The sequence below is a fragment of the Erigeron canadensis genome, chromosome 4, assembly GCF_010389155.1.
Source record: "Erigeron canadensis isolate Cc75 chromosome 4, C_canadensis_v1, whole genome shotgun sequence".
NCBI classification, from domain to species: Eukaryota; Viridiplantae; Streptophyta; class Magnoliopsida; order Asterales; family Asteraceae; genus Erigeron; species Erigeron canadensis.
In genome coordinates, this window is record NC_057764.1 from 26,519,916 (window position 1) to 26,580,863 (window position 60,948).

Consider the following 60,948-nt stretch of genomic DNA (forward strand, 5'->3'; position numbering starts at 1 on the left):
AACTAATAGAGCCACATGTGACCAAGCCGAATCTATGTAAACATGTTACCCAACTTGCCCATGTTGCCACATCTAGGAATCAAGATAACTGTAGTTCTTAAAAGATGGGTTGATCAACAGGGCATTAAACCGGCTTCGCTTGACAAAGTGAATGATCCTGAAATTAAGGAGTTCATAGAGAAGTGTTTGGTTCCAGCAAACCAAACTGCTAAGGAACTTCTAAAAGACCAATTTCTTCAGCTCAATAATCTGAAACAGATATCTCGGGTTCAGTTAGCAACATGTAATCCTGGTGTTGAACTTTGTAAGGTGCATCAAGTAAGGAGCCAAAAACAATAATAACTCGGTCTCTTTAGCCATGCGAATCACTGGCCCGAGTGGTAAATAATTACTACTAACATCCATTTTTCGTGTTCTTTGTACACCTCACTTCCCTTCCCTGATAACTTATTATGTGTTGCAGGTGGTGCAGATAATTTACATTTCCTATATTATCTAAAAACCGACACTGCACTATCAGTAACGCGTGAGATGGTTGAACAACTTGAGTTAGCCGAGCATTATGTATCTTTTATTGCCGAGTTTATCAATGACTTCATCAGAATAATTTCACATAGCTGCAGGCAACCTTCAAATGAGGTTATTCTCTTTAAACAAGACGCCCCAACCAACATACCTGTAAATAACCGTTCAAATTATTAAAATAAAAAATGTTAAAGTACAAGACTGTATAGACTATGTATACTTATATGCAATTTAGGTTGATTAGTACATAATTTTTCTTAGCATTATTACTCACACATTTTGTACGTTGAAACAGGAATCAAAACACACGAGATTTTTTTGTTCTGTTTGTGAACTAGGATCAGGTATTGCAGATTTGGTCGATCTGAACGCGCTTTTGAGAGTGAAGGGAATAAAAGAAATGGTTCCTTTCTTTCATTATGTGAAAGTGATCAGGCAAAGGTAAGGATAGAATTAGAAGCAATAGAGTCAGGGTATAAAGAATGGTACAATATTGTTGGATTGGGTTGTGAATGAGAATGACCTAAGAAGAAGAGAAAAAAAATGTCGAATTAAAGCAGGAAAGATTATATATCAAGGTGCAATTTTTTTAATTTGTTTTCTCGCATTACATATTGTGCTACAATAAGGACAATATTGACATATTGTGCTACATCGAAAACAAAGGAGGCCTAAAACTAATGAAACATGAAAAACAAATGCTAACAAATAAACACAAATGATTGATCACAAGTTGATGAACAGAACGTAAATTCTGGCAGAAAAACCAGGCAAATGAGCAGCGCCATGTAACTCATACTTTAACAACATCTTAAAAGTAGGGCTTAATTCTGTCACTATCATTTATAATCCTAGTATCTAATGCTCTACAAAAAAGTATATATTTTTTTTTATTTATTTATTTTATGTGCTAGTATAGATAACCCAGGTTTTACAAGTTTTAAGCATATGTACACTCTTTGTTGCAAATAAACCATCCAAAGTGAAGCTTCAATAAAAAATGGTTTTTGTTAAATATAAAACCCTAAATTTTGTAGTTAAGGTGCATAAATAATTACACTATCATAAAATACGGCTTTTGATTTAGAAGTACAATTTCTTTTATTCACGTTAACTTTTTCCATTATATATATAGGTTTTAGGTAAAATAAAACAAGTATTAGAGTAAAATAAATAAAACAATAAGTTTTTCTTCAGTGATAATCACCATGCATCATGAAAATCATATTACATCAATTGTTTCATGAATTTTCGTGCATCAATATAACCATGATCTCAAGGCCAAAATCTTGTCTTATTTGTTTTACTTTAATATTTGTTTTAGTACAAACATTAAAAATGTAAAACAAGTATATGTGTAAGTTAACTTACTTCCTTTTTTTCTTCCTTTTTATCCGGCGAGACTGTCGCCGCCAACCACCACCATGATTATCTCCAACCACTACCATAATCCTCCGGCGACGGTGACCATCTCCGACGAGACTAATTACACATGTGTAAGTAACTTACACATCTGTAAGTCTCGTCGGAGGATCATAGTGGTGGTCGGAGATTATCAGGGTGGTGGTCAGAGATGGAAGGAAAAACTAAGAAGAAGACAGTAAGTTAACTTATACATGTACTTTTTATACTTTTTTTAATGCTTGTACTATAATTATCTTTATATATATATATATATATATATATATAAGGGATGAGAATATAAGGTTGTTAGGTACCTAAGGTTAGGTGTGGAACACTCATATATTGTTTTTTTAATCCATAAAATTCATGGGGCCCAAACATTTATTCATTAATCAAAAAATTACACTATCAATCCTTTATCTTTTAAAATATCTTCATTAATCATAAATCAATTATTTTTATTTCAATTATCTACAAAAGTCGACGTCACTCCCACAATTACATTGTTGCCGTCAAGACCACTGTGCTAATACAACCTTATAAGATAACAACCAATTTCTCTTTTTGAAAATAGCTAAAAAAAAATGAGACATTAGAAATACTAAATTGCACTTATTGAATTCCCCTTTTAGGAAAGACTTCAAAAAAATTACTCAATTTGACCTTTAAAATCTAATTTACATTGTAAACCCTTATCTTATTAAGTTATTACTTCATAAAATCTTATCTTCTAAATATATCAAGTACCACATTTACATCACTAACGGATTTTGAGGGAAACTATGGAAAGACCGAAAGCTATGGGAACCAAAAAATAATAATAAGAAAAATATTTTTTCAAAAGAGATACGAATAACACTGATAATCCCCGCTATCATCACCAACGGTTATCGCCGTCATCACTGTTGCAGCGCGATCGTGCAAATTTAAAGTAAGCACTACTCCATAAGTAAGATTTAAGCCGCAGGCATATAAGATTTTGTGACTTTCCAATAAAAGGGTGTGATTTAACGAAAGTCATTTTATTTCTCCAAAAGGTGATGGATTGGTTTTACTAAAGGTTTTGTAAACTTAAATATACCCAAGTCCGTTTAACTTCCGCATTGATACGTTTTTTTAAAGCATTGCACCAATTATGGAAAATAGATTCACTTCCTTATATATCGTTCTCTTGGATATATTTCAAGAAACCTACTCCGTAATTTCATAAATTAGTTAAACAAAAAATGATATAATCCAAGATAAATTAGATATAGTTTGTTACATGTATCTTTACGTATCTTGCATACATTTACAATTTAAAAATCAATTCTTTTTTAATCATTTTCATTAATTTGATCATATCAAAAACTAGAACTCAATTCTCTCCCATGGCAGAAGAGATACGTCCAAGGTTTTATGGCTGCTACAATTGCCACAACCACATTGCGCTTCACGATGATATTGTTCGAAAAGATTTTGTGGTAAACGTTCATCGTGTACTTTTTTTTTTTAATTATAAATAGCTTAAGTATTCTAGTATAACTTAGGCTTAAATAGGTGATCCGTGCATCATTTTTTATTTTAAAAAAAATTACTAACAATAAAGATGTTTCATAATACTGTACAGTACAACTTAACGTCAGTCTAGTTAATGTGTGAACTTTCTCTATGAGGGGCAATGTGGAGGAAAGGAGATTTGTTTTACATACAAATTAACATGTATATATATGTTGGTTTTGGTATAAGATCTTTACTTTGTACAATGATAACTATTTTTAGTAGTTTTGTACGTAGGCCGGGAATCGAAGAAGAGCATTCTTGTTTTCGCACGTGATGAATGTAAAGCTAGGCACGTCAATGGACCGTCGACTCATCACTGGTGTGCACCTAGTGGCAGATGTTCATTGCTCTGATTGTGGGACGATTTTGGGATGGAGATACGAGAAGGCTTATGATGAAGCACAAAAGTACAAGGAATCCAAAACTGTGCTTGAGAAATATAAGATTGTCAAAGATAATTGGTAGTATTTTTTTTTTTTTCTAACCTAATATTTTTTTTTTCTTTTTTACTTAATAAATTTAATATCATTCAGTTAAATTTTAATTTTTTTTACTTATTAAACAAAAATAACCATCAATTAATTATATTTTACTTACGAGTTTTGTTAATTACAACTTGTAGGGCTGTTAGTATTAATTAATTTGATACATTAAAATTTGTACTTACTCTTACGAAAATTCAGGGGCGGTTATTGATATATAAGGTACTACTTTTTATGCATGGAATAAGCTTAGGGCTGTCATTATCATTTTTCTTTACTTAATACATACAAATATTTTTAATATATTAGCCACTTAATATATTCAGCATTAAGAAGTGAACCCTTAATCATAAAGGTGAACAATATTATAGCAATTGCTTCTTGGTAATTTGAGTTGCAAAATTAAGATCCTCTCTGTAAATGTGATCTTGTTTGCAAGTATTTATACACATCTAAACATATTTTATTTTCTTTTAAACGCAACCTGAAAATTTATAGATAAAACTGAACTTAGTCACTTTGGAACCCAAAATCCCCAAGGAAAGGTTGCACGTACGGTAGTAGTAGGGGCGTTAACACCGAAGCTAGCTAGTGCTAGCGGGAATGCAAGTGATAAAAACCTAGTATCTATTGATAAAAAAAAAACCCTTTTCACACATGTTGATCTGTGTGCCTGAAATTTTATTTCTCGAAGATTCAATAAATAGTAATTTTGTTTCAAACATAATATATATGGAATACCTATAACGAATAGGCCGGTTAACTTGAGTACACTCCATCCAAAAAATCCACTATTTCTCCTTTCTCATATCACTTCCACTTTTAATATGATTTATACATTTTTCATTTTCATTTTCATTTTTTGATATTTTTTCTATATCTTTTCTATTTCTTTAAATAAATACTCATTCAAATATATATATATATATATATATTTCCGATTTGATACAATATGGGCTTCGTCGAGTATTAATAATGGGTAGCTAGCGGGCTAATATATCATCGGGGGTGATAAGATGATCTATTTAATAGTTCCGTACTTAGCCTTATGTGGTAAGCCCTTTAAAATTTGAAAGAAATATGAAAAGATGGGGAAAAAAAATTAGAGGGAAGGAAAATGAATTGCTGAGATTTATCCCCTTGTCTTTTTTGAAAAGAGCGTTCTCAAATTATTTTTTCCATATGTATAATATAATATCTAATAAATTTTTATTTATGATAATTATGAGTATTATTTATATGTACGGATGGGCATGTATACATTTACATGAAAAGTCTGCCTATTTGTATATACTTATATACGATAACTGATTCAAATAAAATAAATATTAAAATAAAACAATTAAAACAAACCTTTACTCTTAACTAAAAATTGTTATGCATTCTTTCATAAATATTATATATGTTTGTCTTATATAGTATTTATGTATAAGTTTTATCATGATTCAACGGTCAAAATTTTATTATATCTGTTTTGTTTTAATATTTGTTACATTATGTGTGTTTTGGACGTGTATGAGTACATTTCTTGTTTGAAGAAAAAAGGAGGAAGTTTCATGGAAGGTAGAAAGAAGAAAAAAACAATAAATGGAAGGAGATATATGTAGTGAACGTTTCCAAAAGAGATAGGAACCTACCTTCCTATGAAGCTTCCTACTAACATATACGAGTATTTTGTATTGATTCCTTCCTGTAAACAAATAGAAATGGAGACACTCTAATCACGATTAGCATTGGATTTTTTCCTACTCATGTAATGTATTTAATAATGGGGAAATAGTTGAAGACTTTAGGCTAACATTGATCGAATCATATTGTTACAGAAAAGCTTAATATACATATACATAGTTATATACGAGTATGGTACTCGCGCAATGCGGCAGCGGTGACGGGGAAGACGGTCTAGTGGTGTTGGTTACAGTATTTTTGGTGTTGGTGACGTTGTTAAGTTGTATAGGTTGATGTAAGGGTGATAGTGAAATATTTAAAAGATAAGAGCTTAAAGTGTTAATTATTAAAAAAAATAATAAAATGTAAATTAAATCATTAAGGGTATTTTTGGTAAAATATAACAACTCTTTCCATAGTGGTATTTATTAAGGGCAATTTAGTAATTTTGTATGTAACTATTATGTAACACTTTTTAAAATAGGGGGTATGGTAATTTTTATAAAGAAAATAGATATAAAGTTATCATTGATCAATATTTATTACTCAAAATAAGAATTTGATTTTGGTTCGATACCAATCCTAGTTGCAAAAGATTGAAAATCCGGATCAAACAATGTGTTATTAGTACATACTATTAATACTTTATTAAGAGTACGTACAAATACAGTTTTGTTGCTTGAGTGAATTTCACCTGTCAATTAGTGGAATCTCGACCATAGTAATTAATGATTGATCGAAAGTCGACCAAGGGGTTAATGCTTGATGTTGTGCAAACATCAGGTGTTTACTGCAAACGTAAAGTACATATCAAGTCATCTTGAATAACTTGTGTTGTAGACGCTTAGAGTGCTTTTTTGCAATTCATATTGGCGCCCAAATTTTGTGAGAGCTTAAAAAGGGTTAACGAGTGATTTGTTACTAGAGACTTAATTAGTTGTCGTGTTCTGATTCCGTGTCATGAAAGCTAATTCCACCTCAACGGAGATGTCTTCAAGTAATTCTTCTAACTTCTTGAATCTTTCTCATTTAGTGAATCAGGGTTTAAAAAAAGTGCCCGTTGAACCACATATAGCGAGTTCGGTCATTTATATAATTACATGATATGATTTTAATCACAAAAGCATGTCTGGTTAAGACAATGCAGTTTACATTGAGCAGTTTTACCCTTGTATGATGAGTTAGAAATTGATTCGAAACATATCGTACAATATATATATATATATATAATCAACATTAAATATCTTTAATTCTTTATACATTATAAAGAAATATTTTAATAAATGAGTGTAGTTAATAAATGCCAAGAGACATATGTTAACAAAACCCTAATCAAGTTGGTCATTTTTACAATAATAAACATCCTTACTTCTTAATTTGCGAATGCTCATCAAACAATGGAAGCATATGCACTTATGGTAAAATAAAAATGTTACCACAATGTTAGGATATAAATTATATATATTTATGTTCTCAGAGCAAAGAGAAAATAATAATATTGCTTTTTAATCTCAACCTTTTAAAATAAATTAAAATCTAATCTTCACCCTAGAAAATAAAATGTTAATCTTGACAAGTTAGAATTAATTGCTACAACCAAATTATGTCATTTTCATCTATCACAAATATGATTATTAATTAACATTTATATAATTGATTTAAGTTTTAAAATTTGTTTAAACTTATTTATAATTGAAGAATTTTTATATGAAGTGACCAATATATATAATTTTCAATCAAATAATTAATTATTAGCTACCATTTTTGTTAAAACTATTTTGAAGTCACTTTTTATTTATATATTCTTAAATGATGTATTTTACATTTGTTTGGAAAAAATTTAAGCTACAAACATAACATATATTTATACTTTTTTTTGTATCATTACACAAAGAAAAAAAAAACTACTACTTTTATATATGACTGTCAATGGACTTGGGTTAATGGTTTTAATTTGGCAAGTAAGAACTTTTTTGAACGCAACCCAACTATACTTATTTTTATCATAACGTCAAGAAATCATTCTAATAAATAAGTGATGTATATTAAAATGGACAGAGCATATAAGTAATCTAATTATTACTCTTGATTACAAAGTTGACTTGGAAATCTCAATCAAGGTCTGTCAACCCATCAACCCGAACTCAAACACCAACCCAAAAAAATCGGGTTGACGAGTTAGATAGGTTGGTGGGTTGGCAGGTTCACACATTAAATGAGTTTGTTGGTTGATCTCAGATCATATGAGTTGGTTGGTTGACGGGTTGGTTTTACGTCAAATGGGTTTGTGTGTTGTCGGATCAAATGAGTTGATGAGTCGACATATTGAAAATTATATAAATATAAATATATTTGGGTTAGGGGGTTGACTTCTAACCAAATATGTCAACCCGGCCCAAACTCAAAAAGGTCAAGTTGGCGGATTACCGGGTCGAGATTTCACAACTCTAACCCAATTTTTCGGGTCAGTTTAAAGTTAAATTCCGTGTAAGGTCGAGTATTGACTATTTTAATACATATCAAACCGACTCTATTTATATTACATCTAAAAGTGTACATGATTTAAGACTTAATATGAATATTAGGTTCGATTTCATATTAATTTTTACTTTTGGATTAAAGGCTTTTAAGTTTACTTTATAACCCGTCAACGACCGGGTATTAATCTAGTTAGGTTCTGGTTCAAGATATAAATTAGATTCTAGTTCAAACAAAACAAATATTATAATACTCCGTATATGTTTTATTAAACAAGAGTTTTTAACTAAACTAGTGTAATGGAAAATTTTATTTACCAAATTAGTATAGTTTCAAAAATATTTACTAAACTAGTATAATTTTCAAATCTATTTTGTGTTTTTCCAAACTAATATAGTGAGTAAAATTATTTATCAAATTAGTATAATTTTGAAAATTTTATGGTTATATCTAATTTAATATTATTATACTTATTAAGTTGAAAAATTAAAAGAAAGTATTCCAAATCATGAATTTCTTTCCATACAAATTTGTAACTATAAATGGCGCAAGGTCTAATAAACTAATCGAGATGTTGTTTGTTAATTGAATATATTCGTAATAATAAATACACTACAAACCAACTGTTAATTTGATGTAAGTGTTTCATCTATATATAAAATATACTTACTAGTGATTATTAACCTCAAAATGTGATAAATAATAGTTAGTATATATAATGAGATATTAATTTTTTTTTTTAAAACTATATATATAAGATTGAAACAAACAATTTGTTCAGTTTGATTGTTATTTGATGAACAAAAGTTAAACCATAAAAAATTAAAAAAAAAAAAAAAAAATACTCTAGCTTTCTGTATATTAAGTTAAGCGAAATCATATATTGTTCCTACAAAAATAAGATACATGTGCATAAAATAAAAAAAATAGGATTACATGAAAGTAAAGCGGTAATCTTTTAATCAGTGATTAAGGATCTTTTACTTATTTTTAGATATAATAGATATAATATAAAATTAAATTCAACCCATAATGGTAAATATTTTTAAATCCATACTATTTTGGTAAATAATTTTACCCATTATACTAATTTTGAAAAAAACTCTATTAAACAAAGTCATAAGTGTTTTTGGGAACTGGTTTAAATATTTGTAAACATACCATATATAAAATTTTGGGATGCATACGATTCTTTTTATGCATATTAAATGAAGACCTTACGTATTTCACTTAACATTTTCGAAATAAAATAAATAAAACAATATATGTATATACTATTATTTAAGTTAACAAATTTGTTCCATTCCAAAGTGCCAACCCGAATAACAAGTTGTTGCCATCCATACCTTCATAAACCTTTCATTACTATAAATAAGACCATCAATTATTCCAAACTTCAACCCCCACTCAAAAAAAAAAAAAAAACAAATGGAAGAAAAAGGCTACCAAGACTTGCTTCCTGTGATGGCAGAGAAGCTAGAGTTAAGTAGTTTCATGGAGGAGCTATGTGGCGGTTTTCGTCTACTAGCAGATGAAAAGGTCGGGTTGATCACACCCGAAAGTTTACGAAACAATTCAACAGTCCTTGGAATGGAAGGAATGAGCATGGAAGATGCACAAGGTATGGTTATGGAAGGAGACCTTGATGGAGACGGATACTTAAACGAAACCGAGTTTTGTATACTTATGATAAGACTTAGTCCAGAAATGATGCAAGATGCGGAGATGTGGTTGGAGAAAGCCATTGAAGATGAGATCACCAATTAAGAAAGCTTGTACTTCATCACCTAGCTAATTGTTGAATAAATATATATATATATATATATGATGGATATGTACGCGTTCATATATATCATCATTTTCTTTGTTTGTTAATTACCGTACTACTTATATAAATAACTATATATGTATGTGTAATTATCATGTTGTTCAAAATGGCCCGGCCTATGATTATGGTCAAGCTTTAATTCTTTGGAGTACGTTCTATAGAACTATAAAAGTGCCATCTTATTGAAATTCAAATATGCATATATAACATAACTACATAATTTTAATTTTTATTGCTCTCTAATTATATAGTTGGAATTTGGTGGAAATTGAAAAAAGATCGATTCGTGCAAGAAATAGATTTTGGAATAAACAAGTTGTTGCATTTCATGGCTACACATTTTCATTTTTGAAGTTTGCGATTAATGGGTAGTTATGAAACGTTGTTGTTGCTTGGGGTTATCAAGATTTTTTAAACATATATGCTTACCCACCCACCTTACCCTATTTAATTTGATGGCGTCGGTATACCCGAAGTATACAATCCAACTCTCACTAGCTCCCTCCATTTTTGTAATTAACTTTTTTTTAATCTTTCAAGCATCCTCGAAGCACATATATATGTTGACCTTTAATATGGAACCCAAATGTTCTGGTGGAAAGTTGTATCCGATTCATGAGTATCAACGAGTTTATGGTCAATGAGTGTGTATGGACTGTGGACACTTCATTCTCAGTTATTTTATAACATTTAATATAATCTGTTTTATTCGATTCTTAAATCTTTCGAGTAATAATATGTGACAATTCATGCCATAAAAGAATATCTAACCTTCTGCGGGTTTTGAGTCCCAATACCTCATTCCATGCAAAGGTTGGAGAATATTTTCTACCATTTAGGTAGAAAATGAAATCAGACTTTCTAATTAGGTAAAGGTAAGGTCTGTCTACATCTTAACCTTCCCCATACACCGTCAAGGTACTGGGCTCAAAATCCGCAAATGACAGCACTGAGCAGTTTCTTTCTTTCATTCTTTCTTTTAAATACTCACAATCTACAAGGTTTACTTTGCACATTTCGTGGCCAAATGTAACTTGTGTGAGAGTCTCTAAAATATGTCAGTTATAATGTCCATTCTGGTAAGAACTTGTACAAACAAAAATCCTTTCAGCAAATATGTATTTTCTTGACTTTATATACATAAAGTTTCAAATTTGTACATATAAGTTACTTTTCGACCAAATTCTAAAGAAATTTCTGACACCCTTTGTTTTTCCAGTGACAATCTATTTATTTTTATTTTTTTGAAAAAAAAAACCTTTTCTTCCCACCTTTTTGCCATCTTTTTAAGTCCACTTATGTGATAACCATGTAATTCTTCTTCAAATTTCTTTTTAACCATTATTCTAGAATATTCATTAACCTTGAAGTTAAAAAATGGTGGGGAAAATGTATGTAGATGGAGTAATTGCTTTAAAAATTTTAGAAAGAAGTTTGGTGGAAAAAATGGGAGGATAGGAATATTCTCTGGAATTTGATCAAAAGTATTATATATGTATAAATTTTGGAAGTTTCATGTGTATAAAAGTGAGTAAAAAAGATACATCATACAATTGTATACAAACTGAAAATTACGTTTGACATTTCAAACATTAAACTCTAACTTTAACTTGAGATCCCAGGTAATACTCAACACTTAGGGCAAGCTGAAAACTTCCAAAAACTTTGAGCATAGAAATATGGAATCATTATACTTTAATTTCAATTGAGGCATCTATAAATGTCACATAGTCATATACAATTATACACTATAATACAGAAGCTGTTTACAAAATCAATGACAAAAGAATTTCACTGAGCTAATGAAGAAGACCCAAGTTTTGCGAAAATCATATACCACCAGTCAAGAGGTAATCTACCTGCTTAGCATAATACTCGCCATACAAATAATCACCAACCGAACATGGATTTACATCTCTAAATCCTTTCCGTTCTCCCTGCATTGATAAAATCCAACTAGAAATAAGATGATTGATCATGAAGCACATTTAGCTGAGCAAGAATCCCAGCTGCCAATGACTTTGTTCTGTTGTTTCCTCTCTGAGTCAACTCAACTAAAGGCATCTGAGCCGAACTTCCATATTTTTGCTTGAACTCTACCAACCGAAAAATTCTCACCAATGCGTTCAGTACTTTTTCCTGCAAACTCGAAGAAGTACTGTTAAGTAACTTTATAATTGGCTGTATTGCATTAGCTTCAGCAAGCACTTTGCATCCATATTGTAGTCTCTCATCTTCAATCAAAGTCAACAATGCATCTAAAGAAGCTTCACAGACATCAGTATCAGAATCTCCCAAAAGTTTCACCAATGGTGACACTGCATCGCCTTCCACTAAGCAAAACGATGTTTCTACGTTACAGAATCCTTGATGAACTGGGCATATAGATTCTAACTGAGGAGTGAAGCACCTGAAAAAACCTCCCCTGGGGACACGGCGAGTTAACTGAAAAGAGGTTTTAGAAAGTTGGCCAAGAGAAATAGATGCCTTTCTTTTGGTCAAACTTGTTCCTTGCTCTAGCAACTGGACAAATAAGGGAATGACACCTTCCTCGGCTACTTTCTTTTGTGAATTCAGGTTTGTGGGGATGGTGAAATGACAAAGTGAACCAACGGCGTTTTCTATTAGCTGTTTCTTCTGGGTTGCATTTTTCATTCCTTCACGAAGACAGTTGGACATAACTGGGAGTCCACCTGCACTCAATAGTGACTCGGTGAGTTCAGATGACTGTGTGAGGTTTGCAATGATACCCATAGCAGAAGCAATCTCTTCCATATCACTGTCAGACTTTATTATGTTTATCAAAGTCTCGATTAATTGTTGCCCCATACGATCTATGATCTCTTTCTCTTCACCATCTTCTGTTAAACAACACAACAACTTAACCGCATTTGCTCTTACTTTTAGGTTTTCATTGCCACACAATTGCATCAATGCTTGTTCATTATTTGGATTCTGAAACATAGTAAACAGAAATAAGAAATGCCATACTAAATCAAGGGCTGAATGCATAAGAAGGTATCAAGTATATCAAATCTTCATTTCAGGTAACCAACTCCTTTTAGGTCAGGTTCAAATTCTGATTTAAGGTGATATGGCTCCATATCGAATTAATGATCTGGCGGCTGATGTGTCAAGACAACTATTGATGAAATTAACATTTTTCGATATGCATTTACAACCGATTTTCTTAAATCATTTTTTCCAAAACTTTGATGGTTTCTTATGGCCTAAAATAAGTTGGCTACCTAAAACAATAATCAAAACAAAATTGGTTAACTTATCATGCAATTAGCTTATCAATTAAAACGGAAACTGGGGAATGGAGATTTTACCTGTCTCAACTTTGCTTTCACAGTAGAAGCAAAGGGAGAATGACACATGGCATAAAAAGAACAAAGTAAACTTTCTTGCACTACAGGTCTCGTACAGCCAATGAAAGAAAAAAGGCTATCAATATCTTCATCAGATTCAAATAATGAAATCGGGGTTTTGGCCGAAACTTGTGACATTGTTGACATGGCAAGATGCATGATTATGGTTGCCACTTCATCCTGTAAACAGGGGGATGACGTGTGACTATAGAGAAGATTAACCAACAGGTTAACTGAACCATGTTTTATCATTTGTATGCTATTTTTTGGTAAGCTCGAGAGGTTCGACAGTGCTTTAGCAGCTGTTTCCTTCATCCCAGGATTTCCATGTGAGACCAAGTCAAGGAGTGGATCCAGTGAACCTCCTTCAAATAAAGATGACTTGTTGAGATCTGTCAAGTCCATTTCTGCCAATGTTTTCGCCATTTTCATCTTTACCTCTTCTGATCCTGCCATATAAACGTCTTTTATACTAAGGTAGCATTTGGATGGTATGAAATGATAAGAGAAATGGAATGGAATGAAAAAAGATATTTTTTTGTTTGTCCGATGATATGGAATGGACCATCCCTATAATTTGATTGATTTTCATTACAGGTCAGGAAGGTGATCTTTTTACACTCCATTATAGAATGAACACAAATTACAAAAGTAACTCCAGTTATAAATATTTAATATGCAATAGCATATACCTTTAAATGATTACACTATAATTAAGTTTATTTTGTTATTTTTAAAAAATAATTGCAATTATATATTTTTCAAAGTATAATAATTTTCTATCATATTTAATTTGTATCATTGGTCCAAGGAAACTTTAGTAACTTCTAAAGCTAGATATAAAACATAGAAGAACACATTCAAGTAACTACCAATCAATGAATTATGATAATGGAATGTAATAATCCAGTCAATTATCTTGCTTTTTCCATTATCCTTCTATCCATTCTATTCTTTTACCATTCCATTCCAGGAAACCAAACAAACATGGTTCTAATGAGATCAATATGGTAATTGTTACGATCCTACATCGGCTAAGTATGAGATTAGTTGGTGGTATACAAGCCTAGGTGTCCCTTGCTCCTTTGAGCTATAGCTTTGGGGAGTGAGTTCTACACCTAACTTATGGCTTGATGCAAGCCTATAATGGGATGGGTTTGTGTCAATTGGTATCAAAGCCAACCCTACCCTTCGAGGTTCCAACACTCGGAGTGGTGGCCTATGGAGTGGTGGCTTGGACCCAAAAGAAGAAGGGTGCCAAGCGTGACCAACGAGGACGTTGGCTCTTCAAAGGGTGAGGCATTTTTACGACCCCACATGGGCAAGTATGAGATTAGCTGGTGGTATATAAGCCTAGGTGTCCCTGCTCCTTTGGGCTAGCTTTTGGGAGAGAGTTCTACACCTACCTTATAGCTTGATGCAAGCCTATTATGGGATGGGTTTGTATCAGTTATCTAACTACCTTAGTAGCTTAATAGCTAAACATGCATAACAATTACACTTCACTAAGAAATTTAATACTAAATCAGTTTTAGAAAAGACACCTGAAGATAGTCGTTGCAGCAGATGTTTAAAGTAATTAGCTTTTGCCATCTGGATGACATTTTGATCAGAAAATGAAAGATTGTCCAACAGCTTGTGTGCACAGCTTGCAGCTTGATCGTCATCACTGTTGGACATGGTCACTAAAAGTAGTATGCATCCTTGAACCGTTCCAATGCAATTTCTTAGTGTCTCATTGCTTGATAATTCCAATAGCAATTCAACTGCCAACTTCCCTTCAGCAACCCGACGACCAAGTGACCGAACTATAGATTGAATTACGCCATTGACCTTCGTAATCCTATCCTACAATAAGATTTGACTATGAAAATGAACACAGATACAAAGCAACAACATGTCAACATGATCATACAACCACTACCAATTGAATAGAGATATAATCAGAAGAAATTTCAGGTTGCCCAAAATCGCAACTTTAACTGTCAAACCTGTGTAGTGTCTTCTTTCCATTATTCGCCTTAATATTTAAGGGCTTATTGCAATAAAAGATATCCAACTTTGCTTTTGTTAACAAACTTTTTTTCTCAACAAAACCACTAAAGTTACAAAATGTTTGATTAGAGGTAACCTACTTTCAAAGAATCCAATCTAAGGTGATCCGATACAGTAACCAATCAAAATTCAAAATGACGAAAGCTATTGTAAAGTTAAGAATCAAAAATGTCGATTTCTTCTTATGTGGCGCTGACGTGATGTTTGACACTAGTAATCTTAGGTAATCTCCTCAAAACATTAAAGTTCCAAAATATGGTATCCTACTTCAAAATACTAGATTTAAGGTAATTTGACAGGTAACTGGTCAAATAATGATGTGGCAGTAATCATAGTGTGGCACTGCACCTCATATCAAAGAAACCTGAAACTTTGATAGCTTTTCAGGCATTAAAGAGGTTTACCAAGTACAGAAATCAGCCTGATTTCAGTTACATTGTATGCAATTGTCCCATTAGGAAATTACTGTCAAACTGGTATAAAACTTGTATGTAGTATTTCAGGAAACACAAAAGAATTAGAACTACCTTCGCATCATCATTGTTCTTTGCCAAAATGGAAAGCATGACAAGGGCATGAGTCCTTATCTCTCGATTTTTACTACCAAGAAGTTCCACGAGGATAGGAATGTAATTTTCCATCAGTATCCATTCCCGATGTACCTCTCTTTGTTCGCATAAGTTTCGCAGTTCCTCCAAACAACAACACACTTCTTCCTCGTTTTCGGGTGATGGATTTGAAAGTATTGATTTCTTTGAAGCAATTGTGATCATTGTGTTCCTGTCTTTCCATTCATCAATCGACTGCCTTAGGGTTTTATTAGGCCGTAATGTTAAATTTTCTAAAGGGGTCATAGTCAAGGGACACAAGTTGCTCCCATCAGCCAGCCATTTTTTAATAGCAGTTCTCTCAAATGTGTGACCAGAAGATGTTTCCACAGGGTCCACCATAACTTCTCGAGTGATTGGGCAGTAAAACGATTGAAGAGGCTCCAACGCTTGACTACCCAATGAAGTCCGTTTGGTTAAATATTGTCTTTCTTTTTCCTCAGGAGAACAAGTAGCGTCTGCACGTTCAAGTAAAGCTATTATTTGATCCATTTGAATGGCTTCAGCTTGATCTTTCCTCAGTTGTGCATTTTCTATTTCACTTTTAAAATCTTCAAATTCCTTCTTTAATGAAGATCTTTCTGTTGAAATTCCCAGAGCATGTGCGATAGAAACCAGTAAATTGTTAGCCTTCGAACGATCTACATTTCTTTCGTATATCGCCGACTCTATTTTCTCCAAAATTGTTTCATCTGCTATGGCTGTCTTGAACTCTACAGTCTGCATACTTTCACAAAGCTGATCAACTTCTTGCATCAGGCTTGCTGAAATTCCCAACTGGGATAATGGGATTAAACTTAATGCCCGACTAATTTCTTTTGTAATTTCCCCTATGCGTTTTGTAATCGAGCGACATCTTATTAAGAGGTACACTCTGTTCTTTTGACTACATTCCGTTGTCAGTTGTTTAGCAGCTTTGACCTGTTGATTCAGGATCTCAACAAAACTTTTTTCGGCATCACTAATATCCCTTTTATTTAACTCTTTTAAGAGAGGAACAATTCTATTCATATACGAAGCAAGTGATGAAAAACTCTCCTTGTCAACAAAAACGTTCTTAGTTTCAGCAGCTACTTCAGTGAATAACTCTATAGTCTGAGAGATGAACTCTGCAGCTGCCATTGAAGAGGTGTTTGTAATCGCGTCCATTACAATTCTATTTCCTTATATATTATATGTTACCAACTCGGTAGAACCGGTATCATTTGATTCTCCAGTATAGCTAGTTGATGCAGCCTAATACCCTCATACTCTCAGGAGGTCATCCCTTCAAAATAAGAACCAGAACCTGAGAAGAAAGTTATGAGTCAATTCAACATATTTCGCTAATTCCTCTGAACATATTTAGTTTTTGGTCCAAGTGTTTGCATATCATTTCATCATTATTTCTGTAAAAATAAAAAGAATAAATGAATCCGAATTATAGAACATATGGGTCTCATAATGGACAATACGTGTGGAAGTAAAAGAAGATCAAGGCTGATTCAGTTAATTGCCCAGAATTATCGAAGGACGTATTAACCATGTATTTATTGACAACTAAAAAGAAATAACTTTGAAACATTGTCAAACGCTTGGTTCTTGCTGCCATGGTCTACGATTACCAATAGCAGGAAGTAATCTTCAATTGTTGCAACAATATGTTAAAGAGTACCATATTGTTGCAAAAACAAAACTTCGTCAATCTGTCCTATTGAGTTCTGGTTTGAAGTATCCATACAGCATGCACATTCACACCTGTACGTGCTCTAAATAGAATTCTAGTTTCCAAATCCTTTGAAATAATAACAGGGACCCCAATGCAAATTTTTGGTCAATATAGTATGTCATTACTCGCTCTCTTGAGTTTGTATCATCACAATTTGGTCCAAGTCTTCTTTCTAGCTTTCCCTGGTTTCTTTTATATCATAAGAGTGTAACGCATCACCTAATACGTATCACCAAAATGTATTGCATAAGTATTTTTATAGAATGTCTCACCTAAAATGACCCATTTTTACTTACAGCTCAATTTTGGTCAGTTTTTTGGCCTAAATGTTTCCTTCTTAGGTGTACAATGACATACACTCAAATATATCAGTCATCATATATTCATCATTCATCTTTACAAATTTAGATATATAATGGCCTCTAATTATGAAACATAGCCTATTAAAGTACACATGCTTCCAAAAGGGGGATAAAGAACTGACCCAACAACAAAGGGTTTAGTACGCCGAAATGTAGCTAACTATGTCTGAAAAGTTATAGTGTACACGAACTCAAGTAAACCTTTATTGTATGCACAAACTTAGTAAAAATGTTCAAATAATGGTATACGTGGTAGCCCATATGAGCTGCCACGTGCAAGGTATTTTTTTTAACATGCCACGTGTAAGGTTTTGATTGGTCAGTCACAAAAAGTTACATGATTTGAATATTTTTACGAAGTTTGTGTGCATACAATAAAGGTTTACTTGAGTTTGTGCACACTATAATTTTTCAGGCATAGTTACTTACATTCCGGTGCACTTAACCCCAACAACAAAACATGATCGAATATGTTCTATTTAGTTTTGGCTATATAAGGATATATATCATCTCTTCCAAAAAGGCCGGCCACGATTTAAGCACATGCCGTAAACCTATATACGCAATCACATAGTGCCACTATTATCTATGAGCCTCAATTTACTAGATGGCCTTCACCAATATTACTAAACTGCTAACAACATATTTTCTTAATACAATGAAGTTTTATTTATACCAAACACCTTTCTTTGATTTATTTACGTTTTGCAAACTCAATAATCAAATATAATCGTAGTCTCAAACACCCTCTTAAACCTTCATGTTAATTTTCCTTTTTAACATTGGAATCCATATTTCATCTTCTTAAGCTAATAAGGTAAATGGAGCTGGAATATATAAAGATAATATATACATATATCATATCAACATACAAACAAAACTAATGGAAACTGTTAGATATCCATTTATTTATAAAAGAAAGATTAAAGGAAATGGGAATAGTAATCAAGAATGAAAGACAAAGACTAAAAAGTCAACAGAAGTATATATAGATATAGATATGTATATGATGAAGAGAAGAAATGTGAAATTGGCTGACCTGAAAAGCATAGAAACATAATACTAATATAACTTTAAGTATGCTATGTCATGTCATGTCATGAAATACAGCAAAGATCGTGTGACTCATACATTTTGGTGTCTAAATTGACGTTATATTTTATTTGGGGGGAGGAAATATGAATGATGAGAGAGGATTAAGAGAAAGGGTATTGACTTGAAAGAAAGAAAGGAAGGAAATACTGCTTGGAGTATGAAATATCAAAAACAAGGACTAAACTGACTATACACAACTCAAACTGCCCAAGTCGACAACAAAACAATATGTTTGACTTGGTACTTTCTCTTTTTTCTAAATGTTTTATATATATATATATATACCATTTATATCTCCTAATAATAATAAAAGAAACTCTAAATTCATTTTTAAAAAATCTCTAGTCTTTGGATGAAAAAGAAAATTGAATTTTAGCCATTAGATTGATTTGATTATCTTATTTACCTTTTATAGATTTTAATTAAACTAATATAATTTTCTATTAATTAAACTTATAGTTACATTATGTCAAGACAAAAAAAATAACGATGCAGCTAATTATTGGTTTGGTTGGAAATTTAGAATGTTTGTTAAAAGTCTTATTTTGAATAAATCTAAATTAATTGAGTTATACGAACTTAGTTATGAAGAGATATAATTTGATAGATTTTTGAATTCATTTTTATAAATTATTAATTTATTGAGTTTGATGTTAAAAAATATACGAGTATATAGCTTTTATTAGATTTTGGACCTGTGTCCAACACTAGACATGTGGTTTATGGTATTATCAATATTATATTTTTATACATTTAAGTTATAAAATCTTATAATTTTAAAAATATACAGTTTTAAGTGTTATACTTTGTAAGTTGTAACACAATAACCACATGTTCGTCACTGTCATTATTAGTTGAGACATATTTATGGAATTTTTGTCGTACTCATTTCACAAGGCACATGCTACAATAATTCATCTATTATAAATTTTTTTTTGAAAATCATCTGTTTTGTGATAATTAGTCTACAGTTAAAATTGTTTTCATATTCTTTAATAATAATTAGGACTCTTGATTTAAGTGACAATTGTAACTTTAAACATTAACATGCAAAACTAATATATAAAAATAGATAAAAGTTTGTACATTTTTGATTGAGAGATAAATTGAATCTTGAATTGAGTTCATATGGATTTCGATTTAGTATTCAAGTAACAATCTGTTGTAATTTGTATTTTGTTCTATGATCGTCTCATGTTTAGTAATTCTTATTGTTTTTAGGATAAACATGTTGTATATTGTCATATGTTATTGTGTTTGGGATAGGTATCCATTGTTCATATTGTGTTTGTATTAGATATTAATTTAAATATTAATATTAATAGTTTATAAAAATTTAACCCAATATAATATTAAATTGGACGACATTATCAATATTGTATTGGGATACTAATGTAGACATTTATAGGTATAAATTTATCATATTTTCTTATAAGGTAGTATTTATCTTTAGTCATTTAATCGACATTGATATTTACATGTGTAAATCTATATTTATTTATATAATAAAAAGTCACGAAAAGTCAAAATTTAAATTATTAAATATAAAAACTCAAATGTAAAAAATGTAAGTAATAACAAATTTTAAAAAATATAGTTCTAGAACATTGAACATATATATCGTATTTCATCATTTGAAATAATTTTTTGTGGATAATTTTTCATATGTTGATATTTTCTTAAATAATTAAATGATTAAAAATTAAGAAAAAAATCTTCTCAAGTTGATGGCTAAAATAAATATAAAATAAATATTCAAGACTAAAATGTGTAAATTATTGATGGAAAACAAAAAAGTGTAAATTAGTGAGATTTTTCCTACAAATATTAATATAATAATATAGTTGGATAATTATTATTAGAATTTTTAATTTATAGTTAAATTAAATGATGACATATGCGGGAGTCAATTTGATAAAATTGAGTTGGATAATTATTATTAGAATTTTTAATTTATAATTAAATTAAATAATGACATAAGTGAAAGTCAATTTGATAAAATTGAGCGATTTGATTGGTTAATAAATCATTAGTTTAACTGTCTTATAATATATAATAAGATAGTTATAATAAGGTAGTATTTCAAATTTTTTGTGCTAAAAGTCTTTTTGTTTTATAATTTACAGAAGACATTATTTATTTTCAATATCTTGAGTTTTAGATTGGTGGCAGTATTAATATAAGTTTATAATTTTTATTAACATGAATTCCAAGTTTAACTTTTTTTTTTTACCAACTGCTCCAAAAAATAGTTGGCAAACACGTTGTCTATAAAATTCATGGTCACAAATTCGAATCTTCTTATAAATGAGAAAGTTCATAATTTTTAAAACCAACATGTTAAAGACATTTGTATCATCAGTGATTTTATCTTTGATCCAAAATCTATTAGTCCTTTAAGAAAAATAATTTGTAAATTAACTCATATTTATCTGATAATAATTAACTCGACATTATGAGTACTAAATATATACTCGGACAATGGTGGATAAGTCTTAAAATTTCGGGTAAATTAAATTCAAGAATAAAACTTATAAACTATAATTAGTACATGAAGCAAGTGGTGTGACAGTTTCGACGACCGTTAACTTAGGACTATTTAACGTACCAAAATATAAAAATTGTGATATTTGGCAAACCTTGAAAATGAAATAATTAGGCAGAACAAAGTTATAAAAATGATCCACAAATATTTGAGTGTGTAAATTAATTTCATAATGTAGCATAACTTCCGATGATATAATGTAGAAAGTTTAATACCATAATTTAGGAAAAGTTCGCTTCCATTTTACTTTTAGTTAAGATAATACTAATTTATTTTAATTTTAAAATTTTTATATAGCTTTCATGATTAGAGTAGTTTTTTAAAGATTACCCAATGTAATTAAATTAATTACACATGTTATTAGTATAATATGTGTCAGACCTCCCGATAGTCACAAGTAATTCACACGTTTCTTACAAAAAGTATAAGTTTATATAACTAAACATACATAGAACAAATAAATTTAGGTTTGTTACAAATTTAAAAGTAAAAACGTTATAAATAAAAACGTGATTTTGTATAAAACATTTATGATATCTAGATAATAAATATTTGATGTATGCATTTTGTTTTATGTCGCTAATATGTATTCTAATAAATAAGACTAAACATTTGTATATAGTGGATACAATAACTTTTAAAATATTTGATATTATGAAAAATAACATATCATTAATTATATATTTTCACCCGCGTAATAATCTAATTTGTATACTATATTACTCGTATAAAATAGTTGTTTATCTTTTTTATTTTTATACTGTAACTAAGTAATTGATGATCATATAATACTTTTTTTTATTTACAATCTTTAACATCCCCATTTGGAATAGATATAATATCAACTTGAAATATTTATACTACATTTAATAAATTTACATAACAACATTTACTTTTAACTCTTCAATAACTACATTATTGCTTTTATATTAATTACTTTTACATTAATAAATGAATTGTCATCATCACTATATTATCGTATCGCGCCGACATATAACTAGTATAAAGAGTTTATTTACTATAACTATAATATTCTCCTAAAATACTCCTTAAATTTCAAGGAACGACCCCTCTGAAAAAGGACAATCAAAACAAAAGAGATGATTATCACCCAAACTAGTCTAATGGCTCATTGTCAATTTTGTCCTACTCACCAAGGCAAAAAAGATGATTACTTTTTAGTCTATATCTTTCGTTATTATATATTTACAATGTATGTCATTTAACTCTTGAAAAAGCTACACTACCTCTCACCGCCACTACAATCACTACCGCCACTTGCTGCCAACAACACCAATGAGTGCCACTTTTGCCGCTGTAACATAAGGGCACCCATAAAAAAACATTTTGACTTGTATTTATAACACAAATTTTTTTAACGGCAACTTAATACACAAATTTCTATTTTACTTTTTTTTTTCCAACAAAACTGGAGACTGCTATCCTTTTCAAACGCAATCACAAAGAAAGTTGAGTTCAATGGTCTAAGGCATTTTGGAAATTTTGGGATTCAGAAGTGGCAACAAGACTAGTAAGGAAACAACATGGAAAGACTCTTGCCAACCCAATAAGTCCGATCAATCTATCGTTTATCATTATTTTTTATGATCCAATAAAAATAAACTTAATAAATATAGATTTTCAAAACGAATATTTAATCATGTATTATATTCAAGTATTCAACAAAAAAGCAAAAAAAAAAGTCTCATTTTAAAAGTTAAGGGTGTGTTTGATCATAGAAAACATCCCCTATTTTCATTTTTACTTTCTAGAGAAAAATATAAATAACGGACATCACTTTTGAATCATGGTTTTTTAGGAAAATTCCATAGGAAAACAAAAAATAATGTTTTCACTTCTCAATTAATAGAAAACTTGAAAACATCATTTTATTTTTTTCTTTTATTTATTTTCTATTTTCCTTTCCTTGTCTCTAACATGTTTTCTGTTTTTTAAAAATGGAAAATAATGACATAATCTAATTATAACGGCGTTTTTAAATTTTTATCTATTTTTTAAAAATGAGAAACCCTTTTCATTTTATAAAAATTTACAAATATATGTAAAATTAAAAAATATTTTTTACAACTAAACAGGACCTAATAGTTTCAAAGTAGGTGTTACTCGTCACTAGCATCAATAAAAAAATAAAAAAATCGAATGTCTATTTATACAACGTTGACTAGCTGGGTTTGAGTAATATGACAATTTGGATTCATAAGGAAAAGTTATAGCCCACGGAAATAAATAAAACCAAACATTAACGCAATTTTGAATGTTGACCCAAAAACGATAGCCCAAGTTAAAAAGAAAAAGATAGGCTTAAAAGCCCATTGGCATAGTAATGTGGGACCACGGACAGTCAGTGACAGACAGAAAGTTTGATATGATGGTGTTTAATGTGTTATGTACGGTTGACACTAGTGATCAAACTTTTGTTTCTGTCGTTTTTGTAATTTTTAATTGGTTTTCCACCGATTATTGTTTTGTCGGTCTTTACATATTTTGTAGCTAATCCGTATCATCAATTTATAGTCGAATATATTTGGGTTTAGTGTTTCGGAATGAAGCAAACTATGCCTAAAAAGTTATAGTGTGCATGAAGTAACGTTGTTGTTTATTGTATGTATAAACTTAGTAAAATTGTTTAAATCATGCAATGTGTATACGTGGCAGCCCATATGAGCTGCCACGTGTAATTTTTTTTTTTAACAGGCCACGTGTAAGGTTTTGATTAGTAGGTCACAAAAAGTTACATGATATAAACATTTTTACTAAGTTTATGCATACAATAAACAAAAACGTTAGTTAGTGCACACTATAACTTTTTGGGCGTAGTTAGTTGCATTCCGTCGCACTAAACCCAATATACTTTATCAATTTATATTACAAATATTATTAGTACATGGTAAAACACTTTAAGATATGTTATTTATAATGTATGATTAAGAAAAATAGAAAAGAAAATTAATTTACAAGTCGGTTTGAAATAAATTCAAATGCTGGTGTCATGGTGCAGAAATAGTTATTACAAGAATATCAGATCCATCAAAGACATAGTTGAAAAGTTATCTTTTCATGAAAAATTAACATAACTTTAGGCAATTTGCCGTGTTTATAATGACAACATGATATAAACCCAAGCACACACAAAACCTGATAAATAATGCATTGAAGCTACAATATTAATATCCAATATTCGATCTTATTGACGTGTATCAAGATCAGCACGCACAAATCATAATGTATATAGTCATATTTTTGCCGTATGTTAACAACAGTTAATGCTTTAAGAAAAGTTTCCGCCTTATAAAGTACATTGCATATAAAAGAAGTATGTTCTAAGAAATATTTCTAAAGTGCAAAATTAAATACTACAGTATATATAAATATGTGTTAATATATATATGATGTGTTAATATAGACTTGAAAAGAGAAAAGGGGAAATTAATAGCTTAGATTACATATTAAACATCAAACAAAAGCCTTAAAGCCTAGTGGAACATGGCATGGTCTCATGAGGAGATTTTATGATCTGTTGTCTCACCTACTTTGTATAAAAAAAACAATGAATATTCTTGGGTTAGTTAATTTTAAATTGTTATTGTATAGTTTTCATATACGGAAATTGGACAGGAACGTGACCAAAATGATTAATAACATCTAATTAATTGGAATAAATAAAATATGTACTATGTATGTTTGGTAAATGACAGATGATAGGTATAGGACGAATTTCACCTTTGGATGAGTTTTCCCTGCCCTTAATGTTCAAGTAAATATGTCATACATTAAATTGGGAAAAGACTACGCATTATCAATCTACCACATTCTCCAAATATATCGACAACGTTATTATCAAATTCACGTAAATAGATGTATCAAGATCCAATACTCATATAAAACGATGTTGTGTGTTAATTTTTTAACCACTAATTATTAGCCAATAGTTTATCATTTTAATTAATTAACTTGTGACTAAAAGCATTCAGAGAGAAAAGAAAAGAGAAAAAAGGAAAAGCTAATGATTAACGTTGAGTGTAATGTTAAGCTGTGTTGATTAGTCAAAAGGCAAAAATAAGAGGTGCTAAACTGGAAAGTAGAATCCCCGTTGTTATATATATTATAATCATTTTTTTTTCTGTAAAGTTAGTTTCGATTCAGACGTGTTGTAGATGAGAAACTCCAAACTCGAACCCAAAAGGCCGAGACCTTGGAAAAACTCACCTCCAGGACCCATATAATGGATTTAGAAGATAATCATGATCAACCCATCAAAGTGGAGTTGGTTATATATTATAGCATCATTATTTATTTATCATATCATAATATTTTGATTAATTTATGTGATTAAAAAAAAAGCTTTTGATATGAAAAAAAAAGTTTTGATATGAAAATGTATATAATATTTTTATGCATGTTAACTATAACTCTTAGAGTTGTGTTTAATATATCTTTTTTAATTATATAAACTATTTGTGATCAAAATATGTCTTTAAATTTGAGCTTTAAATACAATCATTTTTATCTTATGTTTACATTATCTATATCATAGTTTACATAATCATTTCCATTTTATAAATATTTTAAACATATATTTTCTATACACTTATGTTACACAAATCTAAAAATGGCGGTGGACGAGGTCACCAACATCTTATGACGCATATACTAAATAGAGTTTACAAACTTTACGTAAAATACAATCTAAATTTTAAAAGTCATACGACACTGATACTATACTCTACGGATATTCTAGTCTTCAATTAAAATAGTAATAATTTAATAAATAAAATAAAAATAAACAATAATACTCTTAAGTAACAAGGGTAGTTTGGTGAGTGAGTATTGGCGGGCATTTCGCCTAAATTAGGGACATAAAGATATAAACACAACAAAGTGTTTCCACCTTCTTTAAAAAAACACACATACTCAAAAATAATCAAAAACACCAACAAAACACACACACAAATACACTATAATATTTTTGGTTATAAAAATATAGATGAATGCTGAGATGAATGGTGGTGGTGTGAATGGGAGAAATAGTAGTTATAATGGTGATGTAGAGAAAATAGATTATGTATATAAAGTGGTGGTAATTGGTGACTCAGCAGTTGGCAAGACACAAATGTTGTCAAGATTCACAAGAAATGAGTTTTGTTTTGATTCCAAATCCACAATTGGAGTTGAATTCCAAACTAGGACTTTAACTATTCATTCCAAAGTTATCAAGGCTCAGATCTGGGATACTGCTGGTCAAGAAAGGTAACTACTACTCACCCAATTAATACTTTGCTTTATATATGTCTCAACTAATTAAATTACCTCTTTATTTAATTAATACAATTTGTTGTGAAACCTTCTTAGATTTCATTTTTTTGTGATGCTTATAAAGTCGGTTGAATTTGTGTCTGCTTATGTCATTTTTATTATTGTTAAATATTACTTTTATTGATCACATCATAAAACAAATGTAGTTCAATATGATTTTAGTGTATCGTTAAAGGATATGAAAATACATTTTGTAACGTGACGTGTATAACTACATTAAGAATGATGATCCATACATAAAATCATTTTCTAGCTAGTTGTATATTACTAAAAACATGTTTCAAGGTGTTACATTTTATAGTATGAGTGCTACTTACTTACTTAGCAACAAAGTATACAAACAAGGCATATACGTACTAGCTTTAAATTAGTATGGAAGAGTTTGGTATAATCATAATTGACTCATTTAGTAGGTTGAAATTGCACTATAAATCATATTGCATTTGTTCACACTTTTAGGTGAGTGTGAACAAATTACAAATTTTGTCACGCTTTTTAGTTTGTAGAAATATATTAAATTAAAAGTGTAAAAATTTCTCCACGCTAAAAAGTGTGTACAAATAAAAGTTCACACTTTTTAGTGTGAACTTTCATAATTATTTTGTCACACTTCATTTGTACACGGTAACTAAACCATTAGGTCATAGTTGGTTACACACATGTGCCATAGTCCCAAAGTAAAATTAACATTATTACCGGCTACCTATACAACAGGTTAATCGATACGTTAAAAGAACAAAAATGGAAGGTACTTATATTAGATAGCCAATTTAAAAGGTCACTACATTACATAACCATTGAGTCATAGTTGGTTACACTCAAGTGCCATAATCCCTAAGTTATTTCATATGATTGGCCCTTTTCAAATTATTGTGCAAGAGACTCTAAACTATTATTTCCTATATAAAAATACGGAAAATGATTAATTCTCCTAACAAAATAGCCTACAAATTCTCTTAACTATTGGATGATAACATGTGGACAAAATCTGGGGGCAAGATTAGGAAAGAGAATTAATGGATATCACATATCACTTTCGTGTAGTATTAGGAGAATTTTTAGGCTAATCTTTTATCATTTCCTAAAAATACCATTCAAATTAAAAACAAACAAACAAAAAAACCTTCTAACATAATGTTTGATGGAGCAGGTGTAATAGGATACCAAATATAAACAGTAAAAAGTAAAAGCAGGGGAGACCTTCAAAATGACTTACATTTATTTGTTAAAAATAAATGTAAGGATCAACCGACTGAAAATATGTAATCAGTGCATAAAATTGTTTGTCACTTTTTCTACAATATAATCTAATAATAGTTACTATTGATTGTGATAATGTAAACACATTATTAGACAACAAGAATGAAGCACTAATGGCGTTGTCATTTGCATGTGGATTTGCCTTTCATGCCATCCTGGTTAGGCCCCATTTAGATTACGCTCTAATTAATTACACAAACCTCCTTTCTTAAAATAACATTAAATTTCAATTATTTCTCCTATCTTTTCAACAATCATATAACAAAAGGAAGTTTTTATTTTTATTTTTATGTTCAATCGAAATGCTGGTGTATGGATCACTACCCTTCTGAAAATCGTGAAGGGGTATCTCATGACCAATTATGAACTCTTTCGTTGCCGCTCCAAAATGTTTACTTAGTAATGTTCGAACCTGATCATCCTTTGATGTGAGGACATCAAAATAACAACCAGACCATTAGCTGATCATGGCATTGGTTAACTTAATAACCTTTCAATAATCATATCTTATAGATAATCAAGAGTTAATTCAATATTATCAACAATGAAAGTTGTTCTTGATATATAGATACCGAGCGGTGACAAGTGCATACTATAGAGGAGCATTAGGGGCAATGTTGGTATACGATATCACTAAACGACAGTCATTTGATCACGTTGCGAGATGGGTTGAAGAGCTTCGTGCCCACGCAGATAGTTCCATTGTCATTGCTTTGATTGGTAACAAGGCTGACCTTGAAGACAAAAGGGCAGTTCCATCTGAAGACGCCGTTGAGTTTGCAGAAAATCAAGGATTATATTTCTTTGAAACATCAGCTCTCACTGGTGACAATGTGGAAGCCGCTTTTCTTAAACTACTAGAAGAAATTTATTCCGTGGTTTCAAAGAAGGCGTTGGATCAAGATGCCGCGAAATCTAATGGGGATTCATTAACGCTTAAGGGAATGAAAATCGATGTTAATGGAAGCCAGGTTATGGAGGTCAGTGAGCTGAAAAATCTGTCTTCTTGCTCATGCTGAATAAATTATTGATCGTATATGTTTTACTTGATTCACGAGCTTGATCACTCGTTGTTGTATTATATACTGTTTAATTGTGGAATTTATGGTAGAAAAGAAGCTTATTCTTTCAAAATGTTTATTGTAAGGTACAAAAGTTGTCTTTGACTCTTGAAAAGTGCAAATGCACATCAATATGCAAGTTTTTGTGTTCAATTCTGTTTCATCATCATCATCATCTTATACACAATTATATAACTTCGGGATAAGTGTTTGGGAATGTAATGAACTATGCACGAATGTTTATGTTGTGTAATGAACTACTTGGATGTTTATTGTATTTAATGAACTTTCAAATCCAGGTTATTAGATGTATCCGACCAATCAAATGCTTACAAGTGACAGCTTATATGGTTGCCACATATACCCGGTTGCATCCAATAAATAGGATTTAAAAGTTCATTACATATAATAAACATCTAAGTAGTTTATTATATAACATAAGCATTCCTGCATAGTTCATTACATTCTCAGTACTTATCCCTTATAACTTCTAGTAGAAAAACATACCATGCTCTTGATACTGTAAAGTTCATAAGTTTAAGAACAGATAAAGATAAAATTCAATTAACTTGAAGCAATTAGCATAAAACGGGTCAGCATTTTGTAGTTCAGTCTTTGTTCTGACTTGTAACCAAACATCAAAAAATAGATACCTGGTTTAATACCTTGGCATCAGTATCACCATATATATAAAGGAGTCACATCATAGATATCTATGCTTTGTGACAAACACATGCGAATTATTTCATTTCCACGTTCATGATGTAGATTTTGGATATATAGACATACCTACCCGGCCAGTACCCATCATTTGCATACACATTAATGCCATCAAATACAATCTATATACATACATACATACAAAATATACATATTTATATTCACTAGAATAGTATTCTGTACATGCCCAATTCGGATCGTTTCAGGTCATTGTTTTTTAAAGATTCGACAATAATGTCTTATAGATAAAAAGAGATAATTAATACCACAAACGTACACATCGTTTCAAGATTGTGTGTATAATCGAAACGCTATATATATATATATATATATATATATATATATGTGGGTATTGCTTAACTAAATTATAATCAATATACCACAAACTTACATATCGTTTTAGGATTTTATCTGTGCGTATTGCTTAACGAAGTTTGATATGGAAACTATAAGCACCACCGTTGACGTGTCACCTTATGAGACTCCCACCATGTTAGCCCCCCTCCAACTTTGGTTCTTCTTTCACCTAAACCCTATAATTATCATCAGTTTGTCGCACTTGCCGACGCATAAATTAAGCTAGGGCTGTCAATGAGTTCGGGTTTGGATTGACGGGTTTGGATTGACGGGTCGAAAATCTCTAATTCTAACCCGGGCTACTAAAAGTTTTAGGATAGAAATTTCAACCCTGATCCACAACCTGTCAACCCAAACCCAACCCACCAACCTGAAAAAAATCTGTTGGTGGGTCGAGTTTCGGGTTGGTAGGTCAATTGGTTGGTGAGTTGGCAGGTTAATTTCAGGTCACTTGATGGGTTGGTGAGTTGATTTTAAGTCAAATGGGTCATGTGTTGGCAGGTTGACGAGTCAAGTGGATTGGTGGGTCGACCAATTAAAAAAAGTATATAAACTTAAACTATTTCTGGACTGGCAGGCTGTTAACCCAAAAGGTCAATCCAAACCCAACCCGAAAATCAAATTAGTGGGTTGACAGAATTCACAACCCTGACCAGTTTTTTCGACTGTTCAGATCGGGTTTTGGGTTGAGTCAAATGTTGACAACTAAATTGATCACATCATGTGTTCCCGGTGTAGAGCCACATCAAAGCGAAGGTTGGTCATAGTTCCTCAAATATGTCTATAATTCACAATTCGTTGGCCTACTTACAAAACATAAATTTCTGGCCCCTACACATAAAGTTCTGACTACATGGCTACGTGTTCCCTTTACTTAAGTTAATCAGCCTAAGCTCTAACCGAGAAACAAGGAAAATGAAGGTATAGTATGCAATGGTTTAATATTTATTTCAATATCTTCATATTTTTTTTTATCTACCTCCAGACTACTAGACATCATATACATTACTTCACGGATCTTCAACTGGGTTCATCGTCCTTTTCAACAAAAGAAGGATGGTAATGACAAGATAGCATTATTCGAAAATGAAGCCTTTGCTAGCGTATGTGATGGCTGGAAAACTTGCCATTGGTACTATGGGCCATGATCTTTATCAATATTTCAAGCCAAACGATGTCACTTTTGTTACAAACGATCTAGGGTCTCTCTTTGGTGACGAAGATGATGGTAATGATCACGAAGAAGAAGACCAAGAAGACATTGAACGTCCATTGGTGCTAAAAGCTTCTAAACATGGATTTAACGATTGTGTTTATCAAACACAAGATCTTTCACCATGTGAGGAAGTGGCTAAATCTAGCAATAATCAAGAAGATTTTGAGTATTTGACAAGGTTTAAGAAGCGTGGAGAGCGAATCACTCTTGCTGATTTGCTTTGGGCTGAGTCGATCTCAAAACAGTTTATTGACAAATAACAAGTTATCTAATGATCATAAGCTCAAAGTCCCCTGCCACTCTTACAAGAATTTTGACACTCAATCTATCAAGGGTTCCTTGACCTCAAACAAGATCAAGAAGATCGATAAAGAGGATTCAGCTCAAGCAATCAAGAGAACAAAGCGAGTGATCGAGCTTCTTCTATCTCTCACTACTCTATTCTTAATCAGTATTTTTTATATTAATAGTTCTAATGTTCATTTCTGCCATTTATGTTAAAAGTTGATCAGAAAGATGTTGAGAAAGAAGATCCATCCGGAAAAATGGGATCCAAAAAAGGAGACTACAAATGATCAAGAAGTAGAAGTGCATGATATCTGACATATCAAGAAGTCTTCAAAAATCATGGTATAGATTATAAGGATTTTGCTAATTAACTACGAGTATGATGGGATATCGTCAACCCATATTAGTTTTTAAGCATAATTTTCAATCGTCATATGCAACATTTTACTGCGTATTAATCATAGCCTTACAAAACTCCTAATTAATCTGAATGATTGTCTGTTAATCCAACTAGGAAGTGCCAATTTGTGTCACTTAATTACTCCCATCATATCTACACTTTTAAGTTTTAAATACTTACCAGTGTACCACTAAATTATAAAGCCTTTTGTTGGAAAGTTTTTTTGGACTAACTTATATTTTGTTTGACTTAATGCAGTTTTTCTACAATGGGCCGGGGGTAATCAAGGAGCCCGTTTGCTATTCTACGTTTAGCATTTGATCGAATTATCTACTCTTGCATGCAATAACTTTTATTTGTCCATTTCGTATTACTTTGTGGTCATTCGAAGTACATATGACTATATGAGTTTTGTGTTGGTCATGTTATTTGTCTATCAATCCCCATTACTTTTGCTTAATGAAATGACTGTCCATCGACACTTCTTATATAAATGAAAAATGGGTAACGGGAGAATCTAACCCCGGATATGCATTTAAAAACTAAAATCTAAATATATGGGTAAATCATAAAGACCAAATAATTATCAAGATAATTATCTCCTAATTAATCATAAATCCAAAATGAGAAATTGATGATTAAAGGCATAAAAAGTATAATTAGATTAGGCATAAAAGTGTAATTATATTATTTTTCATAATTAAAAATCATAAAAATATAAGTTATAATAAGTTAAATAGAAAACTGTATAAAATAGAAAGTTTGATTAAACGGATAAAGACTGTATAATTAATAAGTTAATATATATTATAGGTATTAAATACAAATTTATAAAATCATTAATAATGTTGAAGGACGTTATTACTATGTTTTTTTTTTAAGGTCGGTCATTATTCGACATCAAGAGATATCTGGTTAAACCTTGCATGTGTCATAACTACGAGATGTAGACCATGAATCGGCATTCTAATCATTAAGTGTTTCTGTATAATTAATGTTTATTTTAATTTGTATTAGTGTCACTTATAATTTAATTTAAAAAATTGTATTTCATTTATAATAAATCAAAAAGGACTGAACGTAAAAATAAACTCAAAAAATTGCCAAAAGTTCATGCATACTTCAATTTTATAAATTAGGTAAATTCTAAGAGAAAGTAGAATAACTAAACTTTTTGAAGTTGTCATATTTACTTTATATTTTATTTTTTTATGAAAGACAATCATGATAGAATTAATTTTTTTTAAATATTAAACAATTATAAATGAAAAAAAAATATTTTATTTTTAACTTTAACTTACAATTTACCAACTAATGACAAATTTACTTCATTATAAGTTTTTCTTTTGCGACTTTAAAAATCTAATTTTCTGTTTTTTTTTTTTAAGTAAGGAGGACATAATCTGGTTATTAGTAAAAGTCAGTAATAAACAAAAAGAAACCCAAAACTCCGATAACCAATTGAACGATTTCCGATTTCCACATCTCCTCCCGACAGACGAACCCTAATATATACTATCAAGTAAGTTTCTAATTTTTTTTATAATCTTGTTTCAATTCATATATAAACTATATAAATCTATAATCGTAATTATACTGAAATTTATTCTTACCACTTCACATATTATCTATTCAATTATTCGTTAATAATTTCGTATTATATTATATTTGACTGATGTATATAGCTTACTTTTTGATTTGGAAAGCATAATATAGGGTTAGCTTATATATATATATATATATATATATTGTATAAGCGTAAGATTTCTATGACCTGATATACATTTTGAATTCTGTGATCACTTTTATAAGCGACAAATCGACCTTTTACAGCTTGGGTTACTCGAGTTTTGTCTTGGGATAATAGGAAGTGTTTTTTGCGTTTTCGGCGGTTATAATCGTCTGAAAATGGATTGCGGTAGTAACAAGTTAGTGTGGTTGGTACTCAGGGTGACTCGGTGGCTAGGGTGATTTATCGGATATATTTGAGCTGTCAAATCGAGTTTGAGTATAGTTCGTAAGGTTATTTAACTGAATCGGAGTTTTGATTAAAGTCTCGATGTTAAGTTTGTGTTTCATGTAGCTTGTGATGTAGTTCTAGTGACATCGTTTTTTAGAGTTTCCAGATTTGTTTTGAAGCGTAAAGTGAGGAATCAAGTTTGAGGAATAATCAGGAATTTATCAGAATAATAGAAGATTTTGAAGCGTAAAGTCCATTTTGTTAAATGAATGATAGATGACTGTTAAAAATAGATATATATATATACTGGAAACAAGAATATTAGTATTATCTTCTATTATATTTGACCCGAAAGTTTTGGTGATAGGTTTGGCCGTCTAGCTATCGAGCTGAACACGAGCTTAGCATAAATATCTCGATTCGAGTTTGAGCCGTATTAGCTCGACTGACGACAACCCTAACTTCTTTATTAGTATCATTGTTGGAGCTTCTCTAGTCATTAGTTTTTAACTTATGGTAGATGATGATTTAGTTGGCATGGGTTTTAAAGCTCTAAAAGTAGTAAAACTGCTGAACACTTGTAATACATACAGTGATATAGAAGAAGTATAGAACGACTGTTAATACTTGAAGAATTAGGTTACAGAATGGTGTGGAATGTTATGTGGCTAAGTAATAGGAGCCTAATTAGGTGCGGTATCTGCAAGAAAAATGTTTTTAGTTAAATAACCGGCTTATTATCTAGCAGCAGTATATGCATTGTTTGTATAGTTATATGTTTTAGAGTTTATTTTAAGTTATATGTTATGGCGATTGTTCATTACAGTGGGTTCAACCTCATGTTAGGTGATTTTGAAGGATAGACATCGTTAAAGGTTGATGGATCGGCAGGGTCATGATTATGCAGCTGCTGCCATGGCATTTGCACAACAACAGGCAGCTAACCTCCAGCAGCAGCAGCAACAACCTCCCCCTTACGGTTTTCACCCACAACATCAACAATTCTTACCTGCAGTTCATGGTCCTCCTTTTCTACCACCACATCCTTCTATCCAACAATTTCCTCGCCACCCGCTTATGCAGCAACCGCAGATTCACCCTCACCCGCCACCTCATCTTCATCTTCACCAGCAACCACCACCAAATTTTCCTCCACATATGCCACCTCATATGAGCTCTTCACCATTCCATGGCCCATATGATGCACCACCTCCACCTGCTCCTCCACCTTCTGACCCTGAGCAACAAAAGTGTATTGATAAACTCGTCGAGTATGCCGTGAAAAATGGCCCTGAATTTGAAGCCATGATTCGTGAAAAACAGAAAGATAATCCCTCTTATAGTTTCTTGTTTGGTGGTGAAGGTCATGGTTATTATCGGTATAAACTATGGTTAGCTGCACGCCCACCTGCTGGCATGTTCAATCAACCTCCTTTTCCTGCAGCTTCAGTTAACATGTTGCACAATTCCAATCCAATGATGAACCAGCCACCCTTAAATGCTCCACACTTAGCTGCCGGTCCTGGTGGACATCAGATGCATCAACATCTGTATCCGCCACACTTTGAGCAGCAGCAACACCAACATCCTCAGCCTTTTGTTGGTCACGGGCGTCCAGAATTTGACCAGGCTTCCAGGCCTTTCAAAGGTCTATCAGGGCCACTTCCTTCCGATGTTGCTTCAGAGATGAATAATGTACTTAACAGCCTCACAGGCACCAAAGAGTCGATCAAAGGTGCCAAAATGTGGTTCATGCAGAGGTCCCCATTTGCACCAGCTATGGCAGAGGCACTTAGAGATAGGATATATACTCTGGATGACCCTGAAAGACAGCTTCATATAATTTACCTTGCCAACGATATTCTATTTGACAGGTAGTATTAGTGTTATCAATTTATGTGTTTTTGTTGAATTATGAAACGACACAACTAGGATAGCTTATTCTGTATATTATGTTTTGGAAACTGCAGCTTGCAGAGACGTGCCAATCCTCATGAGATGGATAACGAGGCACTTGCCTTCAGGCATGTTTTAGGTTCCATGCTTGCACGGATATACCACAACCCTTTGAACAAGGATGAAAATCAATCACGTTTGCAGAAAATTGTACAGTTTTGGGCATCCAAGGAAGTTTATGATCCTGAAACGATACGTCTACTTGAGAACGAGATGCTGAGTGTCCCTCCTGTTGCTTCTTTTCCACCAATTAAGAACGATACTGCCCAAGGTGCCTTTCATACCTCTGTCTAACTACTACACACAATAGTCACAGTAGGTTTTCTATGGTAACGAATTGTTTTTAACTTTACTTCTTCATGCAGGACATCAACAGCAAGTGTGGCAGCCTGATAAACAGGGTATGTTGCCAAAATTTCCAGACCAAGAACATCATGATAGGCAAGTCCTACCTCAATCGACACCACCGATGCCATCTGCTGGTTATGGGGCTCCTGTTCAACCGCCAACTCAACAACCTCCGCCTAATTTGCTGCCACCGCCAGTGGGTTCTGAGAAGTTACCCCCGTACCCTTTGTTCCCTCCTGGTCTTATTCCTGGAATGGTTAGAAAGATGCAGATTGGAAGTGGAGTACCTTACTCTCCCATGAGTCCGTTAGACATTCCAACTGTAATACCACCCTCTACTCTGTCCCAATCCGAAGTTCTAGAGAAAGTATCGAAATTCTTTAAGGACATTGGAGAAGTGAACCCATCTGAAGGCCCGATGGGAGGTGGTGATGCAAAGAGTGATGATGAAGATGAGTATGAAAGAGAGCCTATGGTTCGTACAGGTGGTGCATGTATACCTCCGCCACGTAACCTACAGGTTGACCCAGAGACTGGAACTTATGAAGATGGAAGTGTAGAGAAGAAGCCTGGATCGAGTGGGTCTGGAAGGCTTGGGCTTGGGGCAACAGCTAACCCAAATGAAGTAAGTCAGTATGATGATGTTTACAGTTCTTATAGGAAACAGAGAAGCACTAATTACCATACATCTATGAGTGCTAGAGCTTCTACAAGATGAAGTTAATTGATGTATTAGGATGTTGGTTTTTCTGTTTATTTTTGGATAAGAAATAATTGCACTTAAATTCATTACGAAATGTGTGTTACTCAGATTTCATTTTTGTTACCAATATTAAGGATTAGGTATAGGTGTTTATTATTTTTCTTTGTTTTATTTATTAATTCCAAGTTCTATCATGTTCTACTTAACAGTTTGCTAAATAAAATCGAGTAATGATATATGATTGCTATTTAGTATGTTTAAAGACATGCCTGATTAAAATTAAAGTTTAGGGTCTAAAAATGGTGTTTCGAGATGTTTTAATTAACAAGCTTACTGTTCAGCTTGACAGGGCTTAGGAAAGAATTTAGCAATGAACAATCTATAGAAGTAATTCTTGGTTCGAATGATTAATGAAATATTAGAAACCTTGAATATGATTCATATAAGATTCACTACAAGAGCAGAAGCCTTTAGCAACGTGGAAAGCACAAAACAGTTGTTAAAGGCTTCGGCCGGTGACGATTTTTGCGACGATACATTGCGGGACCCACGTTTGGATAAGAAAAATGGAAAAAAATATCAACGACATTTACCGACTGTAACTTTGAATTTCAAAGTCAAAAAGCAAGAATGTTTTGTCGTTTAATGATTCTTTCACAATATATAGTATAGTCGTCAAAAGGTTTTCAAAAGTCATTTTTAAAGTGTTTTTTCAGAATAATACTGTATATTTTATTTCTTACACTAGCTAGCTAGTTATTCTTAACAGAAAATATTCTTATTCTACTTACTTTGTAATTAATTAAAGTAATTAATTAAAATATACAGTATTATTCAATGACACATTAACACCACATACACTTATCGAAAAATATATATATGCACATTTGAAATATGCATGAGAGAATAATATTAATTAATGTATATATTTGATTTTTTTTTTTGGGGTGTGTAACATATGTAAAAGAAGATATGAAAGCAAATATCGTTGATCCCCGACATGCATCGATCTTCCACGTATCTTTAACCGATGATCCACGTGTTTGTTCATTTCCTTTCATTTGTGAATATTTACCTCGACCGTATCGAACTCTTATTTTACGTACGTACACTCGTCCTACAATTTCACGTACGGCTCATTCATCATATCAAACACACTACTAGCCACTATAACTAATGGGCACCACCACCATCCTAACCACCACCACCACCACCAAGTTTCTGGCTAACCGTAGCGGACGGAAGAGGCAGTCGAAAGAACAGGTGCCAAAAGGGTGTCTAGCGGTGAAAGTTGGTGAAGCAAGCGGTGAACAACAAAGATTTGTGGTGCCTGTGATTTGGTTTAACCATCCACTTTTCATGCAGTTGTTGAAAGAAGCTGAAGATGAGTATGGTTTTGAACAAAAGGGCACCATCACTATTCCTTGTCATGTCAAACACTTTCTTAACATTATTAGTTGTATCATGATCGACAATCCTGCTGGCGGGTGCTTTAGAGTTTGGGCTGGATAGTACGTACCCTAGCTATATATAGCTAACTCTAGCAAGCAAATTAATTATATATGTATAGTACGTACTACGTAGTGATATGATGATGATCATGTGGTTAATTAGTTGTATAACGGTTCATTAATTATGTTTCCATGCAGTTTGAATCTTTTTTTATCTTTCAAACTAATTAAGTTAAGTTTAAATAACCTTCTAGCCGTAGTTTTTGAATCGTGACTCGGATTTCCAGATTTTAATCTATTCATAACCCCCCATACGCAGCTTGACTTGTAAGAGTCAAAATATCTATAATTTAAAATTAATATTATTACACATTACTTTCTTTAATAAGAGAATTGTATGTAAATTGTATGTAAATAATATCTATTTTGTCTTTATATGCATTTTTAATATAAATAAAAAATTTGACAAAAATAAATAAAGCCATATAGTTGCTGCTGGAATGGAAGAATCCTCATTTATTATACCAAGTACCAAGTTCTAATCTCACTTGAACTTTTAAGCCAAATTTTTTTGTTTTGTTTTTTATTTTTAAAATTCACTTTGTCCTTTTCAAATTTTACATTTATAACCCTGAAATTTTATATTTAGTTATAATTAGATATAGTTTCATTTTAAATGATTACATGGATTTAATTGTATGTGTTTAAATAGTTTTTTAAAATCTTTTATTTGTCTTAAAAAAAAAGTTATTCTTGGACTTTTATAAATAATTTATCTTTTTATAATTTTTGTTTCTTTTAAGTTTTTCTTTTTTGTTTTGTGTCTTATGTAACTTTTTGGTTTTTTTTATAACTTTTGTTGCATTTGTTATATATGTTCAATATTTAACATTTTGTTTTTTTTATATTGAAGTTTTAGATTTTTAACTTTGTAATCTATGTTTTCTTTTTTTTCTTCTTTGTATTACATTTTGTTATTTTTAACATAATTTATAACTTCTTTGTTTTTTTAGAAATATTATATCATTTTTGTTATTTCAAAACTTTATCTCATATATTTTTTAGAATCTTTTCATATTTTTTAATATAATTTTCGACGGGTTAATTGGTTTTTCCGGGTTCTTTGTTTTTAATGATGTGTTTGGTTTTTTTACACTTTGATAAAATAAATTAACTATCCTCGGTTTTTTGGAAAACTTTGTTTTACATATATCCCATCCGGTTTTCCTTTTAATTCCTTTTGTATCATTTTTTTTCTCCTTCATGATATTTTGCGGTAAACATAAATACGATGTTGTTTTTGTAATATTGATCTGAAAAGAAAAACGGATTTTCTAATGTTTTATACCTTATGTTTAGTTTTTATAAATATGATTTTTATTTTTGTTAATTGAATAATACATGTTATCTTGAAAAAGTTTGCTGCATTTTTTTAACTTCGTTCAAAAATGCAGATGCTTGCAGAAATCAACGCCGCCCATCGGGCGGGTTGAACATCCTAGCAATAAATATAGTAGTTAATACATATATTTGATATAGTTTTTGCATATATTCTTTCACATGTATATAAGTCTAATGTTTAATAAAACATATATACATGTAGCTAGTAAATATCTCTCTCTCTATATATAAAGAGATAAAACTATGTACGACAATTAATTATTGGTTTATTCTTCTTCTTTAGACACAAAATAACGAGATTGTGATTCGTATCGCCTCCGATCGAGTCATTCCCAGCTCGCAAGTTACGCCAAAATTTAGGTGCAACTAGAAAAGACCTTATACAGAGTCACTGGCCAATTTTTAAGACTCAACTCGTAAAATTGTAACAAATATGTTTCTAGCTACAAATTTGTGATTTGAAATTGGTTTTTAACGTGTTGTGATATTACTGGGACAGATCGAACATGGCCAATATGTTTGAGCAGGCCAGCCAAGTTGAAAGGTGATCGACCAATATATTTAATTAGGGGTGAAGTTGATCATCCAATCTCTAACGGGTTCACGAGCCAGTCACTCCAAACATAAGATTGTTTTCTGTCACGATTAGAAACCCAAAGGAAAGAGAGAGAAACGATCGAGTTAAAAGTTTCGCTAGTAGTAGCATGAGTACCATTATGTAGCTAGAGCATTATTTCTCTTCTTCCAAATATGCCACCACCATATGTATATAATTGCTTCAAACACCCCTCGTTTATGGTTGTTTAACTGTAAATCTTTGTACCAAGTCACGATATCCAACGGGCCGGTTAGCATTTGGAATGTTATAATATATGCGTCCAATGATTAAGTTTAGCACCAATCTCACGTATGAACCAGCAATCCTGGAAAATGTGGCTAATATCGTCGATCCCGTCTTCACAAAGATTACAACGGACGGTACTGTTGACATCAACACCACGTCTAAGAAGATTCACACAAACTTTATTTTTATTTTTAGTATGCAAGTCATTTGGTTTGAGACTGCAAAATTGAAATGGAATGTAGAGTTAGAGTTTATGTGCTTGTATGAGACTTGACGAAATAAGATAATATAATTCGAATATTAACACGTGGAAGTATTTGGTGGGTCATCATAATTTCAATTCCTTTACTATGTAAATCACTAATCGATTTATGTGCTTTGATATATATACTATGTTATAAGCCTCTTTTCAAATTTATGTGATATGTATATGTAGCTTAAAGTATTGCATGTTGTAAACCTCATTTTTTTCAATATAGCCTAAAATGTAATGTTGATTTCATATAGTGATTTTCATATTACTTAATGCGTTGTGCGTACAGAGCAATGAACTGTTTTTAATTTCATTTAGTGTACATAGCATATAATTATATCGTTAAAGTTTGTGTATATATTTTTGCGAGTATATGATTTGTATTTTATGTATTGTTGTTGGATAATATTAATTTATGAAAGCGTATAAAATTGTATTAGAACTTGTTTAAAATTTGGTTTGTATTCGACAAATTGATATTAGAACTTAATGTTGTTAAGCTTAATTATATCGTGTTTAAAACTTTAAATTGAGAACCTAATTTTAGTAATACTTAGAAAAATGTATATTTTGTCAGAACCCAGTTTGACCACGGTCTAACCGCGGTTCGATCGGTCTGACCAGTAAAATTTTGTGAGACCGATTTATTTTCTGGTCCGGTTTTTATAACATCATGAATAACTACAATTAAACACATTTTTTTTTCTTTTCTTATTTCCATTCAAGTTTTTAAAAAATATATAGTTCCTAATATAGATTTCTACAACTAACGCATTTTGGTGCGTGCGAGCATGTTGCATGTTAAACACGCCTTGACAAATGACAAGGCTAGCTTATGATTTTTCATACTAACAGATTAATCAACTTCTTCCACTTTGTTCCTTGTGAGTATTTTCAGCATTGTCAACTGGAACATGCTATTTATTTGACTAAAAACACTCAAAAGACTTTTTGATACATGGCGGTTCAACTATATCATTGAACTTGTACTACACTACGACATTGGTTAAAAATGTACGTATTATCTAAATTGAGCATAAAAAGTTAAAGCTGTAGTTAATAGTTTATGTGTAATAATCGAAGAATAATTGTCTAGAAAAGTAAATAAGAAAGTGAAAGATAAAAAAAAAGAAAGTGGGAGTATAACATGTTTGACTAGATACAGGGTGGTCTTATAAAAACAAAAATAAGTGGTCCATTCATTTAACTGTCATCCACCCCCTTCACTCTTTCTCTCCGAGACATATATGATGCAAAAGTGATATTAGTATCATTTTTTTCTTTTTGATGTATTATAATCATGCATTATCAGTTTGTACAATTAGCAATATGATTTATATATTGTAGTACATTAATGTATGAATATTACCTCCCATATATTATATGCTCTATATGTATTAAATTAATCTGTATAGTAATACAAACGAAACCAAGAATATATATATATATATATATACTTCTTCGCTGTCAATGTTTCCTCATTCACACCATCCATCATCATCTTGATCATTCATCAAAAACAGCTAGCTTTTTTTAATTCACAATGACAACCCTTTTCAGATCCAAATCTTGTGGTGGACTACCACGGCCCAAAGCCTCATTTTTTCATTATTCATCATCCTCTTCTTCTAACCAACAAAATGACACCAATTATGAAGATGAAGATGAAGATGACGACATTTGCTATTATTGTCAAGATAGTTACACTAATAATGATTACTTTGATCAAAACAGTAGTAGTCCAATTACTACACCTTTTATTAGTCCATGCCAACAACAAGGTGGTGGTGTTCCTAATCGATCTAATCATAATAATAACTTCACCATTGCCTCAATATTGTTAAACGCCTTACGTAAATCTCTTCTCACTTGTGCGGTTGATCATCATGACGTCACCAAAGCAGATACTTTGAATATTGGCAGTCCCACGGACGTGCAACATGTGTCACATGTGACGTTTGATCGTTTCCATGGCTTCCTTGGTTTGCCTCTTGCTTTTCAATGTGATGTCCCACACAAAGTTCCCAGCGCAAGGTATACGTACATATATATAGAAATATATTATATGGATTTTGATTAGATACTATTGCTTTTAGATAAGTGTTTTTTGCAATGCCTTAATTAATGATGCCTCTAGCTAGGCTCTAGGTTGTAGTCAATTCAGTTGTTCCGAAACCAGAATTGAACATTAAGGGACCGACTTTATATATAATTAGTTAACCATATATGTAAATTAAGTTAAGACAAGTGACAAACGATGACAACAAAATATATATAAAAATATAACAATGACGGATCATGGTCATATAGATTCGTCGACATTTCTAAAGTGATGTTCGTTTGTTATCTTTCGGTTTATATATATTTAGCTTTATGGTTAATTATTTGATTGGAGGGACCGATTGTATAATTTCATTCTGGATTTTAGCTCTAGGATTATAGGGGACAATATTTTGAAATGCCTTTATGGATATGGGGCTATCTTGCAATGCCTAAATGATAGTCGATCTCTAGCTTGTAACTAAGTTGTCTAGACGATTATTTTATCTGATGGTTTTGCTTGCTTGATTTATCTCTGATGTGATAGACCGAATTATGGTTTTCTGTTTTAGCTTGTCGGAATGTCAACTTCTTGGAAATATTGCCTTTCCAAAAACAGAACTTCTTGGAAATATTCCCAAAGTAAGGTTTGTTAATTGTCGGTTAAAAAAAAAAAAAAAATGTTAAAAGGAAGCTAGCCCTTAGCGCTTCACTTAACATGCATAAAAAGGTTATACATTTCCATATTAAATGTTGGCCTCCTGATTTTTATAATAAATGTACAACTAATTAATGCATCTTAACGAAAGCCCTTACGTCTTTGTTTAGCAAAACCCAAAAAAAAATAAAAATGAAACTATTAATAGACAGGGAGATGTTTACATTTTTAAAATCGCATCTACTGAATAAAAATTATTTAGAGTACATTAAACTTTAACTAGTTTTACACTTAGCATAAAATTCAAGGATGCGTTTTTGATATAAAATGTATAAATTTTTTATGCACGTTAAATGCATTTTTAAGGGTTTTATTTAAAAATTTTCTTCTAACTTTATTTGTATGATCATCATAATACAAAAATAATACTACGAGTATTACGTTACGTATTAAATGCAACTAAAAAAAAGTTGTGGCTTAACCATTAATTGTGGTTTAGTGGGAAATTGGTTGAGGGAATTGTTTGTTGTCTTAGAAGGGAAGTAAATTTCATTGGAAACATATGTTATGTTCGGTGATCCGTGACTAGACATTAATGTGCGGTTTGATGATTTGTTACATACATACAACTCAGTTTCACTAGTAAAGGGGAGGTACATATGGTGCAATTAGTTATTGGAAAGTGCAAGTAGGTGAGTTTGTTATTGCAACATGATGCTTGATAGTGACTCTTTTGTCTCTAGAGTTTTATCATGAAAAAAGCTAGGAAATATACATTATGGAATATAGGTGGATAAAAAGTGATGGTTTGGTCTTAGATATTCAAGTACTTTAAGGTGAATAATCAAGAAAACAAGAATATTTATAGCTAAGACCATTCATATATAACACATCTTTTTTTTTTCTTTTACATTTTCTGTGTGAAGGGGTACGACCGTACGAGTAAAAGTGGTTTAGTGTGTAACATGGCACCATACAGAAAAAAAAAAAATGCCTTTGGACTAGACATTCCTTAATCATTGGTAGTGTTAATAGAGTTTTTTTTTTTTTTTGACACATAAATGACATTATGTTTGTTATATCCACAAAACAGGTAAACAAATAAGATTTTTTGATAGGAGAGCAAAGTTTTTACTTGGCTACATCGTCCAAGATGTTATGTGGCTGTTTTCGAATCCTTTTCCTCGTCACTCAAAAAATATTTACCTAGGAAAATTGGTATTATGTTGGGGTATGAAGAATATAAAAAACAAGAACTTACTTCGCGCGTGTGCGTTTACTAAATATCCTTTTATGAGTTCACTCATAATCTTATCATGTTATCTTTCTCCATCAACTCCCTTGATTTTTCCCTGTGGCTTGATCTTATGCTTAGGAGGATTATTAGGTTAATCAAGTAGGAGTATCTATCATTACACTTTGCTATAATCATGATTTGTCAAACTTGATGCCTCAACATCCTTTAATTTCAAACAATTGAACAGTGTATGTGTGTTTGGAGTATCCGTGGAGTCTATGCAATGTTCCTATGACGAGAGAGGGAACAGCGTACCAACAATACTTCTTATGATGCAAAACCGTTTATATTCAGAAGGTGGTCTTCAAGTAAGCGAAAGCTAAAAATGAAAGTTTCAACCACACTATATTTTGTAAAACATTCAACTATATAATTGATATTTTTCATAACGTAGGCAGAAGGAATATTTCGTATAAATGGGGAAAACGGTCAAGAGGAGGATGTTAGAAAACAGCTCAACAGAGGTTTTGTCCCCCATGGAGTCGATGTTCATTGTTTGGCTGGCTTGATTAAGGTATTTGCATATCCGTGTGGCTATTCACAATATCAGTTTAGCAGGATATTATAAAAAAAAAAAAAATCCAAATGATTGCTTGATTACAGGCATGGTTTAGAGAACTTCCTACGGGTATTCTTGATTCGTTGACCCCAGAGAAGGTCATGCATTGCAATACAGAAGATGAGTGTACTCGTCTTGTCAAAACTCTGCCTCCAACTGAGGCTGCACTTCTTGACTGGGCCATCAACTTAATGGCAGATGTAGTCACTTATGACGAAATAAACAAAATGAACTCCCGAAACATTGCTATGGTCTTTGCCCCCAACATGACACAGGTCTGCTATCTTTCTTTTCTTTTTCTTAATAGAAGGAAATGCCACATTTTCTTTTAGTAGCCAATGATGAACATATGTGGTAGCGTGTGGCACAATGACTGTCCCTAATCGTCCCAGGTCATGCTTGAAACTCCCAGACCTTAAAGGATATCCAAAAAGTCTTTTCCATGTAAAAAGTCTTGGGCCTGGTTCTTTTTAAATGGGCTGATGCCTTTTAGACCATTTCCTGGTTTGTTTAGTGTATACGCTATACCTGATCCGCAGATGTAAGTAAAGTTTAAATATACACATCAAAGTTCATTTCAAAAGTATGCTGAAGTTTGTGACACCGCACGATTTTGGAGCTATTATTTGGGCTCAATTTTAACTGATGTTAAAGGCTACAACGACTAGAACCACCCGTAGGAAATATATTGTAGCCCAAAAGGACTATTTCTGGGTCAGCCCTAAGGCTGGTCTAAGACCCAACCCCATCTATGATCTATGATCATCTTTATAGTTTCTAAGACAGTGATAATTAGGGCCGGTCCTGAGGATTTAAGGCCATGTTCGAGCTACAAAAATGGACAAAAACCGATATTACATAACTAATTGGGCTATATCTAAAAGTAAATACAAATGGGCTTATAATTTAAATTAGAAGACATTAAATAACTAACTGGGCTATCTTTTTTACATTAGATTATTTTCTTACTTTAGGTTTTAAAATTTGAAGTTTTTATTAAAACGAATTACATATATAAATTTTTTTGATGAATATGGGTCCCTAGATAGATTATTTTATCACTTTAGGTTCCCAGTGTTTGATACTGGTTTTTATTTATCTTATTGCTTATTGTTGTACGAATGCAGATGGCGGATCCTTTGACTGCATTGATTCATGCAGTTCAAATCATGAACTTGCTCAAAACACTCGTCATAAAAACTCTTCGTGAAAGAGAAGAATCATCTCCAGTTTCTAACCAGGTGTCAATGTCAATATGTGAAGATAGTCCATCTCCCAGCAATAAAGCCGAGTATCCTTATACTTTACGGAGCGCCACTTTGAACAGACTAGGATGCGAAGACGAAGAACAATTTTGGAGCTTTCCCAGAAAGAGTGGGTCTGTTGTGGAATATGATTACATATCAGGTAAAAACTCGCCCATTAGATGTAGAAGTGATCACCACGAGAGTGATGACCTATCAAAACATCTAGTAATTGATCAGGGGATATTGGAAAGACTAAGTTTGAGAAAAAGTGTAATGAGGTTATGCAGATATCCTGTGTTTCAGTTTAGTAAGCCTGCTAAGAAGACTGGATCGGTAAGTGTCAATGCTACGGACCATGGTGAAGCTTGGGTTTGATTCACTGCCTCTCTGAGGTTAATAGTGGTTGGTCAAGACACCACCTCATTGACCATGTATAATAGCTCCATATGAGGTTTTTTATTTTGACGGCTGTCTATCCTACTTTTACTCCTAAATTACATGTCTCTATAACACCTCCATCGGAGATTAACAAATGTATTAAAAAATTCTTAGATGTGAAAAGATTCAGACTTAGTTACACGGATATTGTACTTATATCAAAAAGTTTTATTATAAGCTCATCGAGCTATTGAGTCAAGCTCGAACTTGGTATAATGTTTTTGATAAATATACCACAAATTTTTGATAAATATACCACAACGTACAGATTTTACAGCTGACTGTATAAATCAATAATGCACAGTTGTGGTAAAATTATCACAAAATGTGGTACTACTATCAATTCCCCTTTCAAAATGAGCTTGTGCCTTGTCGCGTTCAAGCAAAATTTGACTAGTTCCACAGCCGTATCACATATTCTTCTAGTGAAACTTTTGCATCAACACCATCATATAACCCATCCCCCTATGCGGCCCATAAAAAGTTTGTATGGCTTTGAAAGAAACTCAAACATTTATATATTTTACATTAGATATTATATAACACCAACAAATTATTTATAATCCGTTTGAATTAAAAAGGGAGTAGTATACTTATGCTGTATAATTACCTAGAGTAAGTTTAGAATAAAAATTAAAAAATTGCATATGACGTCAAATTACTATTTACTATGTATGTTCTATGCGAAGGCGCAAATTAAGTATGAAGTGTCAATGAAAAAGGTATAAGAAAGTGATAACTTAATTCCAGTGTGATACCATTCTCCAAAAATGCAGATACACTTTGGATTCAGAATCACGTGATTAAGTTAGAAACATAGTTAAGAATATATATCGTGTACAATTTCCATCGATGTGATGTATTTGGATTGCCCGAAAAAGATTAGTTTTTGACAATAAGCCTATCTCTCAGATGCAATGTGGTGAGCGATATATACAAGCTCTATATGGATCAAAGCAAGAGCAAAGATGGCACTCATTAGATTGGGTCTCCTAAAAGAGAATTGATGTTTCTGTAACTAATCTTAGTTTTTGGTGCTCCTGTATGTTTTTTTTTTCTGTATTTTCATGAACCATGGTTTGTACTTTGTAATCTTATTGCTAGTACCCAGATAGCTGGTGTAATAAAATCCCATTTGTTGGCTTTTCAAAGAAAGTGTACATTTTCCACACCCCCCTAAGATAATTGTCCTTTCCCCATCTCGATATATATGCTTCACTTTAGTATGTACATACATGCGAAGTTGACCTCAAACGTTGTTTCAAGTTTCAACGGTCCATTGGTGAACACACTCTACTCCCTTATAAAACAAATAGGTCCCAGTCTATTTTTAATAATTTCCTATCTTTAAATTATCATAATTGTCTTTGACATTTATTTTAGTAATTAACACTTTAAACCTTTATCTTTTTATATATTTCACTATCACCTTTGCATCCACCTACACTATTTGAGACTTGACACTGACATCACCAGAAACAATACCGTCACCGACAATACTAGATCGTCATGCCCACTACCGCCACCGCATTGTGCGGGTACCATGCTCGTGAAGCAATAATCCTATTTCTAGTTTATGCAAAACTGAATATTTCTTTTTTTTTTTTGGTCATATTATGTAGTGATATACTGATATGTTTTTCAAATTAAATAATAGATAGATGTATAAGACACTCAATTTCCTTTAATATATAACTATATAAGTTTATCTTTCAAAGATATGGTTCGACTTAATAAGCTTCTGAGTCAATCCCCAAAGCCTAGTTAATTGGGTCTAGTAAAAAGAATTTGCATTCATTATATTACCATTATACTCGCGCAATGTGACGGTGGCTGTAGCGGCTACGGTGTGATGGTGGGGGCGAGTGTTGGTGGTGGAGACAACATCAACTGGTGTATATAATTCATATAAAAGTAATTAATTTAAAAGGTTAATTGATATATTTTAAAAAATTATAGATTGATGGTGTAATTTTAAAATATATTTTAAAAGATAGCGTATGTGCAAATATTTTAAAGAAAAAATATTATAAGGAGAGGGCATTTTAAACATTTCAACATGAGGGTATTTTCTTTAATAAACAGTATAGATAGATATAAATATATATGAAATCCTTTCCCATACTCGAATAGCCTACTTACATGTTTATTTTATGACATTATGTAATCTATTATCACTACTATCAATATCAAAAATGCATGATGAAATTGCAAATAATGCTAGTAAATAACGGTTTATCTTCTTAATGCATCCAAAAGTATCAATATCATCCTATCAGCCGGTTAATGTTATTATTGTTAGGTTTGACGACAGCCAACCAAGCTAGCATAAGTTAATTAACCATCATTATATTTTTGACGGAAATGTATTTTAAAAAAAAAATTAACAAAGTATATTGATATGAACGCCTTGATCCCATGTACCGAATTGATACCTACATAATCCCTTACGCGTAAGGATAATGTCAAGGTAATTAAACCAATTTAATTCAATTATGTCTTCGGTCGGAAGCGAACCCGATTTGTTCTTGCAAGTAACGGTTGGTGGTCAACTCTTTGAATGACTCAAAACCATTTAAAATACATGATAACTTGATTGCCAAATCACAATGCAGTTGTGGTCTTGTGGAAACTGAATACATTGGGTTGATGCAACATATAATGATATAAACAAGTCAGAGAATGGGCTCCCTTAAACCCAAGGCCCAGTATTAAAAGTGAATAAGTATTTTGTAAAACAAGTAATTATAATACCAGCCCATCTTGAAGGAAAGTATAATAAGAAGAGAAAATGACCTCAATACCTAATTTTTCTAAAAAATATATCAATATACCCAAGTATTTTTGGATTTTCACAAAATACCCAACAAAATTGCAATAATTTTCAAAAATCGCAATGAGATTCATAAAATCGCAATAAGATTCCCAAATTCGCAACGAGATTATATAAAATCGCAATGAGATTCCAAAATCGCATAAAGATTTAACATAATCGCATAAAGATTTTATAAATCTCGTAAAGATTTTGTAACATTCGAAGTTCTTTATGAGATTCTAAGTTCTTTATGCGATTATCAAGTTCTTTATGCGATTCTGAAAATCTTTATGCGATTTTCAATGTTCTTTATGAAATTTTTAAAGTTCTTTATGAGATTTTCAAAGTTCTTTATGCGATTTTTAATGTTCTTTATGCGATTTTCATCATCCTTATGCGATTTTCATAATCTTATTGCGATTTTCCAAACTTATTGCGATTTTTGTGGGTATTTTGTGATAATCTAAAAAAACTTGGGTAAATTGATAAACTTTAATAAAAAATTAGGTATTAAGGTTATTTTCTCTAATAAGAAAGGGCCCCCAGTGTTCACAAAAAATGCCACGGAACATGTTGGGTGTCAATTGCCAAGTATTACAAGGACCCGCCACACTAGAGACTAGACCCAAGAATAATGCTCGTCCGTACTACATTTCATGTAAATGGTTATATGTCCCATCCAGCTACACCTTTGCACATACCACCCCTCAAATTCGTGAAAGTATTTACCACTCTTTCGTTGTATTTTGTCCTCTTTTAAAATTTAAACTAACGCAGGTGCCAATCATGATTATATGTGTGGAGTATACAGTGCTCACGTACTGTTCAATCATTTCGAGGGTGTTTTTAGCTTATCTATTTTATTTTAACGGCAAGTGTTAGATGTTAATGGTTCGAAACCCAACAGTGTCATCTAAGTGGGCAGTATGCTGAAAATTGGAACTTGCACACTCCTGCAGAACATGAGTTATAACACGTATGCCCACACTCAAGAGGTCAATGTCCCAAACCATGGGGAATCAAGATTCGATCTTAGGTCTCCAAACCAACATCCTTCTGCCAATTCTTTTAAAGGCTATCCACTTGATTTATATTTTTTAGAAAGATAAAAAAAAAAAAAAAAAAACAAATACTAACTCAGAAACTGCTTATCTTGTTTATTTTAATTAAATAAGCATGTAAAAACGATTTACTTTTTTTTATAAAAAAAAAAACACTTATAAATTAGCAATCTTAAAAGCTTTTTCATTTCCAAATAACTAATGTAAAAAAGGATATGCAATATATCTGAATTTGTCTTTTTTATGCTCTTGACTGAATATTCGAATTGAAAAAAATATGTATGTTTTTGTCTTTTCTTTACTTTTGGTCTTCATGTAATCATGTATGAAACGAGCATGGTATCCGTGCAATGCGGCGTATGTGGTGGGACGGCGGTATAGTGGTGTCAGTGACAGTATTATTGGTGGTTGTGGCGGTGTCAATTGGTGTAGTTGATGTAATGGTAATAGTGGAATATTTAAAAAGGTAAGAGCTTAAAGTGTTAGTTATTAAAATAAGGGGGTGTTTGGTTCATGGAATCGTTAGGAATTCCTTGGAATTGGAATGTTGAATTCCATTCATGAGGGTGTTTGGTTGGTAAAATGATAGAATTGAAATTCAAAACTTTCCATTGAATTCCTTAATATAGAGAATTTATAATTCCATCACTAAGTTGATGGAATGTTTAACATTCCATGGAATTCATATCTCTTTATCAAAATACCTTCTTATAATTAAATACCAAAACAAGAAAATCTTTTCTTTTGGTGTACCATTGATGCCTGCTGCCTTTAAACCACCATCACCATCCACCACCATTGATGTTCCACTGTTGTTGGCTGCCAGATTTTAACAGTCATCACCATCTGCCACCATATATTTCTTGTTGCTGCCGGCTCTGGATTAAAAAAGCTAGAAAAGAGATATATTTGTATATATTATCATTATTATTTATTTATTATTATTATTATCATTATTATTTATTATTTATTATTTATTATTTATCTATTTTATTATTATTATTATTATTATTTATTATTATTATTTCTTTTGATGTATAAGAAAATCTTTCTATAATAGGTGTTTATTAAGAGCAATTTAAACTTTCATATGTAACATTTAAGTAATACCTTATATTAGTAAGGGGTGAATAATTTTTATAAAGGATTATAGATAACATAATAGATTTGTGGGCTATAAGAAACAACAAAGACTGTTTAGTTGGGCTTGTGGAGTTGTAATGCAAAGTGGCCCCTTGTGCTTGAGTAAGCAGATACTTTCTTCACGGCGTGTTTAATTCATAGAATACCGAACACATTATACATTCTTTTTGCTTATATTTTGGTCCCTTTATTATGTATGATTATGATTATAAGGTATTTGTAACTTTCATTTTGATACCACATATCTTCTTTTCTTTGTTATTATCAAAGAATATTTGAGATACATAAAGGACGCTGCATAATAACTAAATCACTTTATTATACTATTGAGTTTTGGACATTTTTATAATGTGGTGGATCACTGGGGAAGGCTTCAACCAGGTAATTTCCATATATGAACTAGGGACGGTTTCATTAATATTAGACCCAATTAATTTATATATACACGTGAACAAGTTGATCAATATGTAACCTCAAAAATCCAGAACAAGTACAACAAACACTTATCTCATATGTGAATATTAAGCAACTGGTTGATACATGGAATTTATAAGAATAATGATATAAAAGATTCAAAATTATGTTTCTTGTCATAATTCCAAATTCAACCAAAGGGTTAGTTCAAATGAGACTCTTAACAAGGGAATATCAAACGGAGAAAACAATGTGGGCTTAAAAAATTAAAACCAGCTGTTTAATACATTTTTGGAGGTATATATTTGTGAGTTTAGTTACCTAAACAGCAGGACGTAATTAACTAGAAGCTGTTTAATTAATTAACTAAACATGGTCTGATGATGAGGATACATCCGAGGTGGTAGTATCCGAGATAAAGGCTGCAAAACATGCCAAAACCGGTGTTAGGAACATTATGAGAGCAATTGGAACCATCCATAATTGGCTGTTACTAGCATGATACTTGATTTCCCAGTAAAGTAACATTAAACCCCCAACCATACTTAACAAGAATGATCCAAAACATGCTATCATCCATACATTGATCATCATCTTCATTCTTGTTTGTTTGTCGCCCTTGGACGTCGAAACCATCTCGATGATCGATCAACCTTAGATATTAGAATTAGTCGAGACCGCCCCGATCTTCCAGAAAAAAAAATATATATATATATATATTCTTCTTATAAAGCTAGGTTCACTTGCCAAAATGAATATATATGTAGATAATATATACTCGTAGATAATACCTATATATGGTGTGTCCGCTATAGGAATCTTTTAATTAATTAATTAATTAATTAGCTTACACAAGATAATATGATACAGAATACATAGAAATAGCAAAACAGGTGTCGGGATCGAGAGTAATCACAAGAGGTAATATATAAAACTATAAAATATGTAAAAGACGCATGCATATGGTGACATCATGAATTTAGAGATTCATTTAGTGGAGTTACATATATAGAGAATTGATAACGTGCCTTTTTAACTAAGCTATATAGCAAGCTGTTGTTTTAGTTAATCTAGACAGATATATATATATATGGATAAATATTATAATATTATAGAGTGTCTAATTATAGACCCAATAACAATATAAGATTGTTAGATGGATTCTCCCTTTTAATGCTTTACTTTTGTTTCTTGCTGTAAATTGACATGTAATTTGATGGGGAGGGCCAAATTAATAGAATTTGGTATGATGGGTATTTTGGAAGCTTTAGCTCATATATAGGCCAATGACTTGTAGATCAGACAGATTAATTAATTGGTTATACAGTCTATTTAATTATGTTCTTTTATAAAAATCTTGAAAATACTATACGGCCGGTAAAATACACGAATAGTTCTTTCTTATAAACATTGACATGCAACATTGAAAGACGCAGTATTTCGAGTTCGAACTCACGCTCACGCGTTGCACTCGCTACTATACCACCCTAGAGAGGTTTTCACGAGAAGGAAAATTTATTCAACCCCCAACCCCGTCTAGCTAAAAGAGGGTGGAGAAAATTTATTTTTTAATAATTAATTATTATTATTTTTTATTGACATATACTCTAAGTTAGATAAAAAAATTACATTTTTGGTCTTTCAAGTTGGCAGAATTTTCAGTTATTGCTCTTAAGTGAATTAATTAAAAAAAAAACCGTGAAGTTGGTCAATTTTTTCAGCTTTTACTCTGCAGTCAAACGTCGTCTCTTTAGTCCGTTAAGTGAATGGCACATTCGTCATTTCACTCTCCTTCTTCTTCTTCCATTATTAATCAACACCAGACAATATCTTTTCAATATATCTTTCTAATATATATACAAAATAAACCCAGGACAATAAATTTCTACCAAAAATAATCATTGAAAACTATAATGAGCCATAGTATTATATGAATATCAAATATAACTTTGGACAACATAGTCATTTCGATTCCCTCATCATTCATCCACTAAAACTAAAGCCATTTCCATTTTGTCCTTCAATATAACTTTGGATATCAACAACCAAATTTATATCGTATATATATTTACTATTATAGATCTATATATAATCTATCTATAGATCAATAGATCTGAAAAAGTGATTATCAAAATCAAATTATAAACCTATTTAAACAACTCGAAACCCATTTGATTCATGTTCAAGATTAACAACCAAAATCCCAATTACATTACATATCGAGCACCACTGTTACTCAGCTGCAGCCACTGCCGCACCACCATTACTCGACCTTTGCTGCATTCAGCCTTGTCGTTGCCGTACACAACACCGAAGCTCAACCACGTTTTCATCTTATAAATGTTTCTATGTACATATCAGTGATTTGTAACTGATGAAATAAGTGACCTGTTCGGTTTTGTGTGTTTTTATGTGTGTTTGTTTTGGGAAAAAGATATATATGATTTAGATATAGACCCATTCAAATCTATCAGATCTTGTTTGTAGGTTAAAGAGAGAAAGAGAGGAAGAAAAGTGGATTTGATTTTTGATATTCAAAGTTTGTGGATTTGGAGTTTCTATTAGATTGGGAACATTGGGTTTTCAAATGTTGAGAATGACGTTATGAAGATCTGGTAGTGTTTGAGTATGGAAGAAGAAGAAGAAGAAGAAGAGAGAAATGACAAATCTGTCCTTTATTTAACGGACTAAATAGACGGCGTTTGATTGCAGAGTAAAAACTGAAAAAATTGACCAATTTTAAGATTTTTTTTAATTAATTCACTTTAGGGCAATAACTAAAAATCCTGACAGCTTGAGAGACTAAAAATATAATTTTCTCAAGTTAGATTACATAGATTATTATGATAAAACTCAGGACTTTAAATAAAAACTTCACCAGACCACTTTCATAGATACGAGAATAGGTACTCAAATTTAGGTGACATCAACGTCCAAAAGTTTATTAATAAATCATTAGCCCCATTAACTTGTATGATTAGACAGATTAGTAAACTTTAGCAACTTGTACAGATGATTTTAAATAACACCTTCATTGAAGATGGCCCAACGGCCGATTTTTTGAGAGGCCCAATTTTTAATTGTTATTACTACGTATATATTAAAGTTAAAATATATATATATATATATATAGGGTGGGTTATTTTAAGACCACATCTTATTTTAAGACCAATTAGGACATGTGTTTTTTATAACTTACACACCACCATCATCATCTACTACGATATACAAAACTTTTTTGTAAAAACTCTAAGACTTTCCGGCGATGGGTCCACCGGAAATTCATGTGTAAGTTACTTACACATGTGTAAGTTACACATGATTTTCCAGCGACGCGGTGGCCAGAAAATGATGGTGGTGGTCGGAGATGATCATGGTGGTGTGTAAGTTACAAAAAACACATGTCATAAAATTGGTCCTAAAATAACTTGCACCTATATATATATATATATATATATATATATGTTGGGTATTGTAAAACAAATATTAAAGTAAAACAAATAAGACAATATCTTGACCCTTAGATCATGGTTAAATTGATGCAAGAAGATTCACGAAACAATTGATGTACGATGATTTTCATGATGCACGATGATTATCACTGAAGAAAAACCTATTGTTTTATTTTTTTTTTATCTTAATACTTGTTTTATTTACCTAAAACCTATATATATATATATATATATAGAGAGAGAGAGAGAGTTTCCTTATTTTGAGAACCATTTTATTTGTAATAACCATGAGAACTCTTAAATAATATATTTGTTCACATGTTTTTTTGTTCATTCACATATGAAATGATGTAAAAAAAGTATGTTGTAGAAGAATTTTTTTAAAAAAACCTTTAAAATAGCCTTTTGTGAACTTGTGAATGAATATCTTCACGTTTTTGTTCACATGTTAACAAATGGGTATATATAAGGTTTTGAAAAAAACTTAACGTTTCACATGTGAATAAACAAAAAAAAAACATGTTTTTCAATACATAATTTAAAAGTTTTAGGATTCTTATAAAAATATGGGTTTTCAAAATAAGGCCCATATATATATATATATGTGTGTGTGTTTTTTATGAGTTTTAATAATCACATAAAAATTAAATTATACAACTTAGTACACAGAATAAAATTCAGCTATATTAGAAATAAGAGGTTAGTCTTTCAAATGCACAAGAAACAAACAAAATACATTTCAAAACCATCCTAATCTTCTTTCCAGATTAGTAACTTTGTGCAATTCGTATGGTTAATTGGGCTTAATCACTTCAATATAGGTCTAAGTTAATAAAAAAGGCCGGGGTGCTTTGTATGGGCTCTAAAAATCAAGCGGATCCAGTACAGTTTCCCAGATAACAAGCGGAGAGTTTGTCTGAGATTAAGAAAAATTTGAGGAAACTATCATAACAATTTACATCTATTAATCTATTATTATTAAGAAAAATATAAAAATGTCAAACAGAATCATTAAACAATTTCTTTTGTTATCTATAAAATTGTTAAATAAACTCTACTACATGTCTACATGCTAAACATGATACTTAGACGCATGCTACTTAATTAATTTGTTGAATTAATAAATTTTTTGATTATGTGTTGTAGATATTTTCATAATATTCCTAATTACCATCAAAGATTCTATAGATAATTAGTGTAAGCTAGTATGTATGTTGTATTGTTATATATATTGGGGTAATGTAAGTAGCTAGTGGTACGTGCTCAACTTCTCAATATTCTTAGACATTTGATCGATCATCAGGTGACGTGGATTCGAAATCGAGTACGTTCATAGCTTCATGTACGTACGTTCATCTCCCTCTTCCCTCATTCCTCGATCCAGCCATATTTACTAAATCCGCAAACGACATTATATTATATTATTATTACAATCTTTGTAAATAAAACTGTTTAGATTATAATTTCTAGACTGATTATTGGATACAGTACTTTTTTGAAAAAGTGACTGAGCGTGATGAGCTAGCTAGCTAGCTAGGTTCCAGTTCTCTTCTATGACATTATACGAACCCGGCCATTTCAACCACACCGTATAATGTAGGCCATACAAACCAATATGTTTCCATCCCATGGATTCTAGCCTCATTGGCTCTTTAATTGGAGTTGGTCCGAGCCACACTTAGCCAGATAATTGAGTTTGAACCAAAAAAAGCTAGTACTTGTAACTGAGCCATCTCGATCCAAGAGTAAATTATGGGTCTAGTTAATTAATGAGACAACGACATAGAACCATTCTGCATCATTATGGTAATTACTGGTCCTAAAAGGGCCTTGATTTCTCTTAATTAGAGCAGACTTGCCACTATTGGAAGGAATTAAGGTCATTATTGGTTTCAAAGAAATGACCATCTCCCCCATGATAAGCTAGGTGACACAGCCATTTGAGCTATTTTTAGAAGTTTGGCAAAAAATAGCATATGCCCATGGTTGAGGGGTGTTTTGTAGCAACTTTTGGAGCTTTTTTTAATTTGGAGGGTATCATTAGAAATAGATCTTGTTGGAATAGACACAATTGAAGAAGATGAAGACGGAGAGACAATTAATTAGATCATGCATAGTTTTCTTTATGCTTCATTCACAGTTTCCCAATATTCTTCCATGGATCATTATATATACAAAATGATTGACGTAAATATGTATGGAAGAGAAAATACATTTAGTTGTCATTGTAATTCTTCTAACACGCGCGAGGCAGGTAGGCCTCGTGATTCACTAAACCCTAAACCCTAAATGTAATTATAGCTTACTAGGTGAAACCCGTGTATTGCACCGGGCTAGTTAGTAGTCTATGTGATTCATAGAAAAAGGCCTACATATAATTAAGCACATATTACGTATAGTACTTTGTTAGAAAAACGAACTACATATAATTAAGAACGATCTTATACGTGACAACCAAGTGTTCAACAAATTCAACCTGTATGACTATTCTTAATTAGCTATAGCTCTAAGTACGTATTTATCAAGCATCATTTTCCACTAATTGCGAACCTCTAAGCTAAAATACTTCACATGTAGTGTACACAAGGTAGTGGCATGATAGCAATATCCAATAACAATTTAAAACACCAGGAGGTTTATTTAATACAATTAGAAATAACGATAATCAGAAGTCTGCAAGTATCCGATGTCAAAATATAACATCAAAACCGAGACAGATGAAAACAAAATCTAAGTTTAAATGGCAAACTAACTGCATTATTTGATAAGCTAGTTTGTATAAAAACGTATTCCTAGTTTGTATAATAATAATAATAATAATAATAATAATAATAATAATAATAATAATAATAATATATTGAATTAACACCAGCAAATTACGGCCAGAAGTAGCAGACTCTAAAAAAATTAACCAAACATAAATTCTCATATATTGAAAACGAATTCATACATGCTCATATATGGAAAACGAATTCATTTCACTAATTGTCAAATAAATCTAGGGTTTTCAAAACCCCCAATTCCAAACTAAATTCAATACAAATAAATCTATTATTCATTTCACTAATTGTCAACTTTTGGTCAACCGTGTGCAAATTTGAAAAGTATGTTGGTCATACAACTTAGTTTTCTGGTTTGATGGGCAACTATGTACAAGAAGGAAAGTACGATAGTCATCCAGTGACTTTTCAAATTGTGACGTCATTGCCACGTCATCAAAAATAATGTAACCGGTAAAAAGGTAAACTTTTGGTCAACCATGTACAAATTTGAAAAGTATGTTGGCCATAAAGCTTAGTTTTCTAGTTTGATGGGCAACCATGTAACATTTGTAAAAATTTGACTTTAGTTGACCCGTTAAGTATATGTACTTGTGACGTAATTGGTATTAATTAAGTGTTGAATGATCAAATTGCTTGCGTTATAATCGTGTTCAAGGTGTTTATGTGGATTAATAATCTCACGAGTAAATTATGTTCAAGGACTAGTCAAGGTTGATAAGTCGTTTAGTTAGCAATTTAATGAAAGGTTCAAGATTTATTTTATGGTGGAATTAGTTAGTATGGTGTAAAGATTATCCATGGGTCAACCCATATCCTAAACCCATGACCCAAACCCAACCTCATCCCCTTACACCCTACCCATCCTCCCATTCACTCATTTCCCTTGACTCTTTCTCTCTCTGTAACATCCGTGAATTTTGACCCTTTGACTTCTATGAAAAATGCTTATTAAATTGAATTAATGATGGGTTTAGCTCCTTTGAGATTAAATGATGGACAAAACGCTTAACGGGTCACGTGACTACGTGTTGGACAATACGTTATTAGATGACTTACGACGACGATTTAATTAAGCTAGTAATGTGTGAAGCGGGTCAACCCATGACCCAACCCCACCCCCTTATCCTCATCTCATCCCTCCCACCCACTCATTCTTCATCTCCTTTCTCTCTCTAACTCTCTTCCAAGAACACACACACACTTCTCTCTCTCTCTAGATTTCTATCACTTTTATAAAAACTTAAGCAAGATTAAGAACTAGAATAATAATCAACATCATCTTCTTAGCATCATATCAAAAATTCAGGTTTTGAAGTCCAAGGTGCAAGAAAACATCCCATACGGGTCAAGATTCGGGTTTGAGTGCTAGGTGAAGATTTGGTAAGCTAAACTTGTTCCATAACCTTTATTTTTATCTTGGTTTACTTGTTTCTAGTTGATGTCGAGTAGATTCGGGTCTTGAATCGAGTCGAAAAGCTTGCAAGTGTCATTTAGGGTTTTAGGAAGTTAATTCAAGAATTTGAGTTTGATTTGAGTTATGGAATGGATTTGTAAGGTGAGTTATGTTTATTTATGTTAAGGTATGTTTAATTATGCTTCAAAATGAGTCTCGAAGCCTCCTAAATCGATTTCTAGGTCAAAAATTGAGTTTGGGTCGAGTTTGGTTCGTGTTTGGATGATCTGGAACTAAACTGGGCATAGGTGCGTCGCACCACCTCTTTGGTGCGTCGCACCAGGGTCTGAGTGAGTTTTCTGAACAAAAAATGCGTCGCACCACCATTCTGGTGCGCCGCACCTGACCCCTGAACATCGCAA

General features: G+C 31.7%; 7 protein-coding genes and 1 pseudogene across 8 annotated transcripts; 7 read left to right on the forward strand and 1 right to left on the reverse strand.

Annotated features, from left to right (window-relative positions):
* The window catches only part of LOC122597259, a 21,578-nt pseudogene extending 20,537 nt beyond the window's left edge, over positions 1-1,041 (forward strand).
* A 2,250-nt stretch (positions 1,042-3,291) lies between these two features.
* LOC122598674 (protein yippee-like At4g27745) lies at positions 3,292-3,947 on the forward strand. The gene is made up of 2 exons (XM_043771258.1): positions 3,292-3,392; positions 3,706-3,947. The coding sequence occupies exons 1-2, from the start codon at positions 3,300-3,302 to the stop codon at positions 3,934-3,936; spliced, it is 324 nt and encodes a 107-aa protein (XP_043627193.1). The 5' UTR covers positions 3,292-3,299; the 3' UTR covers positions 3,937-3,947.
* Positions 3,948-9,442: 5,495 nt separating this feature from the next.
* Positions 9,443-10,066, forward strand: LOC122596573 (calcium-binding protein KIC). Its single transcript, XM_043769183.1, has one exon. It carries the CDS (start codon positions 9,528-9,530, stop codon positions 9,864-9,866), a length of 339 nt encoding a protein of 112 aa, XP_043625118.1. The 5' UTR covers positions 9,443-9,527; the 3' UTR covers positions 9,867-10,066.
* Positions 10,067-11,605: 1,539 nt separating this feature from the next.
* On the reverse strand, positions 11,606-19,229 carry LOC122597991 (U-box domain-containing protein 44-like). Its single transcript, XM_043770596.1, has 5 exons — positions 19,074-19,229; positions 15,884-17,252; positions 14,846-15,149; positions 13,263-13,750; positions 11,606-12,882 (listed from the first exon to the last, which is right to left on the reverse strand). Exons 2-5 carry the CDS (start codon positions 17,111-17,113, stop codon positions 11,884-11,886), a joined length of 3,021 nt encoding a protein of 1,006 aa, XP_043626531.1. The 5' UTR covers positions 17,114-17,252; positions 19,074-19,229; the 3' UTR covers positions 11,606-11,883.
* Positions 19,230-26,533: 7,304 nt separating this feature from the next.
* Positions 26,534-29,485, forward strand: LOC122595820 (ras-related protein RABA3-like). Its single transcript, XM_043768268.1, has 2 exons — positions 26,534-26,942; positions 28,837-29,485. The coding sequence occupies exons 1-2, from the start codon at positions 26,680-26,682 to the stop codon at positions 29,285-29,287; spliced, it is 714 nt and encodes a 237-aa protein (XP_043624203.1). The 5' UTR covers positions 26,534-26,679; the 3' UTR covers positions 29,288-29,485.
* A 4,229-nt stretch (positions 29,486-33,714) lies between these two features.
* On the forward strand, positions 33,715-37,513 carry LOC122595531 (calcium homeostasis endoplasmic reticulum protein). 2 transcript variants are annotated; one of them, XM_043767904.1, is made up of 4 exons: positions 33,715-33,832; positions 35,097-36,144; positions 36,241-36,497; positions 36,592-37,513. In XM_043767904.1, the coding sequence occupies exons 2-4, from the start codon at positions 35,150-35,152 to the stop codon at positions 37,290-37,292; spliced, it is 1,953 nt and encodes a 650-aa protein (XP_043623839.1). In that variant the 5' UTR covers positions 33,715-33,832; positions 35,097-35,149; the 3' UTR covers positions 37,293-37,513. The 2 variants fall into 2 exon arrangements, with proteins under 2 accessions (XP_043623839.1, XP_043623838.1); XM_043767903.1 differs by having other exon boundaries at positions 35,117-36,144.
* Positions 37,514-38,453: 940 nt separating this feature from the next.
* LOC122597260 (auxin-responsive protein SAUR32-like) lies at positions 38,454-38,789 on the forward strand. Its single transcript, XM_043769874.1, has one exon. It carries the CDS (start codon positions 38,454-38,456, stop codon positions 38,787-38,789), a length of 336 nt encoding a protein of 111 aa, XP_043625809.1.
* A 3,909-nt stretch (positions 38,790-42,698) lies between these two features.
* On the forward strand, positions 42,699-47,645 carry LOC122595777 (rho GTPase-activating protein 5-like). Its single transcript, XM_043768215.1, has 5 exons — positions 42,699-43,260; positions 45,409-45,529; positions 45,616-45,735; positions 45,825-46,055; positions 46,908-47,645. Exons 1-5 carry the CDS (start codon positions 42,770-42,772, stop codon positions 47,400-47,402), a joined length of 1,458 nt encoding a protein of 485 aa, XP_043624150.1. The 5' UTR covers positions 42,699-42,769; the 3' UTR covers positions 47,403-47,645.
* Positions 47,646-60,948: the final 13,303 nt, after the last annotated feature.

Coding starts and splice junctions, on each gene's coding strand:
- LOC122598674 (XM_043771258.1), top strand. CDS start 3,300: ATGGCAGAAGAGATACGTCCAAGGTTTTATGGCTGCTACAATTGCCAC. Junction 3,393..3,705: donor TTGTTCGAAAAGATTTTGTG/GTAAACGTTCAT, acceptor TTTTGTACGTAG/GCCGGGAATCGAAGAAGAGC.
- LOC122596573 (XM_043769183.1), top strand. CDS start 9,528: ATGGAAGAAAAAGGCTACCAAGACTTGCTTCCTGTGATGGCAGAGAAG.
- LOC122597991 (XM_043770596.1), bottom strand. CDS start 17,113: ATGGACGCGATTACAAACACCTCTTCAATGGCAGCTGCAGAGTTCATC. Junction 13,751..14,845: donor GCTGCAACGACTATCTTCAG/GTGTCTTTTCTA, acceptor TTTATATGGCAG/GATCAGAAGAGGTAAAGATG. Junction 12,883..13,262: donor TGAAAGCAAAGTTGAGACAG/GTAAAATCTCCA, acceptor ACTATGTTTCAG/AATCCAAATAATGAACAAGC.
- LOC122595820 (XM_043768268.1), top strand. CDS start 26,680: ATGAATGCTGAGATGAATGGTGGTGGTGTGAATGGGAGAAATAGTAGT. Junction 26,943..28,836: donor GATACTGCTGGTCAAGAAAG/GTAACTACTACT, acceptor CTTGATATATAG/ATACCGAGCGGTGACAAGTG.
- LOC122595531 (XM_043767904.1), top strand. CDS start 35,150: ATGGATCGGCAGGGTCATGATTATGCAGCTGCTGCCATGGCATTTGCA. Junction 36,145..36,240: donor AACGATATTCTATTTGACAG/GTAGTATTAGTG, acceptor TGGAAACTGCAG/CTTGCAGAGACGTGCCAATC. Junction 36,498..36,591: donor TAAGAACGATACTGCCCAAG/GTGCCTTTCATA, acceptor TTCTTCATGCAG/GACATCAACAGCAAGTGTGG.
- LOC122597260 (XM_043769874.1), top strand. CDS start 38,454: ATGGGCACCACCACCATCCTAACCACCACCACCACCACCAAGTTTCTG.
- LOC122595777 (XM_043768215.1), top strand. CDS start 42,770: ATGACAACCCTTTTCAGATCCAAATCTTGTGGTGGACTACCACGGCCC. Junction 43,261..45,408: donor CACAAAGTTCCCAGCGCAAG/GTATACGTACAT, acceptor ACAATTGAACAG/TGTATGTGTGTTTGGAGTAT. Junction 46,056..46,907: donor TTGCCCCCAACATGACACAG/GTCTGCTATCTT, acceptor GTACGAATGCAG/ATGGCGGATCCTTTGACTGC.